General features: G+C 37.5%; 2 protein-coding genes across 3 annotated transcripts; both read left to right on the top strand.

Moving 5' to 3' along the window:
* The first annotated feature begins 13,738 nt into the window (after positions 1-13,738).
* Positions 13,739-26,693, top strand: LOC129275606 (phosphatidylinositol 4,5-bisphosphate 3-kinase catalytic subunit alpha isoform-like). Of its 2 annotated transcripts, none has more exons than XR_010295671.1 (4): positions 13,739-13,839; positions 17,433-18,542; positions 25,813-26,129; positions 26,638-26,693. XR_010295671.1 is itself a non-coding variant. In XM_064109369.1 (4 exons), exons 3-4 carry the CDS (start codon positions 18,197-18,199, stop codon positions 26,070-26,072), a joined length of 606 nt encoding a protein of 201 aa, XP_063965439.1. In that variant the 5' UTR covers positions 13,751-13,839; positions 17,433-17,552; positions 18,138-18,196; the 3' UTR covers positions 26,073-26,152. The 2 variants fall into 2 exon arrangements, 1 of the variants encoding a protein (XP_063965439.1); XM_064109369.1 differs by lacking the exon at positions 26,638-26,693 and having other exon boundaries at positions 13,751-13,839; positions 17,433-17,552; positions 18,138-18,542; positions 25,813-26,152.
* Positions 26,694-53,765: 27,072 nt separating this feature from the next.
* On the top strand, positions 53,766-71,122 carry LOC129276385 (phosphatidylinositol 4,5-bisphosphate 3-kinase catalytic subunit alpha isoform-like). The gene is made up of 15 exons (XM_054912761.2): positions 53,766-54,013; positions 54,334-54,561; positions 55,371-55,562; positions 56,564-56,848; positions 57,521-57,624; positions 59,301-59,382; positions 60,013-60,174; positions 60,575-60,678; positions 61,794-61,962; positions 62,433-62,661; positions 63,094-63,172; positions 63,767-63,937; positions 65,219-65,336; positions 68,317-68,465; positions 69,762-71,122. The coding sequence occupies exons 1-15, from the start codon at positions 53,825-53,827 to the stop codon at positions 70,024-70,026; spliced, it is 2,526 nt and encodes an 841-aa protein (XP_054768736.1). The 5' UTR covers positions 53,766-53,824; the 3' UTR covers positions 70,027-71,122.
* The last annotated feature ends 967 nt before the right edge of the window (positions 71,123-72,089 follow it).

Here is a 72,089-nt window from a genome sequence, read left to right as displayed (position 1 = left end):
AGTGCAGACAGTGAGAACACTCGTGAATTTTATGAAAAAAAAGGTATAAGCCAAGATAAATTTGAATTATTACCTGTTAGTGATCAATTCATTTTTAATGAGTTGCGTAAATTAAATGTATCAAAAAGCACTGGGTTAGATTTGATACCTGCTAAATTTCTAAAAGAAGGAGCAAAGAGTTTGTACAAACCATTAAATTTCTTGATAAATCTATCTTTACTAGCACTTTCCCAAATTGCAAAAGTAACTCCTATTCATAAGAAGAAAGATAAAACTGCTGTTGAAAACTATAGACCTATCAGTGTTTTAAGCATATAGTATCCAAAATTCTAGCAAAGGCGATATGTGTTCAGATCGAAAAATATTTTAAAGAAAATGATATGATTTACGAATATCAGTCTGGTTTTCGACATGACTATTCGACTGAGACATGCCTTATTCACTTGACTGATTATCTGAGAACTAATATTTCTAAGGGACAATTCGTTGGGATGGTACTCCTAGATTTTCATAAAGCATTTGATACAGTTAATCATGGCATCTTATTGAAAAAATTACAAATAATGGGTTTTATCCAGGCTACTGTAGCATGGTTCAAATCCTACTTGTCAAATAGACATCAAGTAGTGGCTATTCGCGATATTCGTTCCAAAATTATGCCTATAACGTGTGGAGTTCCACAGGGAAGTATTTTAGGCCCAATTCTATTTTCAACTTATATCAATGACATGTCTATTTGTATAAAAGCTGACTGTAAATTATTATTGTATGCTGATGATAGTGTACTACTTTGTTCAAATTCCAACCCAAAATTTGTTGAGGAAAAACTTAGCGAACAGCTGTCTACATGTGTCGATTGGATGACTGATAATAGATTATCGTTACATTTAGGCAAAACCGAGAGCATTCTGTTTTGTTCTAAAAGTAATTATAAAACTTCATTTGAATTTGAAGTATCATACAATAATAAGATAATTCAGAGGAAAGAATCTGTAAAGTATTTAGGCATTGAGTTGACTAGCTCCCTTTCATTTTCATCTTTAGTAGAATCAATCGTAAAAAAGGCGAATGCCCGTTTGAAATTTCTGTACAGGTATCAAAGTTGTATGGATAAAAAAGCAAGGCGTATTCTCTGTTTTGCTCTTATTCAGAGTTTATTTGACTATGCTAACCCTGCTTGGTTTAGTGGCATAAGCGTACTTGATAAAAAGAAGTTGAAAATTATATCCAGAATAAAATGGTTAGATTCATTAACTGTTCTGGTCCCAGAACCCATGTTGGCTACGCCGAACTCTCTGGAGCAGGTTTTCTTGAAGTCAACAAAAGATCAAAAGAGCTTATTTTGCACCACGTGCATAAAATCTATCACAATAGATCGAATCATTACATTGGATCAAACTTTAATCTAGTTACCGACATAACTATTGTAGTGACTTGACTATATCTTTTTATATATCTACATCTATATATTCTTTCCTTGTATATATTTTCATTTATATTTCAACATTCTGTATATGTATATAAATTCTTTCTTTTATTTCCAATTTCATATATTCTCACTTGTTCACGCCATGTGTATGTACTACAATACTGTACATTCACAGAGCAAGCCAACTCATTTTCTGTCCAAATCTACTTGGCAAACACATTCTTATATTGAGAAACAACCTTTCTTTTGTTCCTAGACTTGGAGCAAACATCCTTTCATTGTTCCTTGTTTATTGCAATGAACTTGCAGGTATATACAACATCACTACAGAGATGCTTGCATGTTTGCTTTTCTCACAGTCTGCTTCTCTCTTCTTTGTTCTTTTCAACTTTGTTTTGCCTCCCTTTTTGGCGCTTATTTCTTTGTCTCATCTTTTCTGATGTTGGTAAAAACAACTTGTTTTCTCTACCACATCATCACTCTACTCTCTGCCTTCGTCCTGTCCACTCATGCTGACCATCTCATCCAGCTGCTAGTGAGGATTGAATCAAATCTTGTGGAGGATCAACTTATACTTAATTATTTCTCTGCATTTTCCAATCTTATTCCTTACGGCGTCACTTCCACTCATTCGAAGTCTATATTCTCTGCATATTTAATGAGCTCATTACTTCGCGAGACATTTTGTGACATCTATCCCTTTTTTCTAATCTATTTGAAATTGTGAAGTGTATATATTTCTATTCACGGATTTGTGCAATTTATCTGAGATTCTGAGCGGCTGGATCCCATTCTATCTTCTGGCGAGCAAGAATTAAGGTAGGACCTAACTTTTATATTTATATTAGGAGATCGGCTTTGCCAATTTCCTAAACTGGTGACCCCGACGTGATCCTGAATCCTTAATTTTCTTTTATCGCCCTTTATTCATTTCTCTCACTTCGCTATTCTTGCTTCTCACTTCACTATTTTTGTTTCCTTTCTACTTCTCAATTTTTTTTTCTTAACTCTACAACATGACTACCCCTAATGTTTCTTCTACTCCTGAATCTAATCTTTCTCCAGTATCACCCTCTATTGCTCCGGTGAGCATTAAGCTCCCACCATTCTGGGCAAATGACCCAGAAATTTGGTTCGTTCAGGTGGAGCTAGGCCCAATTTCACACAAAGGGTATTTCCGCCGAAATCACTAAATTCAATTATGTAGTTGCCTCACTACAACAAGAGGTAGCTATGGAGGTGAGGGATATCATTACTGCTATCCCGGGTGACAACCCCTATCAAAAATTAAAAGCTGCACTGGTCAAGCGAACGACCGTCTCCGAGCAGACGCGCCTCAATCGGCTGCTGTCAGGAGAGGAGCTCGGAGACAAGTCGCCATCGCAACTCCTCCGGCGGATGCAGCAATTGATGGGGACGAGCACAATGGAGGATTCAATTTTTCGGCAATTATTTTTGCAACGCTTGCCCACCAACGTGCAGGTAATCCTAGCCGCATCAAGCGATGGGGTGAGTTTGGTGGACTTAGCGGCGCTTGCGGACAAAATTGTTGAAGTTGCCGGCCCAACTATATCCAACATTCAATCTAAGTTGGCGCCATCACAACCCCCTCCACTCCCCACAGGTGGACCAGCTCACAATGCAAGTTCAAGCATTAACCTGCTCCATGCTGGATAACCGCGAGAGAGGTCGCAGTCGACAGCGCAAGTCCAAAGACTCGATTAAGCGCCCACAATCAGTTTCGCGCAGCCCGCATCGCAGTGAACAGCATGCAGGTGCCCAGTGCTGGTATCACTGGAAATATGGGAGCAGTGCTCAAAAGTGCATTAGTCCTTGCTCTTTCTCAGCAAGACAGGCCCAGGGAAACGACCCCGCCAAGGAATAGCGGCGACTAACCCCCTTGGCAGCACCCAACCCAGTCGCCTTTTCTTTGTCAACGATAAGTACACTGGTACACGCTATCTCGTCGACACAGGTGCTGAGGTGAGCATTTTCCCTCATTCAAAATTGGGAAAACCGGCTAGGGTTGACGCGACAAATATCCAACTACAGGCTGTAAATCGATCACCAATCAAGACTTTCGGACAAAAGTCTTTCACACTTGATCTCGGTTTACGGCGTGTTTTCCGCTGGATATTTGTTGTGACAGATATACCCACGCCGATTTTGGGTGCCGATTTTCTTGACCAGTTCGGACTGTTGGTGGATATCAAACACCGCCGATTGATAGACACCACAACCACTCTTACAGTCCAGGGGTGTGGATCATATACTGGTACTATTAGCCCGATGTATGTTCAACATGACTCATCGGAGCGGTTTCACTCTATTCTCCGTCAATATCCGGATATCACACGACCGGTTTACAAGCACTCAGAAGTGAAACATAATACCACGCATCACATCCCAACTCGAGGCCCGCCCGCGGCAGCGCGCCCTCGTCGACTTGCCCCAGATCGTCAGAGAATTGCCCAGGCAGAGTTCGAGCACATGCTTGAACTTGGCATTATCCGACAATCTGAGAGCAACTGGTCAAGTCCATTGCACATGGTTCCCAAGAAAACGCCAGGGGACTGGCGGCCTTGTGGTGATTATCGCTTGCTCAACGCTCGCACGGTCCCGGATCGATACCCTATCCCGCACTTGCAAGATTTCTCTTCAACTCTTGCAGGTAAGACAATTTTTTCGAAAATTGATCTCGTTAGGGCATATCATCAGATCCCAGTCGAGCCTAGCGACATTCACAAGACTGCCGTGACCACTCCATTCGGCTTATTCGAATTTGTTCGAATGCCATTCGGACTTCGGAATGCAGCACAAACATTCCAGCGATTGATGGACACCGTCATTCGCGGCCTCCCATTTGTCTATGTTTATCTGGATGATATACTGGTAGCCAGTTCCTCTAAGGATGAACATGAGACACACGTCCGTCAACTATTTGATCGCCTGCAGGAGTATGGCATCATTGTCAATCCCTCAAAATGTCAGTTTGGTGCTTCATCGCTTTCTTTCCTCGGACATACGGTGGACAACACCGGAATCCGTCCTCTTAGCGACAAAGTGAAAATCATTCGTGATTTTCCCGCACCTACGTCGCTCACCAAACTTCGAGAATTCCTGGGATTGGTCAACTTCTACAGGCGATTCATTCCTAGTTGTGCAGAGGTGCTGCAACCACTGACTGATCTGTTGAAAAACAGAACAAAAAAGAACATGCCGATTGATCTTGGAGAGAAAGAGCTTCTTGCTTTCAATCATGCTAAAGATCAATTAGCTAACTCTACTGTTCTTGTGCACCCTCGCACTGATGTTCCCTTATGCCTACTGGTCGACGCATCTGACGTAGGAGTCGGGGGAGCTATTCAACAACGAGTAGATGGAGTTTGGCAACCTCTGGCTTTCTTCTCTAAGAGGTTACAACCAGCTGAAACCAAATACAGCACATTCGGTAGGGAGTTGCTTGCAGCATATCTTGGTATCAAGCACTTCCGTCATCTCCTTGAAGGTAGGTCATTTACTATCTACACTGACCACAAACCTCTTACCCATGCACTCAAATCGAAACCGTATAGGCATTCGCCACGTGAAATCCGACAACTCGATTTCATTTCTCAATTCACATCTGATATACAGCACATTTCAGGTAAGGAGAACACAGCAGCAGATGCCCTCTCTCGTCTGTATATTGACAGAGTTGATTCTTCCTCAATCATAGACTTTGCGGCCATCGCAAAGGATCAGGAAGATGGAACTGAGGTGAAAGATTCCTCACTTCAACTCAAGTCAATTGCTCTCCCAGGTTCTAGCACTACAATTCTGTGCGATATATCAACTGGTACTGCCAGGCCTTTGGTACCAGTCAAACATAGAAGAGCTATCTTTGATTCCCTTCATGGACTTTCTCATCCAGGAATCAGAGCTACTCAAAAGCTCATTACAGAGCGCTTTGTTTGGCCTAGCATCAACGCTGATGTCAGGAAATGGGCCAAAACATGCCTCGAGTGTCAAAAGTGTAAAGTACATCGGCACACCAAAGCACCACTTGGTACTTTCACTTCACCTGATGCACGCTTCTCTCATGTGCACATTGACCTCGTAGGCCCGCTTCCTTCATCAGAGGGTAACAATTACCTTCTTACTTGTGTTGATCGCTACACCAGATGGCCAGAAGCTATCCCTATCCCCGACATCACTGCGGAGACGGTAGCACGAGCATTTGTGGCCAGATGGGTAGCAGTGTTTGGCGCACCTACTACCATCACAACAGACAGAGGTAGGCAATTTGAGTCAGCACTTTTCCTTTCACTCACCAACCTCCTCGGCACTAAACGCATCCGCACAACAGCATACCATCCTGCCGCAAATGGTTTAGTGGAGCGTTTTCATCGCCAACTTAAAGCCTCTCTCAAAGCTCATAACAAGGTCCGTTGGACTGAGTCACTCCCTTTAGTCTTGCTAGGTATACGCACAGCAATCAAGGCGGACATTGGATGCTCTGCAGCAGAACTAGTATTTGGGACTACAGTCACTCTACCTGCACAATTTGTAGCTCCTTCACAAATTGATTCTGCCGATGACCCATCTAACTATGCCCACAGACTAAAGAGAATGATGCGGGAATTACATCCCACTCCTACTCGAAAACAGCACACTCGAACGCAGGTACATCCTGAACTGCATTCTTCATCTCACATCTTTCTAAGAGATGATGCTGTCACAAAGCCACTGCAGCCTCCATACAGAGGACCCTTCCGAGTCATCCGTCGCACTGACAAGTATTTTACCATAGATTATAATGGTAAACATGAAAATGTCAGTGTCGACAGACTGAAACCGGCTTTCATCGAGCAGGATGCTACCACTCCTTCATCTCCTCATCACAATCCACCTGACCAAGTTCATAAACAATCCAACTCCACGGACTTGGCAGTGGATTCTGATGACAAGCACATGCCTCCCGAAATTCGTAAGACCCGTTCTGGTCGCCATGTCAGGTTTCCTGCCAAGTACGTTCAATTTTTCGGAGACGGTTGAAACATTTCTCAAAATTCACTGATGTTTCCACTCCTTTTATTTTCTTGTTTTATATAGCCAAGTTCCCTTTTACTTTCCCTTGTCGATTTGTTACTACATTTCTATTCGGTACAAATCTAGGGGGAGCTACTGTAGTGACTTGACTATATCTTTTTATATATCTACATCTATATATTCTTTCCTTGTATATATTTTCATTTATATTTCAACATTCTGTATATGTATATAAATTCTTTCTTTTATTTCCAATTTCATATATTCTCACTTGTTCACGCCATGTGTATGTACTACAATACTGTACATTCACAGAGCAAGCCAACTCATTTTCTGTCCAAATCTACTTGGCAAACACATTCTTATATTGAGAAACAACCTTTCTTTTGTTCCTAGACTTGGAGCAAACATCCTTTCATTGTTCCTTGTTTATTGCAATGAACTTGCAGGTATATACAACATCACTACAGAGATGCTTGCATGTTTGCTTTTCTCACAGTCTGCTTCTCTCTTCTTTGTTCTTTTCAACTTTGTTTTGCCTCCCTTTTTGGCGCTTATTTCTTTGTCTCATCTTTTCTGATGTTGGTAAAAACAACTTGTTTTCTCTACCACATCATCACTCTACTCTCTGCCTTCGTCCTGTCCACTCATGCTGACCATCTCATCCAGCTGCTAGTGAGGATTGAATCAAATCTTGTGGAGGATCAACTTATACTTAATTATTTCTCTGCATTTTCCAATCTTATTCCTTACGGCGTCACTTCCACTCATTCGAAGTCTATATTCTCTGCATATTTAATGAGCTCATTACTTCGCGAGACATTTTGTGACATCTATCCCTTTTTTCTAATCTATTTGAAATTGTGAAGTGTATATATTTCTATTCACGGATTTGTGCAATTTATCTGAGATTCTGAGCGGCTGGATCCCATTCTATCTTCTGGCGAGCAAGAATTAAGGTAGGACCTAACTTTTATATTTATATTAGGAGATCGGCTTTGCCAATTTCCTAAACTGGTGACCCCGACGTGATCCTGAATCCTTAATTTTCTTTTATCGCCCTTTATTCATTTCTCTCACTTCGCTATTCTTGCTTCTCACTTCACTATTTTTGTTTCCTTTCTACTTCTCAATTTTTTTTTCTTAACTCTACAACATGACTACCCCTAATGTTTCTTCTACTCCTGAATCTAATCTTTCTCCAGTATCACCCTCTATTGCTCCGGTGAGCATTAAGCTCCCACCATTCTGGGCAAATGACCCAGAAATTTGGTTCGTTCAGGTGGAGCTAGGCCCAATTTCACACAAAGGGTATTTCCGCCGAAATCACTAAATTCAATTATGTAGTTGCCTCACTACAACAAGAGGTAGCTATGGAGGTGAGGGATATCATTACTGCTATCCCGGGTGACAACCCCTATCAAAAATTAAAAGCTGCACTGGTCAAGCGAACGACCGTCTCCGAGCAGACGCGCCTCAATCGGCTGCTGTCAGGAGAGGAGCTCGGAGACAAGTCGCCATCGCAACTCCTCCGGCGGATGCAGCAATTGATGGGGACGAGCACAATGGAGGATTCAATTTTTCGGCAATTATTTTTGCAACGCTTGCCCACCAACGTGCAGGTAATCCTAGCCGCATCAAGCGATGGGGTGAGTTTGGTGGACTTAGCGGCGCTTGCGGACAAAATTGTTGAAGTTGCCGGCCCAACTATATCCAACATTCAATCTAAGTTGGCGCCATCACAACCCCCTCCACTCCCCACAGGTGGACCAGCTCACAATGCAAGTTCAAGCATTAACCTGCTCCATGCTGGATAACCGCGAGAGAGGTCGCAGTCGACAGCGCAAGTCCAAAGACTCGATTAAGCGCCCACAATCAGTTTCGCGCAGCCCGCATCGCAGTGAACAGCATGCAGGTGCCCAGTGCTGGTATCACTGGAAATATGGGAGCAGTGCTCAAAAGTGCATTAGTCCTTGCTCTTTCTCAGCAAGACAGGCCCAGGGAAACGACCCCGCCAAGGAATAGCGGCGACTAACCCCCTTGGCAGCACCCAACCCAGTCGCCTTTTCTTTGTCAACGATAAGTACACTGGTACACGCTATCTCGTCGACACAGGTGCTGAGGTGAGCATTTTCCCTCATTCAAAATTGGGAAAACCGGCTAGGGTTGACGCGACAAATATCCAACTACAGGCTGTAAATCGATCACCAATCAAGACTTTCGGACAAAAGTCTTTCACACTTGATCTCGGTTTACGGCGTGTTTTCCGCTGGATATTTGTTGTGACAGATATACCCACGCCGATTTTGGGTGCCGATTTTCTTGACCAGTTCGGACTGTTGGTGGATATCAAACACCGCCGATTGATAGACACCACAACCACTCTTACAGTCCAGGGGTGTGGATCATATACTGGTACTATTAGCCCGATGTATGTTCAACATGACTCATCGGAGCGGTTTCACTCTATTCTCCGTCAATATCCGGATATCACACGACCGGTTTACAAGCACTCAGAAGTGAAACATAATACCACGCATCACATCCCAACTCGAGGCCCGCCCGCGGCAGCGCGCCCTCGTCGACTTGCCCCAGATCGTCAGAGAATTGCCCAGGCAGAGTTCGAGCACATGCTTGAACTTGGCATTATCCGACAATCTGAGAGCAACTGGTCAAGTCCATTGCACATGGTTCCCAAGAAAACGCCAGGGGACTGGCGGCCTTGTGGTGATTATCGCTTGCTCAACGCTCGCACGGTCCCGGATCGATACCCTATCCCGCACTTGCAAGATTTCTCTTCAACTCTTGCAGGTAAGACAATTTTTTCGAAAATTGATCTCGTTAGGGCATATCATCAGATCCCAGTCGAGCCTAGCGACATTCACAAGACTGCCGTGACCACTCCATTCGGCTTATTCGAATTTGTTCGAATGCCATTCGGACTTCGGAATGCAGCACAAACATTCCAGCGATTGATGGACACCGTCATTCGCGGCCTCCCATTTGTCTATGTTTATCTGGATGATATACTGGTAGCCAGTTCCTCTAAGGATGAACATGAGACACACGTCCGTCAACTATTTGATCGCCTGCAGGAGTATGGCATCATTGTCAATCCCTCAAAATGTCAGTTTGGTGCTTCATCGCTTTCTTTCCTCGGACATACGGTGGACAACACCGGAATCCGTCCTCTTAGCGACAAAGTGAAAATCATTCGTGATTTTCCCGCACCTACGTCGCTCACCAAACTTCGAGAATTCCTGGGATTGGTCAACTTCTACAGGCGATTCATTCCTAGTTGTGCAGAGGTGCTGCAACCACTGACTGATCTGTTGAAAAACAGAACAAAAAAGAACATGCCGATTGATCTTGGAGAGAAAGAGCTTCTTGCTTTCAATCATGCTAAAGATCAATTAGCTAACTCTACTGTTCTTGTGCACCCTCGCACTGATGTTCCCTTATGCCTACTGGTCGACGCATCTGACGTAGGAGTCGGGGGAGCTATTCAACAACGAGTAGATGGAGTTTGGCAACCTCTGGCTTTCTTCTCTAAGAGGTTACAACCAGCTGAAACCAAATACAGCACATTCGGTAGGGAGTTGCTTGCAGCATATCTTGGTATCAAGCACTTCCGTCATCTCCTTGAAGGTAGGTCATTTACTATCTACACTGACCACAAACCTCTTACCCATGCACTCAAATCGAAACCGTATAGGCATTCGCCACGTGAAATCCGACAACTCGATTTCATTTCTCAATTCACATCTGATATACAGCACATTTCAGGTAAGGAGAACACAGCAGCAGATGCCCTCTCTCGTCTGTATATTGACAGAGTTGATTCTTCCTCAATCATAGACTTTGCGGCCATCGCAAAGGATCAGGAAGATGGAACTGAGGTGAAAGATTCCTCACTTCAACTCAAGTCAATTGCTCTCCCAGGTTCTAGCACTACAATTCTGTGCGATATATCAACTGGTACTGCCAGGCCTTTGGTACCAGTCAAACATAGAAGAGCTATCTTTGATTCCCTTCATGGACTTTCTCATCCAGGAATCAGAGCTACTCAAAAGCTCATTACAGAGCGCTTTGTTTGGCCTAGCATCAACGCTGATGTCAGGAAATGGGCCAAAACATGCCTCGAGTGTCAAAAGTGTAAAGTACATCGGCACACCAAAGCACCACTTGGTACTTTCACTTCACCTGATGCACGCTTCTCTCATGTGCACATTGACCTCGTAGGCCCGCTTCCTTCATCAGAGGGTAACAATTACCTTCTTACTTGTGTTGATCGCTACACCAGATGGCCAGAAGCTATCCCTATCCCCGACATCACTGCGGAGACGGTAGCACGAGCATTTGTGGCCAGATGGGTAGCAGTGTTTGGCGCACCTACTACCATCACAACAGACAGAGGTAGGCAATTTGAGTCAGCACTTTTCCTTTCACTCACCAACCTCCTCGGCACTAAACGCATCCGCACAACAGCATACCATCCTGCCGCAAATGGTTTAGTGGAGCGTTTTCATCGCCAACTTAAAGCCTCTCTCAAAGCTCATAACAAGGTCCGTTGGACTGAGTCACTCCCTTTAGTCTTGCTAGGTATACGCACAGCAATCAAGGCGGACATTGGATGCTCTGCAGCAGAACTAGTATTTGGGACTACAGTCACTCTACCTGCACAATTTGTAGCTCCTTCACAAATTGATTCTGCCGATGACCCATCTAACTATGCCCACAGACTAAAGAGAATGATGCGGGAATTACATCCCACTCCTACTCGAAAACAGCACACTCGAACGCAGGTACATCCTGAACTGCATTCTTCATCTCACATCTTTCTAAGAGATGATGCTGTCACAAAGCCACTGCAGCCTCCATACAGAGGACCCTTCCGAGTCATCCGTCGCACTGACAAGTATTTTACCATAGATTATAATGGTAAACATGAAAATGTCAGTGTCGACAGACTGAAACCGGCTTTCATCGAGCAGGATGCTACCACTCCTTCATCTCCTCATCACAATCCACCTGACCAAGTTCATAAACAATCCAACTCCACGGACTTGGCAGTGGATTCTGATGACAAGCACATGCCTCCCGAAATTCGTAAGACCCGTTCTGGTCGCCATGTCAGGTTTCCTGCCAAGTACGTTCAATTTTTCGGAGACGGTTGAAACATTTCTCAAAATTCACTGATGTTTCCACTCCTTTTATTTTCTTGTTTTATATAGCCAAGTTCCCTTTTACTTTCCCTTGTCGATTTGTTACTACATTTCTATTCGGTACAAATCTAGGGGGAGCTACTGTAGTGACTTGACTATATCTTTTTATATATCTACATCTATATATTCTTTCCTTGTATATATTTTCATTTATATTTCAACATTCTGTATATGTATATAAATTCTTTCTTTTATTTCCAATTTCATATATTCTCACTTGTTCACGCCATGTGTATGTACTACAATACTGTACATTCACAGAGCAAGCCAACTCATTTTCTGTCCAAATCTACTTGGCAAACACATTCTTATATTGAGAAACAACCTTTCTTTTGTTCCTAGACTTGGAGCAAACATCCTTTCATTGTTCCTTGTTTATTGCAATGAACTTGCAGGTATATACAACATCACTACAGAGATGCTTGCATGTTTGCTTTTCTCACAGTCTGCTTCTCTCTTCTTTGTTCTTTTCAACTTTGTTTTGCCTCCCTTTTTGGCGCTTATTTCTTTGTCTCATCTTTTCTGATGTTGGTAAAAACAACTTGTTTTCTCTACCACATCATCACTCTACTCTCTGCCTTCGTCCTGTCCACTCATGCTGACCATCTCATCCAGCTGCTAGTGAGGATTGAATCAAATCTTGTGGAGGATCAACTTATACTTAATTATTTCTCTGCATTTTCCAATCTTATTCCTTACGGCGTCACTTCCACTCATTCGAAGTCTATATTCTCTGCATATTTAATGAGCTCATTACTTCGCGAGACATTTTGTGACATCTATCCCTTTTTTCTAATCTATATATTTGAAATTGTGAAGTGTATATATTTCTATTCACGGATTTGTGCAATTTATCTGAGATTCTGAGCGGCTGGATCCCATTCTATCTTCTGGCGAGCAAGAATTAAGGTAGGACCTAACTTTTATATTTATATTAGGAGATCGGCTTTGCCAATTTCCTAAACTATAATACAAGAAACAGCCATTTCAACTTTTGCTTACCAGAAAGGGTAGGTAGTTTTGGTAACTCCTTTTATTACAATGCTATTAAACATTGGAATTCCCTTCCCAATGATATTTAAAGGAAATAGGAATTTTTTGCATTTTAAGAGGAATTTGAGAGTCAAAGAGAAGATGCAAATGATATGTTGTACGGTTGATTTAGCCTGAATACTGACCACGTTCTTTTCTCTTCTCTATACCAGGTATTATTATGTATTCTACATAGTTTGATTGAAGCTTCGATATGTCCTTTCTTCTATTCTATTTCTTGTATCTCTTCCTTCTATTCTCCTCTTCGTGCTGTTATTGTTGTCGCCGTTTTTGCTGTTGTTCTTCTCCTTATTATTTTTCTTCCTCATCCTTTTTTTCCCGTCTCCTTCTCCTCCTCCTCCCCTTTCTTTTTCTATTCCTCCTCCTTCTCCTTCTTTTCTTCTTCTTCTTCGTTATATTCTTGTATATATTATCTATATATCTTATTTATTGGTAATAGTAAATACTGATCTTTTTTCTTCATTTTTTAATATGTAAATAGTACAATATTTTACCATGTTATTATCTTAATTCTGTATGTCGAGGACCCCACTGGAAATAAGCTTTCGAGCTTTCGTGGGTCATCCTGTGCAAGCCTGTTGTTTTAATGCTACTGTATATATGTTATGATGACTTGCCAAATAAAATCAACCAATCAATCAATCAATCAATCAATCAACCACTACGTTTCTCTTTCTTTTCCCCGTTTATTTATTTTTTTGGCCACTCGATGGGGGGCGTGTCCTCTCCCACCGTGTAGTTACGCCACTATATATGGACCACCATTCATACATACATGCTCACTAGACACTATTGCATGTAACTTGCGGGCATAGAGAATTGATCATTTTATTGGCATCTCTCTGTTTGCAGGCGACTACTAGTAAATTACTGAGCAAGAACTTGATTTCCATACAGTAGTCTGAAAAAGCGCCAGCTAAGACTAATAGCAGTGCAGATTTATTTACTACTCCGGTGCAGTTCGAGTTGATAATGCATGCTGGGTAAAAAAAGTCTAGTCGTAAACAACTTTTTTGTGGCTGCCCTGTCACGCATGCATGCCCGGACTCTTTCGGCCTGTACATTGGTGCGGATTTGATGCTTATCATTATTTATAGAATTGTAAGTATTTCCTATTTGAGGAATTCCGTAGTTTTTTATATTCTTCATTCACCCTATGCATTGAATTTCGTTCGTTTCTTTGATAATCGACATTTACATGGATAGGAAACTGGAGTGTTGTTGAATGTGACTGTACAAGAATCGAGTACCGTACTACCGGTACGAAATTTCATTTGAGGATGTGCCTAGACGATCGGGGTGGGTATAGTGCTGTGCCGCTGCGCCGCGCTGCCTGCCCAATTCCAACTCGCAGACAGTCGGTGGATCGTATACCCAGTTGTTGACGTTGTGTGTCCGTAGCCTGGAGGCGTCTGGGGAGTGAAAGTAATACTAAATATACTGTACGTATGGTCACTCCCCTAACGCCTGGCATTGTGATGTATACTATAGGCTCCTACGTACCGAGGGAAAAGGCAACTATAAAAATGCGCCAAACTGCTACTAGTTATGTTTAGAATCTGAGGTCACGACTGCTGTACATGGCCATGGGTACTAACAATATTGGTTGGCAACGTTTGGCAAAAAATGCGTAGTAGGATGGGAGGTCGGGTGTCCGGACACTTTATATTTTTGAAGCCTTCTTTTTTGTCTTTGGATTACACTAAAAATATGAATTCAATAGTTGTAATCATCTTCCATTTTGTTCTCTATAATATTTCCTTACATTTTGCACTAAAAATTGATGAAACTTCGCTTGTAAATTTTTCCAAATGACTTTCTAAAATTGATCGTCCGGACACACAACAACTGGGTATAATGGTTACAAAATGACGAATAAATTATATGAAGTAATAATTAAAAGTAGAAGAGAGTTTACTTACACTTGTTGACATCGCCATCTTTGATCCTTTGTTAATGCAACCTAGTTACGTGACGCGTATAGAGGGCGGCAAAATCATGAGCGGTGCTAGATTAAAAAGTGCTAAAAATAAAATGTCCCGCTTCAACCACTGAACTAGAAATACGTGGAAGTCGTGTACACCCAAACAAAACATCGCCGGCGAACTCGATAAGTCACGTGACCGCCGCCATTTTGCTAGGTCAATTGTTTGAGAACGCGCCGTAGAAGGCAAGATGCAATATGTTTTCTCTATGTATTTCTAGTTCAGTGGTTGAAGCGGGACATTTTAGCACTTTTTAATCTAGCACCGCTCATGATTTTGCTGCCCTCTATACGCGTCACGTAAATAGGTTGCAATTACAAAGGATCAAAGATGGCGATGTCAACAAGTGTAAGTAAACTCTCTTCTACTTTTATTACTTCATATAATTTATTCGTCATTTTGTAACCATTACTACGCATTTTTTGCCAAACGTTGCCAACCAATATTGTTACCCATGTACAGCAGTCGTGACCTCAGATTCTAAACATAACTAGCAGTTTGGCGCATTTTTATAGTTGCCTTTTCCCTCGGTACGTAGGAGCCTATACATCACAATGCCAGGCGTTAGGGGAGTGACCATACGTACAGTATATTACTTTCACTCCCCAGACGCCTCCAGGTTATGTGTCCGGACAGGTTGTGTGTCCGGACGATCAATTTTAGAAAGTCATTTGGAAAAAATTACAAGCGAAGTTTCATCAATTTTTAGTACAAAACGTTAGGAAATATTATAAAGAACAAAACAGAAGATGATTACAAGTATTGAATTCATATTTTTAGTGTAGGCCTAATCCTAGCCAGGAGGCTTCTAGAGAATAAAAATCATTTACTAACGTAAGGTTACTCTCATACGAAGCCAGGGCTTCCGTCATATACTTTTGCGTGTACCACCAAAAAACCTGAAACTTACGCCCCCGAGATTTCTACTTTCTTTCTAAAAGATCTAGCCCTAAATCATGTACATGGGATACAACTTAATTTCCGACATTTCTACGCTATGGATTTTATTTTTAGACAAGAATTCATCCAAAAAAAATGAGAAAAATATGAATAGACGTAAGAGACTTGCCTGATGGCGATGTTTACGCCGCCATCTTGTTTTCTATTGTTCTTCCCCAATGTTACGCGACGCAAGCGTCCGTATCGTGGGTGAAGAACAATACTAGAAAACAAGATGGCGGCGTAAACATGCAAACATGCGGCGTTTACATGCAAGACTCTCTTGTGACACCTAACTCCGCAACCATCAGTCACTTTTCAACAAAACTTGGATGGTAGATGTACTTAGGCGACCTGCACGTTATGCTGCAGTCGGAGGTCACATGGTAAGGTTAAAGGTCATTTTCAGGTCAACATTAAATTTTACGTGCAAGGCTCTTATGACATGTGTTATTCCATCCCAGTCATTTCACAATGAAGTTTCGATACAATTCTGTTGCGTGCCCTCACAAATCACGATATTTCTGGTTATTTCATAAGTGGGCGAGACACAAAATCGCTTTTGCCTTGTGTGAATTAGGCGAAACTTTAAAATGTCATCCAAGTTTGATGAAATTTCCAGTGTTATGCTCATTGGATTTTTCTCCTATTCAAATCTACTTTTTGTTTGGGGTAGACTTTTCCTTAAAAAAAACCCCAGTGACGTAGACACCGTTCTCATTATACTTTTTAAAACTAGTTTACTGGAAATCGGTTCAGGAAACCAGTTTGGAAGATTGTTTTGCTCAATGGGGTGACATGTTTCGCGCGAAATTTGAAACCGCAGCTTAGGCATTCCACATACAGTGTGTGGAGCAGCGCGCTCGAAATGTGCAAAGATCGCTTCCCGAAGAACGGTTGTGTCCTCACTTACGCTAAAACCAGTTTAACGAGGCAAAGCGATCTTCAAAACTACATTGCGAGGCGGTTTTCTGAACAGGTTTGGAAGATCGCTTCTAAGACCGCTTCAACCGTTCTCATTACACGTTAAACTAGTTTCCACTAAAGTTAAACCAGTTTTAGGTTGGTAGTGAGAACAGTGTCTTGTTGAACTGTGGTCTACTCATATGAATCATGCACTGTGCACCTGAAACTGCAATGCAAGAGTACATGATATTTGAAGAATTTTCTGTGTGTGGAGACCAAAACAAGTCCTTTTCAGCATAAGAAATTATCCAACATACATATGAAGACCTACATTTTAATGGAAATGCTGTTACACTTTTATAAATTGATAACCGGAATTCATTTTTGGGCATTGGTCCCCTGCACAGAGTGGAAGATACAGTATGTAGACTTTAGCCTATGGAGGAGGTGTACGTAGATGTATGAAGCAAGACATTGGACATCCAGTGGAACAAATAATGAAGCAGAGGTTGAAGCTTTCAGTCTACTTTGGGCATATTGTATGAACATGCCTGCTGTATAAAACCTATAGTAATTATGTTGAGTATAGGAAATAGAAATGTGTTCTTCTTATTTATTAAATATTGCCATTTCATATGAAAACTTATTTTGATCAGCTTGCCTTGTCAAAATGAACTACACCTACTAATAACAAATATTTTCTTTGTGATTACGGAACAAGAAATACTTCTCTACATTTATTCTTAACCTGTCTTTGATAATAACCTTGGCTGCTAATTTTGTATTTATTTTTTTTATTTTTTTTATTTATTGTTTTTGTTCACTCATTTGTGTTTTCCTCCTTTTCCTACTTTTGTTTTCCAGCAATATACATGGCAACAGTGAAGGGTGAAGACATCTAATTACCTCCCAGCTCAAGGCGTATGGCCTACTCATAAATTCTCTCAAGGAATGATGCTACATTTGCATAATTTCCCGGAATTAGTAAGACTTTGAAAGAAAAAAAGTGCTGGTTTCAACTTGCCCCTGTCTTAATTAAGAAGTCTACTGTTTGCCCTTTATTACCATATGTGAAACAGTAATCCGTTTCAAGGAATTGCATCTTCATCAAGATGTATGATCTGGACAATCAAGTAATTTTCTGAAGAAGCATACACGTACACATGCAGATAACGAGGAGATCCAAAAGCGTGATTAAGATTGTGACGCAAACAGCTGTTATGAAAGGAAAATCTGATTGGAAAATTTTGTTTGCTCCTGATTTATAATTGGATTATTGGTCTGTGAACGTAATGATTATCCAGATGATCTTCAGCAAATGCAAGTTGAAATCAGTTTGTATTCTCAGAATCTGAAGTGCTGAGTAAGTTTTATATACTGTATTAAAGTCAGGAAACATCTTCATCATATCATTTGTTAGGCTGATCTGAAGCGTTATATCTACCCTTGGCAAAGATAACTGCATGGATGCAAAGAAATCCTATATCTGTCAATATGGCACCATCTGATCTATGAAATTCTGTTTTGACTGAGAATGCTGGAATCTATAAGAATCAATCCACTTTACAGGTATCACTTTGCTGCAGTCAGAGACCAATAAAACTCAAGTTTAACGTGATACACCAACAATGCCGCCATCCTCTGGAGAACTATGGGGCTCACACCTGATGCCCTCCAAGATCCGTGTGGAATGTCTCCTACCAAACGGGATCCTGGTGCCCATGGAATGTGTGCGTGAAGCTACCTTGGAGAAGGTTAAAGCCATGCTGTGGAGAGAAGCCTTCAAGTATCCTCTGGCTCACCTCCTAGGGGAAGCATCCTCCTACATCTTTGTCAGCATCACCCAGGATGCGGAGAAGGAGGAGTTCTATGATGAGGGGCGGAGACTCTGTGATCTAAGGCTGTTCCAACCATGGCTGAAGGTTGTAGAGCCGGCAGGAAACAGAGAAGAGAAGATGCTCAATTATGAAATAGGTTAGTGCTGTCTTTTTGTCATACTTATTTCATGGTCTTTCACGAACAGGCTACCTCTGAAATCATGTATGTTGATCAGCCAAGACAAAAGTAATATATTCCAGTCTTATTAAAAATTGTAATTTGTTAGCATTACAAAATGATTTCTGGATAATAATGGCTACTTTATATTGTAGCCCACTGGTCATGCTCATGGCCCTCCAAGAACGTACATGTTAATCTTTACATTAATGAACAATAATTGAAGTAGAAATTGAATGTAAAATTGTTAAATGAGAGAGGCACAATATTTTTTGCGGGCAATATCGGATGGGAAAAAATACAATAAGATGAAATTTTATGTCTGTAAATAGAATTTACTCAGCTGAAACAGCTATACATGTATGACCTCTTTCACAATAAACTTAATTTTAGAAAATAATAAGATTTCATTTTTATTTTTTCCATCCAACATTACAAGAAGAAGTAATTCTTAGAAAGAAAATATTTTTTTAGATTTTATAAGCCAAAAGAAAAAAGAACAATCGTTGCATTTTTAAAAGTAAAGTTTGACATTGAATGGTTAAGAGTCAGATTCTAAAGATGGTTGCTGGCATGAAAAAAGTTGATTTCAAGTGACATTTTGGATGATTTTTTTGTGTTATTTGGGTTCATCAACTGCTACAAAATAGGGAAATATTAACAGGTAATCAAATTTATCTGTATCTGCATATTCATGACATAATGTACGTAGAATGATCCAAAGAAGATACCATGTGACTAACCCTAACCCTATCAAATTTGTGCATGCCATTTGTAGATGTTACTGTTAGATCTAGACTTGAAAATTTGAATATTCCGTCTGTTTAGAGGGAGATATTATATTGTTTCACTTCATTTTCAAATTGGAAGTATTTATTAGTGAAATATACATTCTCTATTCATTTCAAAGCAGTATGATATGAATTTAAGGTATTTTTGGTTGCTTTTTCTCAAACAGTTTAAATGTTTACCAAAATTTGTAAATGTTTTTGTGTTGACGGTCGTTAAATGTCACTTAAACATTTTGACTCAGGCCTGAGATGAAGGATTATAGTATTATCCCTATATACTGGTTACATTCATGTGTTATCATTAATTCAACAGTTTCCTGATAATCTGTATTGTGAGACAAAGCTTTGTAGCATCAAATCAACGTGCATCTTGACAGGTCTTGAGATTCAATAGCATTCACTGTAGAATTTCATTTTTATCTTTTTGTTTTGACACATCACATATGTATTCATTTTTTAATGAGAAAATATGTAAACAATAGGTAGAAAATTGATAAATATAAATAAATTCCTGAAGGTAGGTACTACATGTAGGTAGGACACTGATCAATTCCAGTGTACCTGTTTTTCTTTTATTAATATTTGTTATCATAAGAGACAAATTTCCAAATGTGCATCTAGTCTTGAAGAGAAATGCTAAAAAAAAAAAAACCTTAATTTTTAAGTTTGGGTAAATTAAGTGGTCCTCAACCCACATGTGTACATGTATATGTAATTCTCTTGCTATTTTGATTTGATACAGAGGAGATACATGTATGGAATGATATTCACTTTCAAATGAATTTTCAAGTTCATGCATTATAAATTTGCAGTTAAACAAAATTTGTTCATCAAAGTACATTATAGTCTACATGTACATCTGCAGCAAGCATTCATGTTGTTTGAAACACTAGTATAAATGTAAATGTACATTCAAATGAGGTATCAGTCCACACACCTGACTCTTTCCTCCGTCTCTTTCTCAATTTCTCTCCATCTCTCCTTCCCTTTTCCATTCGCCCTCTCTTCACATGCCTTCTTTATTGTCTTTCTTTCTTTATTAATTTATTAATTAATTTATTTATTTATTCATTCATTCATTCATTTATCTATACATTCATTTATTATTCATTTATTTACACTGTACTTATGCAATCAATTAATTTCTCTCTGTTCTCAAATTTCAGCTTTTTTTTCAAATTCCTTCCTTACTATTAGATCTGTCTTTGTCTTTCTCAGTGTCTCCCCCTTCTTTCTTTCTCTCTCTCTCTCTTTCTCCATCTCGTGTCTCTTTCTCTGTCACTCTCTCTCTCTAGTCAATACCTATTTCAAGTTGAGATAAGTGTTTACCATTTTGGAAACACCACAGACAGGAATTGCCCTCTTGCCTCAAAAACAAGTCTTCTGTTCAAAACATCTCTGTCTCAAGAGAATAAAAGCACTGATGAATACTCCTTTTAAAGGTACACCAAACACAGCATATCGCCTGCTATACCTACATGTACATGTATGTAGTCTTGATACATAGACCTATAAAGCATACAATTAGTTTTCAGAATATGATAAGCGATTTAAAGACAGGAAAGGCTCGAAGCATACATGTACTCGTACTGTTTTGGGGGAAGCATTATGGGTTTTTTTAATCATGAAATAGTGTACAAGGATGTAGATGAAGGGTTTTAATGAGGTCTCGAGATGGCATAGTTACTGTGGCATACATGTAGTGGCTTGAAATGCTTGCAGTCAGCTATTAAACCAGCAGAGAATAAAGCCCTCATAAAGCGCACTATGCAATTTGCAGTTGCCCAAATTTCAAAGAAATTATAATAACATTTGTTATGAACATTTTAACCAATAAAATCTTAGCTATCAAAGTTCAGAATAGTGGTAGGACTACTGAAATCGGAAATTCAGTCCAGTTTGAGCCTCCCTGTAGGAATAAAAGTAAATACAAATCGTAATGATGTCAATCGTCATCACCCGCTACGTCTTGAAGCCGATTTTTACTTTACTCCGACCACAGGGCTTGCTGCAAAGCAAAATTATGTTATCATTCCTAACATTATGCCAAACTCGAAATGAATTTTACTTCTTGGAACTTTCACATTTAATACAAAATGCGATTAAAAAAAAATGCATCGCATTGGATCACATAGTGTTCGCTGGGCTTAATTGATCACCAATTTGGGTTTCTCGGTTATGATATTTTTTTAAAATTAATTTTATTGCAGTTTATTTCAATCAGACTTTTCCTTTATGGAAAATGGTTTATGTTCATGAATAGATGCAAAAAGGATTATCAGTTGAAAAAAATTATGTGATAATCTTTGTTGATCCAGACAGCTAAATAATAAATGATATTGCATTTCTGTTTTTAAAGGTCAAGTCCACCCCAGAAATTGCTGAGTTGAATAAATAGAGAAAAATCAAGTTAGCATTACGCTGAAAATTTCATCAAAATCGGATGCAAAATAATAAAGTTATGACACTTTATTTAAAGTTTCGCTTATTTTCACAAAACAGTGATATGCACAACTCAGTGACATGCAAATAGGACAGTCGATGATGTCCCTCACTCACTACCGGTATTTCTTTTGTTTTTTTATTGTTTGAATCATTTATTAATTGATTTTTTACAGATTTGACATTAAAGGGCCAACTTGACTAAAACATATGGCATGCTAATTCCACATGTTCATGGAGGAACGGTTTCATTTGACAATGAGGGGAAAATTAGAATATTTTATATGTCATGTATACATGTATAATAAAATGAAAAAGACATAGTGAGTGGATGACGTCATCAGTCTCCTAATTTGCATAATATTGAAATTAAGATAAACTTTAAAATGTCATAACTTTCCTATTTTATATCCGATTTTGATGAAACTTTCAGTGTTATTCTTGTTGGATTTTTCTCCTTTTATTCAAATCAACTTTTTGTTGCAACCGCAATTTTAGACTCCATTTTTGGAAGCCATCTTGGATTTTTTAACATACTGGACCACTAACTGTTCTTGTAACTTGTCCCAATGTAGCCTATTATTTGACCATTGAAACCATGGTCTATACAGCAAAATCATATCTCCAGGTGGATATGAAATGAGCTACATGTATATGTCCATTTAAGTACCAAAAGCCATTTTATACTCCATTTTTGGAAGCCATCTTGGTTTTTTTACACTCAAGACCACTGGCTGTCCTGGTAACTTGTCCCGAAGTACGACTTCACCCTTAAAACCATTGAATATAAACCAAATTAAAGCCACTTAAGTAAGTACATGTAATAGATGAATTGTGGATTTTTAGCCTACAGCAGCCATTTTGCGTGCCATCTTGGATTTTCCAGGTACCCTGGAGTGCTTACATACATATTCACTCTAACTTGTATCAACTAAAAAATTCTTTTAAACCATGGACCATGGAATATGAACCAAAATAGATTCTATGGTGGATAATGAGTGAGTTACATGTATATTTTCAGTGAATGGCGGCCATCTTGAAAATGATTACTTTCTTGGATGCGGATTTTAGTAGATTTTTAGTTTGTTATTCCTGAGGTCAAATATTGCCAGAAACAGTTGAAAAACCTTTGTTGCTATTTGTTCCGGGTCAAACCATATATTGACCCGTCTAATGCAACATTTGGAGAAACTTGAAATTCTAATGACTTTACTAGTACAGTGTGTTTTGTATCAATATTGTTTAAAACAGAAATGTACATATGTTGAATGATATCTGGATCTGGATGTATACGATGCAGGGCCCTCCTGGGCATTTAAACGCATCGGGTACTTGACCTGAATTTTGCCGGGACCGGCAGGTGCAATACATTGGATGAACACCCTACTCTTTGACGAATAGTGAATTGGTTTTAACGTGCATAGGTTTTGACTCTCTTATACACGGGACCAACATCAGCGTCCTCTCCGATGGACAGAGTGTTTTCCAACTGCATTCACACCTGCACTGAATACAGTGGTGAGACATGCTAACACACAATGCTATAGCATCAGACTTTTTTGATAGACGCGTTTCGGCATAAGCGGGACTTGAACCCCTCACGTTGAGATCTACGATCTTATCCAAAACATGCACCTTAACTGACTGAGCTACGCTGCTTGTCAAATTTTCGAGGGTATAAAAAAAGACTAAAATGTTTTATAAAGGATGTACGTTTTGGCCCAACAGTGTTTAGAGTCTGATTTGCGCGAGGTGTGGGAGGTGGCTTGGGGCTGTACTAAACCCAATGATGTACTGTAGGTTAAAGGTATTGTTTAACTTTGTGAGCAGCCGATTTAAAAAAATCTCAAACCAAGATGAAACATGTGTACAAGTGCATGTATTAGAACTAATAAACCCTGAAAACAACCATTATTGAGAATGAAAAGCTAAAACTACAAGGCAAACCCAGATTTTGTAAATAGGCGTCTTATAGACGCCTAAATAGTACACATAAGTGTATGGGATGAAATTAAGATGGTGTTTTCGGTCACTTTATATTTCAATTTTTGAAGCACTAAATAATGATTTTCGAGCGCAATTTTTTCTGGGCTTCATTTTTGTAACATATCACAGACACAGGTGACAAGTGTGACCTTCTAGCTCAGATTTTTTTAAAGTCAAACCAATGTTAACCAATCACTTTAAGGTAAAACCGACGTCCGTGACATATAACAATTAAAATATTGCTGTACTTGTTTAGAGGTTCAATTCAGGCAATACTTGCCAAGGGTATCGTTTTGTTTCCAATACTTGTAGGGTAGGGTTTCATATGCCAATACTTGTTAAGGGGTTCATTTTCAGATATGGAAGATACTTGTTTAGGGTGCTTTTCGAGACCCCATGGTCGCGCATGGTATCCACTCGTCAACGGAAGTGCCCCCCCCCCCCCCGGGCCTCCTGATCATAAATAAATATCATGAATTTAGAATAAATTTTGATACCTCCAAGTCTTCAAGATCATGATTAATGACTAATACACCCCATCAGTACTCCAAAAGGTGGAATGCATTGACATTTACATGAATACAGACTATTCATATCCCATACATGTACACCTGTTCTACAAAATGTTCATTCTCAATATTGCTGTGCGAAGCTCTACATGTACCTTTGTGAATCAATATCTCAATCATTGTTACATGTACATGTACTTATTAAAATGGCTTAGCAACAGAGGACTCTTTCAGAAAATAATCATTAAGGCTAGAATTGCAGTGACCTTAGAAAAGGGTTATTAAAAATCCATGTTTAATGTTGATTCCACCTGTGTGAGAGCCTTTTCACACGAGAATCTTGAATCATCATTGTGATGATAATTGCATTTCGTCTTTAGAATCATTGTACCATTCACATGTTCACTCGAAAACTGTAATTTGAATTCAAATTCCTGTGTCCTTGGTGACCTGTCAATCAAACCCAATCAAAGCACTGCATCGCAAAAAAGAAACTACGATGAGTGCATGACAATTGTATTATCTACGGAAGTGATTGAAAGGTCAGGTAAACTCAGCCCCTCACAAGATGTTTTGGAGGTCAACCCTTTCAGACGTCAAATTCGTTCCGTAATTTGAGTGAAACTTAACTGGAATTCACCTCCAGATTAGAATTTGAATTCGTGATCGTGATTTCTTGTTTGTGATTCTAGTTTGGTTTCACATGTGCTAAAAATCTGTCAGTAGAATTATTTTTCACTGGAATCATCATTCAAATTACGATTTTGGTACCGTGTGAAAGGGCGGTGAAATATTCAGCAAGCAATTTGGTTTCCATATAAAAACTTCTAACATTGTGATTGCAGCAGCCACTACAATGGTAAAACCTAATTTTCTTTTCTCATTTCACATAGAAATAACCTGAAAAACAAAAAGGGAACAAAAAATAATTAAAGAAAGATATAATTAGTGCAATTAAGCCTTAGATACAATCAAAATGCAAGGAATCCATTATGAAATAAGTTTAGATGTTATGAGCAAAGGCTGTGGTTGATATTAAAAACCGGTCCATTGAATTTGCATTTTGTGGAATTAAAGTGTGTGTATTTTTTTCCTTTTAAAACAAAAAAAAGACTCTCTTTTGACAATGGGTTGTCTAAAAAAATCATATACAGTATCATATGCATCAAAATGAAAATGGAAATTTTGGGAGATACAGTCTTACAAGTGCTTCTGTCTCTCTTTTGAGCTGCCACAATGGTTTATTTTTAAATGTTATGGATATTATGAACTAATTTATGATCTTCAGAAAGGAATTTACTTGCCAAATTTGATTAGCAGTTTTGATCGACTGGGAAATTAGTTCTGTAACCATAGGCAATTCAACAGCAAATTAACATAGACAAACAAAAAAGAAGCTCTGATTTTACCTATATCAGAATACATTTCAAATACCAGGTAACTATTCCCTGATATTTTGTCATGTGAAATTAGAGTTCTTATTTTTTTGCTCTAAGTATTGAATGTTGTCTCTCATCCTAGGAGCGGCCATTGGCGTCCCAATCAACGAGTTTGACTCCATCAAAGATCCTCAGGTGGTCCACTTTAGACGTAACATTCTAACAACATGTATGAATGTAGTAGAGGAGCGTGAAGAACATGGTAAGATGGGTCAAGCACTCTATGCCTATCCACCAAACCTTGAAGCATCGGAGATTCTACCAAATCATATCCTACAGAAACTAGAAACAGGTGAGACATTGAAACAGATTAGCTTATATCAAAGGTTAAAGGTCAATTAAAGGTAGAGAAAAAAAAAGAGATTCTACCTAATCATATCCTACAGAAACTAGAAACAGGTGAGACATTGGAACAGATTACCTTATATCAAAGGTTAAAGAGAAATTCCAGTAGTTGCAGTAAACACTGATTTCATGAGAAAGTCTGTAATTTAACCAGGCTTAATTGTCAGTATATCATCGAGGATCTAGATCTGGTACAGTTACATAAACTGAACTTTGTGAAATCTTGAAATCTACGCTGAAAAATGTTCAGACTGAACTTCCCCAACACAGATAAGCGCACGTGGGACAGTGTCTAATTATTGCTTTGAGCGTCGGGCCCGACGCTCTACCCGAATCCTGTGCTTATTTGCTGATTTCTCAGCAATTACACAATTTCTTCCAGAATCCTTTGGCACATGCGTTTTATTTATACAAACAGACACTTTGGTGGTCATTTCATTGGATTCTGTACGAACTCATTTTGATATCGTTACCAAAACTAGCATTTACCTTTAAAGGTCAATTAAAGGTAGAGAAAAAAAAGAGATTCTACCTAATCATATCCTACAGAAACTAGAAACAGGTGAGACATTGAAACAGGTTAGCTTATATCAAAGGTTAAAGGTCAATTAAAGGTAGAGAAAAAAAAGACAAATAATGAGAAAGTTTTGAGCATTGAGAATTTTATGAAGATCCTGACATTGTAACCAATATATGTGATGTCAAACACTTATTAGGGGAAGTTCGCCCTGAAGAAAAGTTTGCTGTAAAAATAGCAGAAAAATAAAAAAACATTGGTGAGTGTTTGAGGAAAATCAATTAAAGATTAAGAAAGTAATTAGAAATTCAAGTTTTTGATTTTTTTTACATAAACGAGCAGCTCAGTCAGACGGCAGGTCCCAAGAAAGTGGCTTCTTTCATCCAAGTGATATTCATGACTTGAGATGTTTTGCATATTTAATGAGCTTGATGCGGACCAAAACACCTCTTTTCATTCGGTCATTGCTGCTCAAATTGTGCATCGAATTTCATGATTTTGGTATCATTGTAAAGAAGAATCATTCTTTTAGGTCATGTGTTTGAATTTATTCAAAGATTTTGTAATATAGGTTAAAATTTTTATCTAAAAATATGCTACAAAATAATTATTTTCACCTGACAAAAGCTGCTATTTTCACACTTTATTTTGTTTGAGCCCAAATGATTTTTAGATCATGATAAAGCTGAATATGTAGGCTTTAAAATGGTATAGATTTCAAAATAAGAATTGGTTTAATCGGGTCAAGATCACACTTTTCATAGGCCAAGTACATAAAGCAGCTTGAAAACAAGAATACTGCACCCTGATTGGTCAAAGAGACCACACACTGGCAAATTCCAACGGTTCCAGTGCCTGGGTTCATGGGAAGGTCACACTTCCCATGTGGTAATCTCCTCAAATTACCCGCGCCTGTTCTGTAAACCTTATCCAGCCAATCAGAACTCTGGATTTCATGCAAGTACAAAATTTCAGAAATCTCGTCTTGTACCTTGGTGGGAAAAGTGTGATCTTGACCCGATTAAAAGGTGCCGCATATCAAGAGTGGCATTGTGATAAAGTACAGAAGTTCAGCTTTATGGTAATATATCATTGAGGCTCAAAATAAAAAGTTTTGCACAATTTGCAAAAGAAAACAGAGGAAGAAAATTCAGTTTTTAGGCACATTTTCAGGCCAGAAATTTACTTATTTATCAAAATATTGTATACAAAATGAATGACCAATATGAAAGAATAACATATACTCTATCTGATGGTGCAATTATATTTCATTTAACTTGAGGTTAAAACAGGTAAATTCTTAGAGAAAGAAAATCTCACGAATCACGAGATTTTGCAAGGAGGAGGATTCAACCACGAGATGATTTGTATGAATCTGGCCTTTTTGCTCATTAGCATAGGGACCTGCGGTCTGACTGAGCTGCCCCATAATATGTTACGTAATGTAAAAATGCATAAATTTCAGTTTTTTAATGTTTCCTTATGATTTATTTTTAGTAACGGGTGTAAGTGTTATGTTAATTGATATACTGAAGGTATACATGTAGTAAAAGCATTTTCAATTTTCTGAGAAAAATGACGTTTTGTTGATTTTTTACCATACGCTATGTCGGAAAGCTGCTCGCATATGACGTCACAAATAAAATAATTAAAATTCTTATAACTTTTTTGTTCTTTGATAGATTTTCCTCAAACCTTTGGCAATATTTTTTGTTTTTCTACTTTTTTTACAATAAACTTTTTGTCAGGATGAACCTTCCCCTTTAACCCTAAAATGACTGGGCTATTTGAGATGTGATCTCGGCAGCCGGAAATTTGGCATAAACATTCTTTATAATAATTATAATAATATGTCCATTTATATAGCGCAGTTACTATGTGCATATACTCAACTGTGCTTTGATGCTTGGTATCATATTATTACCCCGGCTATAGCTAAGCCGCCATATTAATAGGCGCTAAAGCGTTCAAGGAATAAATCCTACCGGGTACCCATTCACCTCACCTGGGTCGAGTGCAGCACAATGTGGATAAATTTCTTGCCGAAAGAAGTTACGCCATGGCTGGGATTCGAACCCACGACCCTCTGTTTCAAAGTCCGGAGACTAATCCACTGGGCCACAACGCTCCACTTTACTACATAAACTACAAGCCAGTATAAAAAGGAATTCTGAAAATAATTATTTTTCATTTATTATGAATAAAATATGCAAATTTATTCGTGGAAAACAGTATTTGCAAATTTAACAACCAATTTCAGTTCAAATTTTCTTTTTTTTTCAAGATGTCATCTTTGTAATCTAATTTAAAGGCTTCCACAAAGAAAAATTGCAAAAGCAAATTTGTTCCTTATGTTGTTTTTTTGTTTATAGAATTTCTTATGTATTTCTGTGTGTTTTCATCTTTTGTTTTTCATTGTTTTTTTAATGGAAATTATTACAGACCATTTAATAACTAAATCAAACCCTAAATTAATTAATCAACATCAAATCTTAACCTAAGGTTAAGTTTTTGAAATGACATCATAACTTAGAAAGTATATGGATCTAGTTCCTGAAACTTGGACATAAGGTTAATCAAGTATTAGTGAACATCCTGCTCGAGTTTTAGGTCACGTGACCAAGGTCAAAGGTCATTTAAGGTCAATGAACTTTGGTCAAGTTGGGGGTATTTGTTGAATTACTATCATAACTTTGAAAAAGAGATAGAAAAGGCCGGTCTGGATTTCCAATTACCCATTTATTGGCTTATGATCCCAATAATTGAATTAGGAGACATAAGATTTGGCTTGCTAAGTGAATTACCCCATGCTCCTTGCAGGCCTGCATAACTAATATGTTACTCTGTTGTGTAGACTTGGCGAGGCATATCTAGTGTACATCTCAAAAGATTTACATTGTACAATCATGGAGCCACTAACATAGATTGTACAATATGAAATTGACTGTCTTAGCATCGTTTTATACATAAATACCCTATCATTACTACTGTGGCATTTATATCAAAATTCATCTCTTTCAAGACACTATAATGATGCAAAGGATCTAGAAATTTTCTAGATTTTAACATGCTTTTTCATCAATAAAACATATAGTTGGAATGTCTAACTCAGTATTTTTTAATAAATGAAACCATTCCAAAATGTCAAATGGTACTGTGAAATATTGAAGAAGTTAAGTTACTGCTAAGGATCCAGTCTGATACATGATGTAGGCCCATCATTATAAAGTCTTTCCTTCATTAAATTGGAGTTGACACAGTCCAGAATCTCTTCTTTTATCTCACATTTTGGAAAAGTGTGAATTTTAATTGGCTACTAAAAAGACAAGTGTATGAAGTTTATAGCCACCCCCCAAGTTGTATAGGATGTTTCTTTTTTTTTCATCTACGGTATAAAATATCAACCATAATACCATATATATATTTGTATTTTTTTATTTCTTTAAAGCAGAAATATATTAAAAATCCCCAAAATGGCAAATTATATATGAAATTAAAGCAGAAAATAAGAAGAACACGGTGGTATACTTCATTATCATGGAGACCGATGAAAGTCAGTTTACTGATATGAGTTCTCTCTGAGTGCTTCGAACACGGAAACACCGGCCGCGAAAACGTTGATTTCTTATGACATCAATGCTTTATCAATACCCAGGTACTGGCCCTGTGCGGAAATTGACAATGTGTGCATTGTAGTAGGCTGTGCGTTATTTCACCGACATTGATTAACATTTTGTACTCAGGTGAATGGAAATAATAACATTGCTGAGCAGTAGCATAATAGACTTACTTTTGTTAGGATACAATCTATTATGTTGTAAACGTTTACATATAAATAACATTTTATTTAGATCTACTAACGTTACCTCGCACATTCCACTGCAATGCTCGGCAAAATACTCCAGGGGGGCGTTTCATGAAAGGACTTGTCGGACGTTTTATCCGACAAGTCCCATTTTATCCGACAAATACCATAGGAACAGTGCCTCTCAGCCAATCAAAATCATGGAAAGATGTCAGATCTGACAACTTGTCGGATGAAAATATTGATGAAACGCTCCCCAGATACATGTAGATGCACGTGCAGCTCTTGTTTACATCTACATGTAGCTAGCTATGCACGTTGTTGTTGATCTCTTAGTTTTACATCTAATTTCAATTTATCTCAAATATTTGAGTCAACAAAGTATTTAATCGTAATTACAAAAATAATTTTAATTGTAACCTTATTTTTATATGAAAAAATAATCCCTTGAATTTCGTAATTTTGTCAGAATAATGAGATTGAGTATTTATCCCATGTGAAGTTCACTTTCTCGTCACGTTGGTGCATATCGTCTGCTGCTATTTGATTTGGATTAAGAAATTATTTGGTTCGGACATATTATTTCACTTGTTTGTAAGTACAGTGCAAGCATTATTTTTAATTGTTTTTTTTTTATAAATATATTTCAAAGTCAATTTGTTGAGTGAGTGAAGAGACTCTGCCAGAACATGGTCGTGGACTTGATTTTTATTGAAGATTTGTTGGTGTGCGTGCAGCTGTGTGTGAGTTGGCAGCGACTCAGCAGGTTCGTCTGACTTGCCATTACCAGCGTATTCCACTAATTCACCTCCATCCAAGTCGCTTTGTTGTTCACTAGAGCTAGATTCTTCATCATCAATCACTTCTTCAAAATCATCTATTTTGAAATCAAATTGTAGATAAACTTTTGAGTTCTTTTCCATTTCGTGATCAAAGTATCCAGTGACTGATGGTGTGGAGAAAACGTACCCTCGCAATGGGTTTTGCATGCAAGTGGAGCTTGATGTGGGGTAGCCATTCATGTCTCTCGTACAAGCATACACAGCATCAAATTCAATTCTTTTTCAGAATTCAGATATGGATTCGAGGCATATTTCGGAGTGGCATTTTTGCTCTTTGTAATTGACGATTTCTACCCTACATATTTTTTTCAATTTTTTTCAACTGACATAATGATAATCACTATATCATAACCTTTCCATTGAATCTAAGACCATATTCATAATCTAAATATTGCTCCTTTAAGATATTCTTTATTGATTTTATTCAATTAAGTAATTTATTGATTGTATGTGATCTCTCTCCCCATAGCTACATGTACATTCATCCCTCCCCCTCCTCCCCATAGATTGGAAATGCACAGCAACATGACAGTTTGTACATGGTAATAAACTCCACTCTAATATTCAATATTTTGATGCTCGCTTTCAACTGTTAATGGTTGGATGCTTATCTATGCACTCCATTAAAGGTAAACGCTAGTTTTGGTAACGATATCAAAATGAGTTCGTACAGAATCCAATGAAATGACCACCAAAGTGTCTGTTTGTATAAATAAAACGCATGTGCCAAAGGATTCTGGAAGAAATTGTGTAATTGCTGAGAAATCAGCAAATAAGCACAGGATTCGGGTAGAGCGTCGGGCCCGACGCTCAAAGCAATAATTATACACAGTCCCACGTGCGCTTATCTGTGTTGGGGAAGTTCAGTCTGAACATTTTTCAGCGTAGATTTCAAGATTTCACAAAGTTCAGTTTATGTAACTGTACCAGATCTAGATCCTCGATGATATACTGACAATTAAGCCTGGTTTTACAGACTTTCTCATGAAATCAGTGTTTACTGCAACTACTGGAATTTCTCTTTAAGTTCAACCTCCATTAACTATATGGATTATATTCCTATTACATGCCATTTTGAAATGTGAATACTTATAGTTTTTAAAACAGACTTTGCATTTGAGGGTGCCCCCGTTCAGACTTAAGTTAAGAAATTCATTACACGTACACTGTATGTGTACATAGAACTACATATATATTAATAATGATAATAATTATCATAAATTGATTTGCATCTTCCCATTCATCCCTGAAATATCAACGCTCATGGAAAAAGAATGGCTGGATGATAACTCATATGAGAGTTGCATTTTGCCAATTAACTTGTACATCTATGTTATTGCTTCTAGCGAAATGTCAGGCCTGAATTGTTGGCATGTTTTGAATTATGGCAAAGATTAACTAACATGTTTTCCTGTAATGTTTTATACCTCAAATGTACCAATAATCTGGGTCATTATGCTTTTTCTTCAGATAGAACTCATAAGACCTACATGTAGTGGGTGTTTTATAAAGCTGTCTGTATAAAGCTACAAATGACTTTACTATCTGACTGATAACCCTTATTTTTGCAATAGTAGCGCCTGAGAACATTCTCCAGTCTTGTATAACTTTATGTACAGCTTTACACCCACCTGAATCTTGATTAGGCTTACAGATATCCTCATTTCATTCATGATTTCAGGTATGAATGTCTTTCTTTGAAAGATATAAAAAGCAGAGTCTTTCAAGGGAGCAGTCCTGTTACAAATCATCATATTTAAACAGTATAGTACACATTTAAAAGGAATCAATGAAAAACATCAGTCAAATATTTAGATGAATTAAGACTCGATCAAAAGATGCACACATACTGTACATCACATTTTGATGATTGGTGTTTTTGCTTCGTTGCTTCAAATAAAAAGTATAAACACATAGTCCAAGAGTACAAATACATTTCCAGATGAGAAGTCACAATTTCAAACATTAGCTACCCAGACTGAATTTCAATTAAAGCTGAAGCAAAAAGTAGTAGGTTCTTGATGAAATTGTTCCACGGTATCCATGGTTACTAAGTACACAACTGAGAAAGCAAATGAAGAACAACTATTTGAATGAGATTGAAGAAAGATTTCCATAATTTTTCACACATCATTTGAGATTGTACTGCAATGCCTCTTTCACACACACTGGTTTAATAAACAGACTCTAGAATGACCACTGGTCTATTATGTTATTTTGTATGGTGTATCATCCGTTGGTTTGGAGGTTATTGTTACACATTAAACTAGTTTCCACTAAACTTGTTTTAGGACGGTAGTGAGAACAGTGTCTAAGTTACACTTAGCTCTTTGTGAAACATGGCCTTGGTTCTGATGCCAATGGTAAGGACCCATTGTGGTCAATCGCACTGAATGAGCATTAAACCATATTTCAATTGCACATTGTTCTTTGATATCATTAATAACTCTGTAATAGGGGTTTGTTTGTAACTGCAATATACTATTTTACATGTATACAAAACTCATTTTATCCATGAAAACTTGGTGATCAAAACAAACTTGTCAGTTACTTGTACACATGCTGTACACACTATGAAATATTCATCCTTGTGTTAGACAAGGTTTTATTGATTCCTGAAAGCATGGTCAAGGTAGGAGTACGTAAAGCTATATCAATTCCTAGTCTTAAAGCTTCGTCCTTTTTGATAAATTTATTGAGTTATATTTTATATGCAATAAGTCATACCTTAATAATAATACACAGTTCTTGTATAGCGCATATCACAATTATGAATAATGTCTCTATGCGCTTCCAAAGGACTTGGATATTATTACCCCAGCTGTAGCTTGGCAGCCGTAATTACTAAGATTACAGCGCACACGCATTTCAATGAATAAACTCCTGCCAGGTACCCATTCACCTCACCTGGGTTGAGTGCAGCACAATGTGGATGAATTTCTTGCCGAAGGAAATTACGCCATGGCTGGGATTTGAACCCACGACCCTCTGTTTCAAGTCCGGAGACTAATCCACTGGGCCACAACGCTTGACATATTTCTTTGAATTTCTCTTTTAGTACACGTAGACAGTACTCCCCAAATGAGAAAGAGAGACATGCATGTAATGTAAGTTATGAGTTTTAGATACTGATGTTTTCATTTTGAAGACTAAAATTTACATTTTATTGATTGCAAAGAGCCTGGAAATCCAGGAGGAAAATAATGCATGACTTGAGATGGGCAAAAATAATAGACAGAATTGATGAAGAGATGTTTGGAAGAGGAAGTACAGTATGCATGCCATGAAGCATGTGAATAATTCCCTCAATGTTCAGTATCATTTTCTGTTTTTAGCAATGTGGTTAGAATCCTTCCCTTGCTAAGGTGATAGAGAACACAAGTGTCCAATTCCAGGGTTGTGTTTTTGATGCGATCGTAGTGCGATGGTACATGTAATTGTACTTTGAGCAATCATTGAATTATTAAAGCAGCGTGTTATTTCCCTCCGGCCCTATTGGAGACATCCAGGGGTCTCCGGTATAGAGAAGAGATAGAATGAGAGTCTGAGGTAATGGGGAAAACGGATAGAAGGTTGGATGATAAGAGGGAAATTTAAGCAGTTTGTTTGTGGTATTAGGGAATTTTCCATAACACAATGGAAGAGATAAACAGAGTAGGTACCTTCATGTATCTTTGCTTGCTTTTAATCAAACAAATATTAATGTGTGATAAACTGAGACAGAAGTCTCAGGAAAACATTCATCTTAATGTACAGGTGGATGTTTACCTGAGACTTCTGTCTCAGTTTATCACACGTCCTTCACAGGAATGTTTAAAGGAGAATGAAACTCTTGGAGCAAGTTAGCTTTTGTGAAAGCAGAAAAATCAAAGAATAAGATCAACAAAACTTTGAGTAAAATAGGACTAGCAATAGAAGAGTTATGAGCATTTGAATGTCGAGATCACTAATGCTATGGAGATCCCCCCATTGGCAATGCGACCAAGATCTGTGATGTCACACACGTACAACATCTCCCATTCGGACACTGAAAATATACCCCAAAACATCTCTTTTTGCTCATTCTAATCATATGACAAACGATTCATCAATGATATAATGTTGTGAAACCTCTGTACTTGTCATCTCATAAAGAAAACACCTAACCTTGTGATAGACTCTATAAAAGTGAGAATATAAGTGAAATAAGTACTAAAGTAATGAGGGAGTTGTACGTGTGTGATATCACAGATCTTGGTCGCATTGCCGATGGGAGGATCTACATGGCACTAGTGATCTCAATATTCAAATGCTCATAACTTTCTTATTATTCATTCAATCTTCCTCAAACTTTCAACAATATGTTTCTTTGATTTTTCTCTTTGATATGGATTCAGCTAGTTTCAAGGGTTTCATTCTCCTTTAAGTGATTGGCTTGATCACAAAGAAGCTACAGCCTACAGGAAGTTAACATCCAAATGTCTTGGATGTCATGGAAAGTGGGGGCTAATCTAAACACAGCCACACACTATGTTCAGATTATTCATTGCTTACTGGGACATCAAGGGGGGGGGGGTGGCTGTGTGATTGTTCCAGTCATTTTAAAATTTTAATATTAATATTTCCTTTAGCTTCTTTGTAATTGAGCCAAGTCCCAAAACTTGCTTGTGAAGGACATTTGTAATAAACTGGGAAGTCTGTTTAATCCGTTTCATTTTCATTGGTCTTTCTTTTGCTGGTTTGTGACTTTTGGTTCTGAAATTGATGTGAGGGGCTATAGCCTCTCTGACTGAATCAATCTCTTAACCCTTTGAACCCGATCGGCCGGTGTACCGGCCTACCGTGAACGCGCATATACCCGATAGGCCGGAATACCGGCCTACAGCCATGTGACTTCAGAGACATGGATTCTAAATGTCAGGTGATCTTTTAAAATGACGTCATCTTTCTAGTACGTGTAGGAATATTTAGTCGATAATTTCAGTCAAGAATTGCACAGACACTAAAGTTGATATTTCTGTTTGTAGACTAGGTCTACGAGAAGGTAAACAACTTCAGCCAGCTCGGTCCGGGTACTAGCGGGGGAAGATGCCGTTGGGTCTCGAATCATGGGATTTCGTCAATGTGGTCGATACGTGCAAATAATTCAGGGTATGGGTCACTGCCGCTCCTAATTATTCAGGATTCAAAGGGTTAAATATTGACATAATATAATGATTATTTAAGCTAGCCTGTGTAAAAATATTTTTCATTTTGACCATGTTGCATTTGTAAATAAATTTTGATCAGTTTCTTTTGGAACCCAGTTTAATTAAAAAATATGGACCAAGAAAATCTTTCTCAAATGTCAGAGTGAAATGGTTAAAAGTCCATATAAAAGAGTGATTTTATTATCTTTGTAGAACTTATAATTAGGGTGGCAAAAGGAGCTGTACAATGTATACTCACTACATTTATAGAGTAGAGAGTGAGGAAGCAAGCTATTCATGCTAATTCCATCTCTATAATGAACCTTTCTGATCTCACTACTTCACAGTATTTATAGAAATGGCTGGCTGCAGTATGTTACACCCAATTGACAAGATTCATCTGCTTGAATAAAACATTGTTTTGTCACCTTGCCATTGCATACATGTACATTTAGAATACATCAATGAAATCTTTCTAATGGTGAGTTTATCATGAATCTTGCATGAGTTTCCTTGTCTAAGCAACATTCTTCATGTTAATACAGAGAATTTAAATTCAATCACATTTCAGTGGATATTGGTAGATACTGGCAGGATGTGAGAGGACCTCTAGAAGTTTGCTTCTATACAGTCAGGGCATTTTGCTAGCTGGTATATGCTGCTTAAAGGTCAAGTCCACGCTGAATAAAAGTTGATTTGAATTAAAAGAGAAAAAGAGAAAGAAGAATAACACTGAAAATTTGATCAAAATCTGATGTAAAATAAGAAAGTTAGGACGTATTAAAGTTTCTCTTATTTTTCACAAAACAGTTATATGCACAACTCGTTGACATGCAAATAAGAGAGTTGATGATGTCCCTCACTCACTGACTTTTTTTTTTTTTATTGTACAATATTTCAAGTTTTACAGATTGACAATAAGGACCCTTTTGTTTCAACCATAAAATGTTAAACAATGATAGTTATAGATGTTTAGGGAGTAATCAAACTTTGTTTCACTTGACAACGAGGGGAAAAAATAGAATATTTCATATTCCATATCATGAACTACAAAAGAAATAGTGAGTGGATGATGTCATCAGTTTCCTCATTTGCAAACAGACCAGGATGTGAGTATAATTATTTCATGAAATTGAGCAAAATTTTAGAATGTCATAACTTTCTTATTTTACATCCGATTTTGATGAAATTTTCATTGTCATGCTTGTTTGATTTTTCTATATTTATTCAAACCAACTTTTTTGGGGGGGTGTACGTGTCCTATAAGTTGTCTTTCCCTTCCAACATGTTTTGATGGAGAGCATTAAAGACCTCTCAACCATCATGAATAATTCATGCTCATTGTCTATCTCTCTGTACATCCTTGTGAACTTCATGTTCAGTAAACGTCTTCAGGTATTCCCAAAGATATCTGGTTTGTTTGAAGGTTTTACTTTATTGAATATTCACAACTAGAGAGATGAGAAATTAAAACCTAGGGCTGATTAAATTCATCTAAGGCTATTAAAATGCCATGGCTGACCTTTGTGCCCCTCGCATTGTCTTTGGAGATTTCTTGTGCCCTTATAGTTATACATTTTTCTCATTTGTGGTGTATTATAACAATGTGTCTTTTGTGGTATTGCCTTGGAATTTAGGCCTACTTGTAGATACAAGTTAATTACACTGCTTGATTATCCTTTTAAACTGTAAAGGTCTGAATCTGTATGGAAGTTAAAAGTTTTGAATCTTGAAGAATTTCTAAATAGTCTAATGGTGTTTGAAACTTTGTACACCATCAGTACGTCATCCTTTGATTCTCCAAGAAGCATTACTATCTTTCACGAGTGTCATTTGCATTTACAGCCTCAGGTAATTTTTCAGAAAACTCCCTGACTGCACTAGATTCCATGAAACCACAGCATTCATTGATGTCCCTCACCTTTTTCATTTTCATTCACATTCTTAATTATACCCTATAGAATAAAAGTGTGAATGATTTATACTTGAGAATACATGTAACTTTAATTAACCATCAGCATTGCTCTTGAAGAGAACAGGAGCTATTTTGCTGCCTATAGAATGACAAAAATGTAATTCTTCTCAGACACTGTTTGGAAGTTCGCCAGTGAAAAATGAAGAGGGCAGTATGAAAGGGGTATAAGTATTAAAATTTTAATTTGGGTAGCAAAATTGTTACAAAATGCTTGAATATATCTGTTTTTATTTCAATTGACTAAAAGAGCAAGGGAAATGTATGCGAAATGTACTGCACGGTTTCGTTTGTTTTCGCCTTTTCCCCTTGACACAGCGTGAAAACGAGCATTTCTGCGCAAACAGATTTCTGCGAGCTTTACAAAAATGGACAGTGCTCACTCAAGTGTAACAGTCTGTCAAAACTTTTACTTTCATTGGATAGATGAGACCCACATCCAAGATTATATGTGAAAAAATTACCCACATGCTGTATATTTTTTAATTCCCAGGGCTTTTTCAAAGTGTAAACTTTTTTTTGATACGCACTGTATAGTAGATAATAGAAACCTCAATACTCCCAGGTGCATTAACAGGCAACCTTTTTATACTGAAAGCAATAACTATTTAAAAAAAAATAGAAAAGCAGTTATATAAAATCTCTTCCCTTGATATTAAAAGGAAAAATATATATTTTGAATGCACAATGCAAATAGCCATTTATCCCATCAAAAAAGACACTAAAATGCTTTTCACACTGCATTTCCTTAACCCCATACTATTCTTAACCCCGGACTATCCTTAACCCCATACTATCTTTTTTTGGATTCACACTGTCTTTCTTAACCCCATACTATTTGCTTAGCCGGGGTTAACGCCTAACCCCGGACTATCCCACAGCTCATAAATATTGATGATTTTACCATACAGAGCGGGATTAACGTGCAATTTCGACTTCTGTGATTGGCCAATGCTTAGCCCCACATTTCCTTAGCCCAGTTTCGTTTCACACTGCATCTCTTAGCACTGCAATTGTGGTGCTAGCACCACAATAAGCCGGCTAACTCTGCTTTTTTGCAGGGCCAGATAGTACCATACTATTTACCGTGCTAGCCCACTTTGCTAAAACGTAGTGTGAAAACGAAGTGGGATAAGCTTAACCCCGGGAAATTGGTGGGGCTAAGGCCCCCCCTTAGCTCCACCAATTTCCCGGGGTTAAGGAAAAAAAGTGTAGTGTGAAAAGCGTATAATGGTTTATTTTCCTATTTTCTTCCAGTACAGTAATCCTTTCTCACTTGCTCCATATCTTTTCTCCTCGTTTCTGTTCCATCCCCTTAATCACTGTATGTGATCGTATGGATGCTGAAGTACATAAATATCATTCGGAATCTTGTATTGGAGATATTTATTCCATAATTTAAGTACGAGACTGGAGTGTTGACAAGCTGCTGATGTGTTTTTAGCTGGAGGCAACGATCTCAAAACGTAAACAAGGCTCTTCTTTCTATCTCCCTTCCAACCCTGTTCACACAGTAAATAATTCTGATTATTGGAATTGATCACAAAAAACATAGTCTGAATGAGGCATCGGCTGCTTCATGCCCTACTCAATCCCAAGTAGGTTTAAGATCGTTTCAATTTTCAGAGAAAAGTAAATTTAGTAGTGAGCAAAACACTTGAAATCTTTATTAAAGGAAGATAATGAAATAATAGAATTTTATATCTTTTATATAATTTTTAGTGAAAGAGGACATTTATCATCATAGATATGCAGTGAGTGATATCATGATGTCCCCTGCCTTGTCTTTCTTATGTTGTTTTAATTATCCCATTTCTTTTTCTTAAAATGTCTCTTTTTAAATAGTAACATGCTTCAATAAGCGGAATATTTGTCGTCATGATATGACTTTTAATATTGGATTGGGTGATGTGACTGCATTCCAGTGTGAATGGCGTCTATATCCGCTTCGCATTTTCATGTGAACAGAGTCTCAAAAGCTAGCCACTAGCTAGCATGACTTTGCTAACAGATGGCTTAAGCTTGTAATATAGGCATGCAGAAAAATAATTCAGCAATCTTTTAATGTTTGTACTGTTTGCTAGCTTGCAATTTCTAATTGCTAGTTAGCTAGCTACTAGCTTGCAGCTTATTTGAAATTCCTATATAATTAAATACCTGCTCCTACTGTTTCAATGTGGCCTTTTCATGTAAATGGGGTCTAATGATAATAATGACCCTTTAATACTTTTCCAGTGTAGTTACTTTAATAGTAATAAGCTAGTTTTCCAGCCCGCTATGAATAACATGCATGTTTTTTTTTCTTAAAGGAGAATGAAACTCTTGGAGCAAGTTAGCTTTTGTGATAGCATAAAAATCAAAGAATAAGATCAACAAAAGTTTGAGTAAAATAGGACTAGCAATAGAAGAGTTATGAGCATTTGAATGTCGAGATCACTAATGCTATGGAGATCCTCCCATTGGCAATGCGACCAAGATCTATGATGTCACAGATGAACAACTCTCCCCTTTTGGACACTGAAAATATACCCCAAAACATCTCTTTTTGCTCATTCTAATCATATGACAAACGATTCATCAATAATATAATGTTGTGAAACCTCTGTACTTGTCCTCTCATAAAGAGAACATCTCACCTTGTGATAGACTCTATAAAAGTGAGAATATAAGTGAAATAAGTACTAAAGTAATGAGGGAGTTGTACGTGTGTGACATCATAGATCTTGGTCGCATTGCCAATGGGAAGATCTACATGGCATTAGTGATCTCAATATTCAAATGCTCATAACTTTCTTATTATTCATTCAATCTTCCTCAAACTTTCAACAATATGTTTCTTTGATTTTTCTCTTTGATATGGATTCAGCTGGTTTCAAGGGTTTCATTCTCCTTTAATTCTAATGCGTTGAGGTTCTGGGAAGAAGGAAGAAGGCTCAATTTATCAATTCTTTGAAATAACTCTTCCAGGAATCCATCGCCATTTATGAGATGAGAGTGTTACCATTGATCCACACTGTGCTAAACCTGGTCCATGTTATGTGAGCAGGGTCTAATACCTTCTCCATTGCCCAGGGTATAATGGAGATGAGCAGATGAAATCCATCTATGAAATCTTAATACTGGAGAGTGGAGAGCATTTCAGTATTCAAAAGACTTTCACTGACTACTGTTATGTTATAAGCTACCAAAATCCTTGCACATGATTGGCTCAGAGCAAATTCATCGGTGAAAAATCATTGATTAGATGCTTCATGAAACACTCTTCTGTTATTTCCGGTCAGGGAGATGCAGGAGTGATGCCTTTTACCTCTGGTTATTTTTCTTTCCTGTCCCGTATACAATTCTTGTTCGTTCCACTGAGTGTCTAGTTAAATTCATTTAAATTACATGTTATGGCATCTGTTTTTCATTTTCCTTAAATAGGCGTACATGTGTTCATGTTTAGAATTGGCTATTCATTACACTTTCATAGAAGTCAGAACGCCATGTCTTTGACCTGTTTTTTTAGATGTTAAGAAAGAATCTGATGTGATGAGAAGCAGTGCCAGGGTATTTTTTTTTTTTGGGGGGGGCAAGACAGTGTCATCCTATTTTCTCTGTTGAATTTTAGGGGTATTAGATTTACACAACTTGGGCTTTTACTCTTCTTTCCCTTTCTATTTTTTTCTTGTTCTCTTTTGTACACTACTTAATAAAATCATGCCCGGCAGCCGCCCCCCCCCCCTGTTGTGCCATCACTGAATGTGATCAGTACCATGGATTAAGAGATACAATTGATTGTTATATTTTGAACCTGGCCATCATAAACTTAAATTTTACTATTATTATCAAATTGTTTCCATTTATGCCACAGATCCCCAACTCCTGATCAAACCTATAAATAAGTCTGTTTCGTTCTCAAATTAGAGTTTGTTGTGCCGTAAACCCTTCTTATACCGTGTTTATACACGACTTTGCTCGAGTGTTGAATCCTCAAGCAGGGTCAAATGCTGCGAAGAGGGCAGCTGTGATCACGTTTATACTGAAACTAAAAAGGCGAGTTCGACACGGCCTACGAACGGAAGAAGAATAGACATCACAAATATGCCGTGTTTGACCTAGGTCATGCGGGTTCGACATGGCTTTCTGTTTACACAAAAAAATAGATGAGTATGACTCGGCTCAAGGGTTGAAACTTACGATTTTGGCGGATCGAAAAAGCCGTGTTCGACATGGCTCGCAGATCACACTGATAGCATTTGCACAGTATAAAATTACCATGTTGCGCACGGCTCACGTGTCGAACCCCGAGCCGAGTCACTGTGTAAACACGGTAATAGTAGGGTCCATGATTGTACTATATAACGATTTATAACCCAGTAGGGATTCTATGAGCTAAGCTTCAAGGGCTGGCTAGGTGACCTCAATATAGTACATCATCCCCATTACAGTCAGACTGCAACACCGCATGTAATTAGCTGTTTTAGCAGGATTTATTGTATGGTCTCGTAAAATATAAAGAAAAGCAATGAGCCCAGTAACATAAAGCTAAGCGATTGATTGTAGAGATAATTTATTTTTATGATTGAACATACACCATAATCATTGCAGTCAGTTATAAAATTTAACAATCAATTAAAAAAAAGGAAAGTTACCCTGATAATCTGTTAGTTTTGACAAAAGCAGGAAACTTAAAAGAAAAATATTTGGGAATGTTTGATGAAAATCTGAACAAGAACTAATTGCTAAGGTATACATTTTTAAACTTTTCATTATGTGACATCACTGATGGGCAGCTCCTCCATATGTTGTTGGGATGTAAATTCCAAAAATTGCTGTTTTCTCAAATTGAAAGTGATAGTATTTGTGCAGTGGCAGGGTAGGAAATATAGTTTTATTTTTAGGGGCTTTTTGCTAAAATGGGGCGATTGCAGAATTTTGGGGGCTATTTCTGTCATTTTAAGGGCTACTTTTTAGGTGTAACAAGCAATTATGCAGTAAAAGCAAATATTCTGCCATAGTTAGAATATTGATTTTCAAAATATTCTTGAATATTGTTTGTGACAGATCTTGGGGCGACTCTAAAAAAATGGTTGCCCGAAAGCATGCATTTGAGGGGAATTTTAGGGGAGATTTCAGGTGTCATGAGGGCAGTCATCATCATGTATCTTCTACATTGAGCAGTGGATGCTAATAGAGCTCTTACATATTTGATACAAAATGTTTAAAGTATTTGGAAAATTGTTGAAGAATCATGCAGATTTTGAAAATCACTTTTTCATACTGTATATCTGAAAAGAAACATCATTTCATACCCCTTCTTTTTAAAGAAAAATAATGAACCTCCAACAAGTCAGATCTGACAACTTTACTTGATTTTGATTGTCTAAGGCCGTGTTTATGCTTCCACTTTTCAGGCCAGAATCAGCGTTTCCAAACGTGATTAGTCCAAAACACGGTTGCGTCCATGCTTACTTTCATTTAAACGCTGTTTCAAAACGCCGATCGTGAACTCACAAAAAGGTGCGTTTGTAAACGTCGTTTGACCAGAATCAGGCTTTCTGGGGAAGTATAAACAGAACCATGATCGTAAACGTGTTTAAATGACGTCATTTGGTACATGCTTCCGGTGAGATGAAAATCCGCGGGCAAATACAGTCGCGTTGCTCCATGGTCGCATGTTACCTCCACGGAATTACCTCTCATCTCCCTTGTTTTGCATGTGTAGTACTCTTCCAATTTGTCATCACGATGAACGTTGAGGGATTTACAAAAAAAAACCTGGAACATGAGTTATAATGAGGAGACATCGCCAGATGCCCCAGTAGCATAAACAAATAGATATGTTATTAGTTTGTATACTTAATATTCTTTTTTTTTTTTTACTATTATCATTACCATATTGGAAATTATATGACTATATCAAGAAGCTCCATGCAAGGACTAAAATATCGGAAATTGTTCGATGTTTATATAACAGTCGACGTACCTTCCCCATAACAACACTCGGGAAAAAAAATCGAAAAAGGGCGCGCCCAATTTGACCTCGCTTTCCTGCTCAACGAAAATTAAGATGCGAAGCCAGCTGGAGATCGTGATTTCGCCTCTGATAAGTTAAGCATAAACAGCACTCCCAGAACCACGTTTACGATCGGCGTTTTGAATCGACGTTTGAAAACGCTTATTCTGTCCTCGCAATGGAAGCATAAACACACCCTTAGAAGCAGAGTTTCTACAGTACTAAACTGTCAGATGCTGGATAGAACATCTGACAATGCCTTTCTGGAACATTCTAATTGTCTGAACTTGAGATTTAATGTGGAAAAAATGCTTTGTGAGTTTTTTTAGCTGTAAATTAAAGTTAAATCCATCCTTTCTCTTCTACTCTTATTCTGATAGAAATTACCAGACTGAACGTGACCTGAAATGACCCCAAGTAATAAACAAGGTCATCTTTAGGTCAATATAGTGCTTTGGCAAAACAAGTTCCTATCAAAATAGTCTGCATGCCTGTTACTTCATAACAAATAGCAATGCCTCATGCTGCTAGGCTAGTCTGAAAATCAGACCTTGATTTCCTTTTTGTGTGAATTATTAGTTGGCATTCATCTGAACTAGGGATAGGGAATTTGAGATGTGGTGATGTAAACACAACCAAAGTCAGGTTTAATTATTGATACTTATTGGTATTAGGGGCTAGCCCAGTCCTTGTGAGCGTGTGAGAGGGAAGTTACTGAAATAGGAGATATAATTTTGACCTATCAAAATAAAACATTTTGTGGTTTACTATACATTGAGATGGTCATGTTCTGTATGTTATTAGAATTCATTGTTTTAAAATATGACTGAAATGGAAGACTAGTAGCCCATCTAGTGATGCAGCTCGAAGTTGTTTTGCAGTGCTACTTTTTGTAACTAAGGAACTACCATGTAACAAGATGATTGGCAAAATAGCATTTATGTTTGTATAGAGAATCTACTTTCACACCAGCGTAATCAGAAAAATATAACTGGGGCCCCTGTACCTTGAACAATCTCATTTTGTAACTTTACTATATGTTAATTGCCATGGAAACCTTGATTGTGATTGGCTACTGAGCTCTCTTACCATGATGTCATAATGACAAAGTTACCATAATTGTAATTTTTATAAAATGGCTCCAAGGTATAGGCTTATAAATTTAATATTATATCTGCGTGATTGTCATAATATGTACATGTAGGACTAAATGTACTTCATTCACATCTCATACACTGCTAAACCAAGATCATCTACATTTTTTTACTAAACAAGATTTAACAGGGTGAAAAGTAGATGACCCAGGTACCATTGGCCCTCTCTAAAGTGCATTGTTTTGTTTCTCTGAACATTGGCACTTGAGTATCTCAAAGTTGATTCAAAGTACTTGCCATTCTGTTTCCTGTTCTAGTGTCTAGTATCTATAGACAGAGGTAAGGTGTGTTACCCTCTTCCCTAATTGAAATATAACTTGCTTACATGTGTGTAGGCCTGAAGTTGTAACATAGAGTAAAAGCAAAAAATGTAACAAAAGTCATTTTACCTGCATTTGCTCATATTTACACTAGGGCTGTTATCTTTGAGAAAATTCTCTGTCGATTTCATGCTAAAAATATATTACCGATATTGATAATTATCGACAAAAGAACATAATCAATACACATTTTTTATGCATAATAGCTATGTCACATACTCGCGTTGGTCAAAATTTGTATCTGCCACTGTACCAAGAACGCTTTAAAATCCGCGTTCATCAGATTTTAATGACTACATAACATATTTTAACAAACATATTATTTAGCATATACATCCTCACCTTTCACGTTATTAGCATTATTTTAGGGTTGGATGAAGTTTTATCGATAATTTTGGGGCTTTTGGACATCGTTCTGAGCAGTCAACGTCTCTCGCCTATCGATATCGTGCTGTACATCTTCGAACATAGAGGGCAGCAACACACGGCTGTGTGCTAGCTGCCTTCTACGTTAGTTGGTACTTTGCTAAACTTAAGCTTGCGCTTGTGATGTTTTCTGTTTTCGATTCGATCGAATGGAGTCGAGTGCAGTCACGATGTTTGGATTGTCACTATCTCACCCCAATTTCGCTATAATAATAGCAAAGTGGCGGTGAGATCGCTGTTCTTTGCAGTTTGAGGAAAAATACATTTTCTGTGGTTTTCCGTTTGAAAAGCCACTTTCAAAGGGCCGTTTCCATGAATTCCGTGAAATTGTGAAAAATCACTGTGTCCCTACATAATAGCGGGTATTATTGACAACAAGAGAGAGGTTATCGAAATGTAAGTGGCAAAAAACAAGCGATTATCGACAGGACAAGCGATAAAGACGTTATCGATAACAGTCCTAGGGTGCGTGTATCCGCCACTTTTTTACCCTAGAATCATGATCTGAATCATGATTCAAATCATGATTCTGCAGAATCACGATTGCGTTAAGTCGAAATTGAATATAATCATGATTAGAATCACAGACATGAAACACGAAAAAAGGGGCGTTTGGAAAGACGTTTCTGCAGAATCACGTACGAAAATGTTCGAATAAACGATATCGTGATTACAATCATGATTCTATGACCTCACTGTTGTGTCGGGCTACTTTCGGTTTGACTCTTGCCTAGCTCAAAGCGCTGTATGTACATGAATATGTACTACGCATGCATTTCTTGTCATGTTCAAGCTCTGTATTGGTCATCGCATCGTCCACTCCTTTTCATTTTTTGGTCATGTCTTCAACTTCAAGTTCTAGTAAATGAATTAACTGGACAGACAATGATCTCAGATGTTGAGTATTCAGTATCAATACTAAATTGGATCTACGCTGAAATTCACTTCCGAACACCATTTTGGATAAACTAACAAGATGAATAGAAGCATATGGACCCTATGATAGAAGTAAACAAAATGAGGTATAGACTGAATTCTGGAAGCAAAAGATTTTTCGAGAGCCGAAACACGTGCGAAAAACTTCCTCTGTCAAACTGCGCACTGGATTGGCCCGAATCTGAGGAGAAACAGCATTGGAATGAAGGTCGTCTAAACGCTGATTCTGTGATATTGTGATTCATGTTTGTGTTTTGAATCATGATTCAAATCATGATTCAAATCATGATTCTGGCTTGAGGTCGCATAAACGCAGCCCTAATTTACAGTTTATTTTTGGATTAAGGATTGGTCCCATTGCACTTACGGATGCAAAAGAAAGGATCACCAGTCGTTCTTAATGAAATGGCCCCAGGCAGGATTAATTCCTTGAATGCACTAAGTGCCCTAACAAGTAGGAGCTAAAGCTGGGGTAATATATAGTATGCCATTGAATAGGCAACTACATGTAGATAATCACCACTTAATAAATGCTCTATGTTATTATTAATCCTAGCTCTAACCCTATGCATTCTGAGACCAGAGCAAATGCTGTATCACCAGCGGAGGAAACATTTCCTATGAATATATTGTACAACATAGACTAATAAATCAAATTGAAAAAGAGACTTTCTTTGATTTGTTTGCTTCTTGGTAATATAATGGACAAGACTTCCATCATTTCAAGATTGCTTGATTAAAAAGGAGAAGCAAAAAAGACAATTGAATCAAAATTTAACTTAAAATAAGACGGTCATAGCATAAAAATCTTTGCATTCATTTGTTAAATATCAGGTGCATGATGTATTTCCCCATGTACATGTACATGTAGCATGCAAGTTTAATAATTTTCAACTTCCCTCACCGTAATGTCGAATCTACCAGAAGTGACACTCCATCTCATACCAACCCTTCTGATGCCCTCCCATGTTCAGAGTTGGGCCTACATTTGTCTGACCTCTAACCCCTAGGTGACCTCCAGCTGACCTACTGGTCAAAGGGTCAGATTAACCATTAGTACTTACCTGTTCCAATCAATCAACAATCAATGCCATGGTTTCAGAGATGACAATCATTTGTGAGAACATCTCAAGATTTGTGGCTCAGTTTGTTTTCATGTTTTGTCTGTTGATTCCAGAGATTTATATTTGGATCATGTGGTAACTCAAGCCCAAAGCTATTGTAGTGTCATGTCTTGAAAGAAATTAAAAAAGTCAGGATGCTATAAGTATTGGGGAGACCGGGGTTAGTTGGAACGCGGGTAAGTTGAAACATTGTAATTTTCTTTAAAGTCTTTTAATAAATTTCTGCAATACTGCCCTCAATTTATTGCCATTATCAACAGCCATCCACCATATTACAGACAACACATGTGCAACAAGCCTGGTGAAGTTTAAGGGGAAAGGAATTTTTGTTTTTTCACCTTCTGAGTAATTTTTTTTCTCTTTCAGAAATGTTTTATTATCTCAGAGAAGTTTATAGATCAAGTTGGCCAGTTTGGGGGTATAATAGACACTTAAACCAAGCTACAAAATTAGGTTATTAATATGCCATGGTGAAGTCCCTTTTTGGGGCTGTAAGCTTATAAATGTCAAATGGGCCTCCGGGGTTAGTTGGAACAAAATTGAAGGGGCTAGTTGGAACATGTTCCAACTTACCCCAAACATAATTATGAATAAAAACATTGGATATGAGAAAAAAATGTATAAAGTATTTCACACTCTTCTGAACATGTATCGTATACCATACTTGTTTTGTTTCTCAGTTAGGTCTGAGTGTGCATTTAAGGCCTATTGTAGGCCCCTAATGCAATATTAACCCTTATCAAACTGGTAACACTACGCTGTCACGCAATTTTTTTTTACTGCACTGCTCGCTGACTTTTTACTTTCAAGTCTTGCGCATCATTTGAGACCAAACTTGCGATGCCTAGGTGCGCGGTTTCGAAATTATGCAACATTTTGTACATGCATTTTGGACCCAAAATTGCTCAAAAACGTGATTCCATGTACAACGTCAATGCAAATTTTCAACCAAAAATCATAAATGTATGATTATTTTTACTTTCGTTGGTTGAATTGGATTTATTTTATGCTATTTATGATCGCAAAAGAGTCCCCGACAAAGTTCATCGGAAAAAACAATAAAAAACAAAGGTTCGGAAAAACAAAGAAATAAAAATTAAAAAAACAAAAAATACATAAGATATTATATTTTTTGCAATTTTTGTCTCACCTGCATAGCAGAGTGAGACTATAGGCGCCGCTTTTCCGACGGCGACGGCGCCGGCGGCGTCAACACCAAATCTTAACCTGAGGTTAAGTTTTTTAAATGACAGCATAACTTAGGAAGTGTATGGACCTAGTTGATGAAACTTGGCCATAAGGTTAATCAAGTATTACTGAACATCCTGCCTGAGTTTCATGTCACATGACCAAGGTCAAAGGTCATTTAGGGTCAATGAACTTAGACCATGTTGGGGGAATCAACATCAAAATCTTAACCTAAGGTTAAGTTTTTGAAATGTCATCATAAATTAGAAAATATATGGACCTAGTTCATGAAACTTATACATAAGGTTAATCAAGTATCACTGAACATCCTGCATGAGTTTCACATCACATGACCAAGGTCAAAGGTCATTTAGGGTCAATGAACTTTGGCCGAATTGGGGGTATCTGTTGAATTACCATCATAACTTTGAAAGTTTATGGATCTGATTCATGAAACTTGGACATAATAGTAATCAAGTATTACTGAACATCCTGTGCAAGTTTCAGGTCACATGATCAAGGTCAAAGGTCATTTAGGGTCAATGAACTTTGGCCAAATTGGGGTATTTGTTGAATTACAGCCATAAATTTGAAAGTGTGTTGGTTTAGTTCATAAAACTTGGACATAAGAGTAATTAAGTATCACTGAACATCCTGTGCGAGTTTCAGGTCACATGATCAAGGTCAAAGGTCATGTAAGGTCAAAGAACTTTGGCCACGTTGGGGGTATTTGTTGAATTGCCATCATATCTCTATAAGTGTATTGGTCTAATTCATAAAACGTGGAAATACGAGTAACCAAGTATCACTGAACATCTTGTGCGAGTTATAGTAGTTTTCAAAATCAGCACTGCTGCTATATTGAATCGCGTGATGCAGGTGAGACGGCCAGAGGCATTCCACTTGTTTGTGGATATTTGTTATAAAGGTAAAAATTGATACTCTCACCAAAAATTAGCATTCTAGTAGCTTAATAAATAGAGTTAAAGAAAAAAACATAAAACCCAAATTAAGGGCAAATTTCATATGCTTATTTGCATAATTAATTAATGAAAAAAATATATAGGCCTACTATTTTTGTCATGTAAATTTTATGCAGAAGTACATGAAATTGCTGATAGTACACTTAATTACATGTAAAATCAAACACACACTAATAAGCGGAATTCTACTACACAGTTGGCTTGCGTGAGTGGCTGTATAATAGAAAACAAAGTTCAACAAATCCACTTTTAATATTTTGAACTTGAAAAAAATAAAGCAAATATGCTAAAACCATGTAATATTACGGTTGTAAGTAGTTTAAGTATAATTCTTAATTGACCATGCAGTGTTCCAACTTACCCCATACCATGTTCCAACTTACCCCTATATGGGGTAAGTTGGAACGCTTGCGATGGTCTTGTTCAAGGTGGATTATTTCAGTAACCATCATAGAGTTAAAAATTTTATGGGGTACATTTGAAGCCCTTAGATATATGCTTCAAGCTGATATATTGATTGTTTCTCAAATAAAATCTATTTGGATTTTACAGCCATTTTTGTCAAAAATGTTCCAACTAACCCCGGTCTCCCCTAAGTTGGTGAGCGCATGATACAGGCCTACATGTAGGTGTAGAGAGGACAGGAATTGATAGAAACACAAGGAAAATTGAAAAAAAATTATTAAGTGATGATGACCATTCTTTGTCATACTGTCTGAGGCCTTTAAATCATTAATAAAACTACTCAAATTTTCATCATATTATTCCCATTTCCCAATGGTATTGCCCAATCTCAAATTAAAGGTTATGTTGGTAATTCTCTGAATTGTTTTTCGGTGCTTTCATTTTCTGTTGTAACAGTTTTTGTGAAAAACAATAAATAAGTCTTTTTGCTGCTTGTGCCTCATACACCTTTACAATAAGTAAATTCAAATTATTATAATATGATAATAATAATAATAATAATACAGGTATATTTACCCAGGGAAGCCGCTTCAGTTCCGAAAACTGTTCTCCCAGCGGGCCCTGCTATTATTATTACCCCGGCTTTAGCTGGGCTGCCTAGGCGCTCAAAGCATTCGAGGAATTTCTTCCTACCGGGTACCCATTCATCTCACCTGGGTTGAGTGCAGCACAGTGTGGATAAATTTCTTGCTGAAGAAAAACATGCCATGGCTAGGATTCAAACCTAGATAGAACTATAGATACAGTATTATTATTCTGTATCCAGTGCAATTTCTTTGCAGCAGTTGTTCCATCTCTTTTGCAATATTGGCTAACTTATAAACAACCAATACTACTTGCCCTTGTAAGATAAATATTTAAATACATATAGAAACATGTGAAAATATGCTTATTATTAGTGAGTGTTAGGCATCATCTATAACTAAGAAACTGAACTCCTTGATTGCTTCTTCTTGGCTTGGTGGCGGAGGTGGACCTCCCCAAAGGATTTTCTCCTTTTTCTGCTAAGTAATATTTTACATTTCTCTAACTGTGTATCTTCAAGGAAGTTCCATGAAATCCTACCGCAACCACAATAAATAATTACATTATATTTGGATAGCTCAAAATGGAATACCAGAAATACTCCAAGAGTTTGGGCAAATATTCCACTCATCTTCGATTCGTGGAATATTGGCCCTAACAAGTAGAATATTTTTGATATTCCATGAAATAAAGCCATCAAATATAATTATTATCATCTATCCCACCCCCCCCCCCCCCAAAAAAAAGGGAGAAATTTGGTGAACAAGTCATATCACTTATCACATTATGGCATCATCACTTCATGAGGATCAATTTTGTCGTTGACATGTGACTTACGTGTAGTTCATTATGCTCTATGCTGTGTATCGCATTGCTTTCATTGTTGTACACGTATATTTCACGCATTTGCGCATGCGCACTAGACTGTTGAGGTCCTTTTTGGAGATATGCTCTGATACTGCACGGGCAATTGATGCAGACCAAAATACACATTTTTAATGCATCGCTAGAACGCTCTATATAGATGATAATTATATATTGATTGGCCTTGAGGGAGATACCATATACGGTATATTTCCTGAAGTAGTATCATATTGCAAGAGTCTTGATGAGTGCAATATGGGTCTACTGAGGGAAATATATATAATGTGGTATCTCCCAAAAAATTAAAGCCAGTCAAAAATATTGGTATAGGCCTACAGCTGTATAATGTGTAATTCAAGCTATTATTTGTAGCAATTTATGTCTGTTTTCCTGTTGGAACTGCTGATTTCAAGTTATCCATGATCTTGATGAAGTAATCCTGGCTAAGTAATTGTGACGTAAGGTGTATACAGTACAGGCGCACATCATGCATGGCGCGCACACACGCTTTAATAACACGTACACAAGACTTGCGCTTGGGTTCGATGAAATGGGAATGCGAATATTATGGACCGATAATTTACTACATAGGTGTAATAGGAAAATTACAAATTTGTAGAGGAGGGGTGTATGAATGTTATGATCCCTAGTCATAAAGCTGAACATATTTTGTGTTGAGTTAATCAATTAGACAATGTATGCATTTATATCTTGTCTCCAAAATGTCTCATTCTCCTCCTTAGTATCATCTCACAGACTAGAGAGAGCTAGCTATTATCACTATCAGAATTGTGTGACAAACTACAACATTTGTGGATATCAGTCTCTGCTTTAAAAAGTCATCATCTTGATGTCTATGGGTGCAAAAGAGATGATCAGGAGAAAATAGTTTATGGAAGGCAAAGTGCAAGTCACCCCCAATATGTCCAAAATAGCATTCATTCTTCACGTGATCAAGTTGTTCCTGACCTTTTTTACTCTCTTCAAGTTTAATAGCTAATGATGTGAGTGTGGCGAGTGTGTTGTGCCATTGACGGGACATCGGAAGAAGTACTCATGGGTGCGTCGTGGTCTAGTGGTTCTGACTCTCGCCTTTGAAACAGAGGGTCGTGTGTTCGAATCGTAGCCATGGCGTATTTTCCTTCAGCAAGAAATTTATCCACACTGTGCTGCACTCGACCCAGGTGAGGTGAATGGGTACCCGGCAGGAGTAATTCCTTGCATGCACTGAGCGCCGGTGATGGTAGCTCGAGCTAAAGCCGGGGTAATAATAGCAGCGCTTTGTATCCTCTGGCAAAAAGCGCTTTATAAATCCAACTATTATTATTATTATTATCATGGCTGCCAAAGACTTCTTATTCTGGATGTCAATTTCTTTCTTCTTAATTCTCTTCACTCAGGTGGTCTAACGATATGGGTATGGGTAGTGTCACTGACAGGACATCGGGAGAAGTACTCCATCATGGCTGCCAAAGACTCTACTCCAGAACTGATCATTGCCAGAGTGATCTCTAAGAGAACGGAGGACATGGACATAACCAATCATCAACGGAAGAAGTGCATAGAGGAATACAAGACTACCTATGTTCTCAAGGTGTGCGGGTGTGAGGAGTATCTACTTGATGATAATTATCCAGTGTCACAGTATAAGGTAAGTTGTGAGAGGCATGGTTCTTAGTAAAGGTTAAAGGAATAATACAACCAATGCAGATGCAAGGATAATCTGCTTGATAATAAGTATCCAGTGATGCAATAGGTGGTCAGTCATAAAGATTGGTGAGATTATAAGTAAAGGTTTGGGGACAGTTAGATATTGGCGATTTTCATTACAATTGTTGGAAGATATGCAGATTAGGGATACAGGACTGTACTTCAATTTTGAGGGTTCGTAGAGGTGAAAGGAGTGCTGTATGAAAGTTAGATCCTTTAAAATCAAACATCAGCGTTTCAATCATATTCTCCATTCTGCAGTATATCCGGGAGTGTCTGCTGAAGAGCAAGATTCCTGAACTGATGCTGATGTCCAAAGACACGGTCCTAAACAGTCTTCCGGACGTCCATCTTCTTGTACCATCGTACATGAGACGAGCATCTACCATGCCTTCCAATCAGACTACTACGTGTGTTTGGGAAGTGGATGAGAACTTACAGGTCAAGATCAACTTTGCTACCTATGTCAATGTAAAAGAACTAGACAAAGTAAGTATTAGGATAAATTGACACTTGGGCTATACCCACTCTCTGTTTTGTCTCATCTGACATGATTTTGTTAGGCTGTACCCATTTTGTCTAATACCCCACTTGGTCTAACACCACTTGGTCAATGTGATTAAATGAACTGTTTATGAACAACATTTTGATATAATGAAGTGTGAAAAATTAAGTAGAAGAAGTAGAAATTAGACCTGGGCATTAGACTAAATGACAGACCAAGTGATGGTTAGATCAAATGGTAATTAGACTTAATTGATAGTAGACCAGGTTGGTTTAGCTATGATGGTGTTTGCCAATCTGAGAATTAGACCATCTGCTTGTAGACCAAGTGGGATTATCTATGATGGTGTTAGATGATCTGAGAATTAGACCATCTGACAGTAGACCAAGTGGCCCGATTTCTGAAGTCAGGTTTAACTTAGACCGTGGTCTAACTCTGCTAAAATTATGGGAAGTCAAAAGTGTCAAAATTTTTATTGAGTTGTATGTTTCTTACATTTACTGTGCTCTTTCCTGATTCTTCAGTGGTGAAGACAATCATCTATTTATACTTCCTAGACAATTGTAAATGATTTGAGAGCCAAATGAGCTGAAATATGATAACTCTACTGTTAGTGATTTGTGTAACAATTGGCTATCCATACTTAAACAACAACTTTAAACCTGAGTTAAACCCGACTTCAGAATACGGGCCAGTGGGTTTAGCAATGATGGTGTTAGATGATCTGAGAATTAGACCATCTGGAACTTAATGCCATTTTCTTGAATGTTTTATCTCTGTTTTGCAAATTTAGATATACGTGAGAACAGGGATTTATCATGGTGAAGAGTCCTTATGTCCAATAGTATCAACGGAGCAGGTCCCTTGGTCAAATCCTCGCTGGAATGAGTGGTTGACCTATGACATCAAGGTTAATGATATTCCTCGCAGTGCAAGGTGGTGTGTTTCAATCTGCTCATCAGAGAAGAGGAAAGGCAAAAAGGAGGTAAGACTCAGTTTTTAATATAGAATGAAATGCCAAATGGATGTGTGCCACCATTGTAAGAAATATGATCAGGAAAACATTTCATGAAAGAACTTGTTATATCTGACAAAGTCGGCTTTATCCAAGACGTACCATTGGTCAGTCAGATGTGCTGTTCAGCCCATCAAAATAAAGAAAAGTTGTTAGATCTGAGTGTTGATGAAATGCTCCCTATTGCTATCAATATCTTCTGATTATAGCCTAAATTGAATAGGACGAGTGTAAAAACTTTGGCAGGGTTATTTCTGGTGAGTTGTTATGTTTGCATTAGCTAAAGTCAAAGTAGGAGCTTGGACTGAGTGATTTCTGAATTTGATAGAGATGATTTTAACTCCAACCCATGAGGTGCTGTTTCATTTGTATGTCTGTCCTGTATTATTCATGTGTTAATCAGATGAGTGAACTTTGCAAATATGTATTTGTGAAGAGGGTTACAAAGATGCAATTGTCTCAGCTCTGAAATTTACAGTTTTTATGACAGGAAGTGCAAGTAGAGTCAATTATTCTTTCAGATAAACAAGTTTCCTCAGGTTTCATTTATGAAGCCCAAGCTACTATTTGGTTTATTACAAAGAAACTTGTGACTTATTATACGTTTTGACTAGGACAGTCAATAGTTTAACATTTTAATATCATATTTCCCCCATTGAACAGAGGTGGGCGGTATCACCTCAGACTCAAAGCTATCACCCTTATCCATCCCTCTTTGTGTGATTCACTACATCCTCCATCGTCAAACCAACCCTATTCTCCTCCTCCACTTGCTTCATCCATGTCTTTTCTGGCTGTCCCTACTCCTTGTACCATCCACCTCGAAAGCCCTTCTTACAACATGCCCATCATCCCTCCTTAGTACATACCTATACCAACATACCTCATTCACCTTTGCCAACAGGTCCACATTCATAAACGTATTTGAGAAGACGAATCACATAAGGACTTTATATCTAAACTTTTTACAGGGTGGGTTTGCGATAGCATGGGGCAACGTCAACCTGTTTGACTTCACCAACCGGCTGCAGATGGGTAACATGCGTCTCTACCTCTGGCCTCCACCTAAGGGCAATGATGACCTTCTCAATCCTTTTGGGCAGACTGGACCTAATCCTAACAAGGATGCACCGTGCTTGGAGCTAGAGTTTCACCGCTACCCTCATAGTCTTATCTTCCCCTGTTACTCCCAGATCCAGCAGTTTGCCTTCTTTGTCACCAAGGCTCAGAGAAGAGAAGAGATCAATGAAGATGAAGTAGGTTGGAATCTTGTCAACCATGACTCTGCCATTGTTACATAAATGTTACAATTAATTGTACAATTTAGCACAACTGTAAGTCTATTTCAACCCATGTACAACAAGTTACAATTAATTGATGATATTGATTGTATCTCTTTGTGTTAAAGGGCTCAGCTCAGGGTTTGTTTTTACTATGTATTTCACTCATTTCCTACAGGAATTTAGGGAACGTTTCCTTTACATCAGGGAAAAAACTTGCAGCGCAAACTACTTCCTCAGTCTTCTCCCAGTGCCCATGAGACTTGGTACACATATTAGTATGGGAATGAAGACATTAAAGACATGTTTTTATATATTTGTGAGGCATTTGCATTGCCATTGTAATGACACGTGTTAATAAATCAGGGAAAATCTTGCAAAGTGAACCACTTCCTCAGTCTTTACTCACTGCTTGTGAAATGATGGCACACATTGGTCATGGAATGAAGACATACAATGTACGTTTCTCAAATGTTTCGGGTACTGTTTTATCATGGCTCAGACAATAAATCAGGGTAAAATGCCATTTTCATTTTTCTTATATATACATATGTTCATCTCTGTTATGTTGATAGGATGGGTATAAATCATTTTCAATAACATGTAGTTTGTGTATGAAAATGTTCATACTATTTTTCATCCTTCCAGATACCTCCAACAGAAGAGGAGTTAGAACAGCTAGAAGAGATCTTGAATAGAGACAGACTTCATGAGATGTCAGTACAAGAGAAGGAACTTGTTTGGAAACTCAGGTATATTTTACCCCATTTCAATTTTCTATGAAAGAAAATTGAGTCAAATTAAGACATTTTGAAAATACTAGAATATCAATCAATGAGCAGAAAACCAGGATGGAGCCTTTGGAGGGTCATTTGTTTACTTTGTAGAATAAATGTTAATGACAATAATAATGAGAACACATGTATTCACTTTTGAAAGTGATTAAGGTGAAGTTGTCAAAGTTCAGAAACTTCAAAATGCTGCCGCTCACATCGTTTCTCTATCCACCAGGCGCACTCACATTACTCCTATTTTAAGATCCTTACATTGGCTCCCTGTAAAACAGGGTATTATGTTCAAGATTTTGTTGTTAACTTTTCATTGTGTTCATGGCTCATCTCCCCAGTACCTTATTTCACTTATCAAAAGTTATACCCCTTCAAGATCCTTACGTTCCTCCTTTTCCAATTCTCTTGTTACCCCCAAAATTTCCAAAACCTGGGGTGAAAGATCATTTGTTTACTCATCCTCTAAGCTATGGAATAGCCTCCCTCAAAACATCAAACAGTTCTTGACTTCTGAAACTTTCAAACATTACCTCAAAACATTTCTGTTCAATTCTTCTTAATTTCTTTTATAATTTCCTAAAAAGCGCCTTGAGCACTCTACAGAGTGGATTTGGCGCGATATAAGTCTAATTATTATTATTATTATTATTACCCTGGCCTCAGACTAGCTGGTAATCATATAGTGCACAAGCATAGTGGACTTGATGATAAATCATAATGCGCTTAAGACATCCATTGTACATATCTAAGCGCTTACAGATTTATTATTACCCCGGTCATTGGATTCAATCAGTAATTACCGCGCTCAATGTATGTACATCCTCCACTCCCTGGGGAGTATTCCAGTAAGTCACCATGTGAGGTGCTAACAATGCTGAACAAGCTACAATGACTTTCACATCCTACCGGGTACCAATTTAGCACCTGGGTAGAGAGTGGCAAAGTGTGGATTAATGCAGGACGCTAGGCTGCTTTCGAGTTTGAACAAACGACCCTCTGATTACAAGGCGACAGTCATAGCCACTACACTATAGCTCTTATCTTGCACCCTAGGTATGAAAATAAGGTGATATGTCAGTACCCTCTAGAAAGGTATGGATCCTCATTATTTGGTCCCTCAGAGCAGACCTACAGGCCATCTCTCCTCTGATCACTAAATCATATTTGGTATTGAAGCAGCATGGTTTAGTGGTTCTCATTTTATTTTCTCAATCAGAGGATCATGGGTTCAAATTGTACCCAAGTGTTCATTTCCTTGAGGAAGAAAATCATTTGTTTGTGCTGCTTTCAACCCAGGTGAGGTAAATGGGGACTATGCAAGAATTGATTCTTTGAAACACAAAGCGCATAACAGCTGCTCTGCTTAAGCCAGGGTAATGATGAATCGTTATTATGAAGCATGTTGAAACTTCCCATAAATTGTAAGTTTTAGAGACTTGTAAGGAAGTATAAATGTTATAACAGTGCAATTTATTTGTGAGAGGGGACATTGATGAAATGATATCTTTGTAATTATAAATTATGCATTTGTAACATAAAATGAAAATGTAAATTGTATGAAAGGAAGATCTAAGTAAACAAATTCAACAGTTGCTAATCTGTAAGAATGTATTAACAATGCTTTTTACTTATGATTACAGACTAGTATGCAGAGATCACCCTTACTCACTACCCAAGCTTCTTAGTTCTGTTAAATGGTATAGCAGAGAAGATGTAGCTCAGGTAAGATAGCTTCAGGGTCATTCACAAGATACATGTAATGTCACAATACAAAAATTCATGACTCTGCCATCTATCAGCTCACAAAAGAATGAACTCGAGGGGGAGGGGGGAGCTGCACTCTGCATCTAATTTCAGTGACCAGCAACTCGCAGATCAAATTGTAAATGCAAATTACAGATGATTTTGTTACAGATTTTATTGGATGCTAAAGAACATTTTCTAGCTAAAGCATTACTGGCAATTGAGCACATGTGTGATACAATGTCCAATGTCCATCCATCTATCCAATATTTACTCCGGCAAAATGTAACAGAAATCATTCAAGATTGTGAGACTACAGGCTAAAAGATGGTTGAAACAATGAATTGTGATGGGTTTTTTTTCTGAGAACGACTTTTTAATGGTTAACATATAGGGTAAAATATGCCTAATTATATTTCAAACAGTAATAACCTTTCAGAATATGGGCATTTGTTTATTAGCACACTGCCTTTTGGATTTTGGTTATCCCTGTACAAAGTGAATGGAAATTACAGAATTCAATCATCAAAGTGTTCACCTGTGACATACTAGAACCAGTTGGTTCCTGTCTGGGAATAAGCAAAGTAATAATACATCTTCTTCTTTCAGCTATATGTTCTCCTAAAGGACTGGCCTGACATGGATGCAGAGACTGCTCTAGGTCTCCTAGATTGTAGCTATGCTGATCTTGGTGTCAGGACGGAAGCAGTCAATTGTTTAGACCGTATGTCTGATGAACAGGTTTCACAGTACTTACTTCAACTTGTACAGGTATGGAGATTGCTTCTTCTTTTTTGTGATCAAGTTGGACCCACTTCATTCTTGTATTCAAGGCCTTCAAACTGACCTTCTGGGGTCTGTATGAGGCTGTTTTGCATATTGAGTAAAAATATACAATAACAAGCTTTGGTTTATCACTGAAGTTGGGTTAGTATTATATGTAAAGAAAACAAATTGATTTAGTCCAGTGGCTCATCGTACAAAACGTATATGTTTGAATGCAACACCTAATAGTTAAGCGATTGGTAGGAATGCAGTCCTGAAGGCTGAAATAGAAGTTCCAATTGATTTCCCTAGGTAATGTTCAAATTCAGGGTATTTGCAACATCACCATTTCTGCTTTAGATGGTCTAAATCTGCTTTCATTTGCCTTTGTTTTATTTTTGTACAGGTTTTGAAGTATGAGTCTTACCTAGACAACCCTCTGGCCAGGTTTCTTCTCAAACGATCTCTCTACAACCAAAGGATTGGACATTTCTTCTTCTGGCATCTTAGGTTTGTTGCTTCTTTGAATTTTTTCTCCTGAAAGAGATTTGGCAAGAAATTCATCTACATGAACCATTATTATTATTATTGTTGCTTGGAAAAGACCTACATTTGGCTGGGATTCCATGTTCATTTTTCTTAACTGCACATTTTCTAACAGAATTATTTGGCGTACATTTTTGTCTCGCCAGCATAGCAGAGCGAGACTATAGGCGCCACTTTTCCAGCGGCGGCATCAACATTGAAATCTGAACCGAAGGTTAAGTTTTTAAATTACATCATAGCTTTGAAGGTATATTGACCTAGTTCATGAAACTTTAACATAAGGGTAATCAAGTATGACTGAATGAACATCTTGCCTGATTTTCAGGTCACATGATCAAGGTCAAGATCATTTAGGGTCAGTAAACATAGACCATGTTGGGAGAATCAACATCAAAATCTTAACCTAAGGTTAAGTTTTTTTTAATGTAATCATTATTTAGAAAGTATATGGACCTATTTTTAATGAAACTTAGACATAAGGGTAATGAAGTATTACTTAACATCCTGCCCAAGTTTCAGGTCACATGACCTAGGTCAAAGGTCATTTGGGGTCAATGAACTTTAGCCATGTTGGGGGTATTTGTTGAATTACCATTGTAACTTTTAAAGTTTATGGATCTAGCTCATGAAACCTGGACATAAGAGTAATCAAGTATCACTGAACACCCCATGTGAGTTTCAGGTCACATGACTAAGGTCAAAGTTCATTTTAGGTCAACGAACTTTAGCCATGTTGGGGGTAATCGTTGAATTGCCATCATAACTTTAAAAGTTCATGGAAAATAGTTCATGAAATGTGGTCATAGGGGTAATCAAATATCACTGATCATCTTGCACTATATCACGTTCACATGTCATTTAGGGTCAATTAACGTAGTATCATATCATATGAACTGTTTTTTTTTTAAATGATTATTTGATAGTTGTTTACAATGTCAGCACTGCTGCTACATTGAATCGCGTAATGCAGGCAAGACTGCCAGAGGCGCTCGAGTGGTACTTTTCTGGACTCTGTTCAAACTCATTTTGAGATTGTTATCAAAACTGACATGTTCTGTATGTTTAATTTATCTTGGTAGATCTGAGATGCACAAGCCGAGTGTTAGTAGACGGTTTGGTCTGATGTTGGAAGCCTACTGCAGGTCTCTTGGACCATACCTCAAGCTATTGGTCCGACAGGTGGAGGCTCTAGACAAACTATCTAAACTAACTGAATCACTGAATGAGAGAAAGGATGATACAAACAGGGTGAGACATGCAGGGTTATCACTGGTTTGATTCAAATAGCACACCTATTGTTGACAAGCAAGGATCCATGGTGTGATCCTGGTTTATTGATCGAAATATCATGGTGGCTTTGCAGAGCTGCGATGAGTTTACATGTCAAGATAGCCATAGTTACACTGTACTAGCATTTGAATATGCAAATAATTACATATTGCAAATTGAAGCTATATAAATAATTAGTAGTTTCTTATGATATAACAGATGAATATTGCAAAATTGTAGTTTGAAATCAGTGGATATGAAATATTTAAAAAAGGGGGAAGAAGACAAACAAAAGAATAAAGAGAAGCGTAGAAAGGAAAACAAAATGGAAGAGGAAAGAGGTATAAACGGAAGTGTTCGTAGGCAAACATATTCTTGATCCCCAGGTTATGACACAAGCATTCTCAATATTTATGGTAAAGATAATTGATATATTGTGTTCTGTACAGGATCGATTGAAATATCTCACAGAGCACATGGCTCAGCCAGACTTCTTTGAAGCTCTCCAGGAATTCCCATTGCCTTTGAATCCATCCTTTTCCCTGGGCAAGCTTAGAGTGGACAAGTGCAAGATCATGTCATCAGCAAAGCGCCCTCTATGGCTAGAATGGGAGAACCCTGATCAGATGTCTCTTTCCATGTGTGAAGATCTTAAGATTATCTTCAAGAGAGGGGATGGTGAGTCTAGTTCAATTCAGTATGATGACATTTGACATTGCTATACTGAGCTGCTGGATTGATAAAGTCTCAAACTTCAATTGATAAGGGATGAGTATATAATATATGGTTTGAGGCCTGTTCTAACCTTGTATTTTATAAGCTTTAGTTGACTCATGCAGATTTTCTTTACCAAGTGATCAGTAACATGTTTTCCTTGTGTTCCTAAGTAACAAAGCATATAAGTATAATTTTTCAATTATGCTTAACTTTATTGTCTATGGCAAACTGTGTATAAAACTTACAATCAATATCTTGTATATCTCTTAATATAACACCAATGTGCCCTGAAATAATGCAATCATTTGTTTGATTGAGCATTGATATTCATTTGAGTCAATGGCAAACCTTGCACAATAAACTTAGAATCATGTATTATGTTACATTCCCCAGACCTGAGACAAGATATGTTAACACTTCAGATGATACAGATAATGGATTCAATATGGCAGCAGCATGGTTTAGACCTCAAGTAAGTCATATCAACATCATTTGGTTTGCTCACAAATACAGTGATTAGTTAAGATTTGTGGTTATGTGTATTTCTGTTTCTGTTTCTGTTTGTGGTAACTCCCGTAGGAACTCAGCAGGACAGCATTTTTGCTGGTAAACGCCAAGCTGGTTTGTAACCAATTACCTATGAAACATTTTACGTCTAGGTTTATCAGTCATAGTGGCTGACGTTATAGACGACAGATATCACTCTTGGGCCTTTTTATCAAAGTGGAGACAATGGCAGAGTTGGGATTCGAACTCACAACCTTGCGATTATGAGTCCAATGCTCTAACCACTGGACCACACGACCCGATGATAGATCAATGAAGATGTGTGTATAAGTTTGATCTGGAGAACGCAATTTTTTTTTATTAGATTGGGATCTGAACATAGCTTTAGATTTGACATGCAATGTGTAAGAATATAATCCTTATGGAATTAACAATATGAGCTTATAAAGAATGCCTTATGTCGTTCAAAAACAATGTACCATCTTGCAAAATAACCGGGTAAAGAGATATTATTTCTTTCATATTACTACTAATATGTTTTTTAATCTCATCCATACAGGATGACGCCTTATCGTTGCCTAGCAACTGGTAACATGACCGGTTTGATTGAGGTTGTAAGGAATTCATCTAACATCTATGACATCCAGCATAAGGCTGGTATCATGAGTACATTACAGCTGAAGAGTGGTGTTATTCATCAGTGGATCAAGGAAAAGTGCAAAGGATCTCAGTAAGAAATCTAACATGTTCACAGTTTAAAACCTAATTAACATTTCATAAATCCACAGAAGTGACTGTCACTATTTAATTTCATTATAGTAATGTGTATGCCATAAAACAGTTAGGATGTGATGGATATAAAATAAGTATGTGTTTCATTGTTTGTTTTTTCTTTTACATGAAAAGTTATTTTTCTGATCAGGTGCCTAATCCCAATAAAATATCTGTTTGTTTTAATAATATTAATAATAATCCGCTTTTATATCGCTTAAAGTGATCATTTCACTTTGTTCTTATTTAAAAATTTCTCCTTTTGGTTCCTGAAAACGGGCTAAACATTAGACTTATAGTGTAAAAATACCATCCCAAAAGTTTCAAAGTATTATATTTACAGGATCAATTTTAAAACCTTGGAGATGTAAACCAAAGTTTGAAATAATTGGGAGTTGGTTTCAATGACTATGTGTATACAGGGAATCTGTGCACCACAACACATTAATTCTAGTTGAACACAGCATGACCTACATACAGTGTGTACAAGGTATATAATGAATGTACAGTGCAGCTAATAGTGTGTGTATAGGAGATACACACAACAGAAGGCAGTCAAAATAGCCAACGGACTTTTTGAATTGGAGAAAACTGGTCATAAGCTGAACCCGTCTACTAGACGGTTCTCAAAATCAGGCTAATAAATTGCTACTTGTATCTAAATTAGAGTTTTTTATCCTATATTGTGGTCTGTTTCAGGGTTTTTGAGGACAAATACAGGCACTCATACGCACGTTTCAACTCAGTTTGAGATTTTTTTAAATCAGCTGCTCACAAAGTTAAACAATCCCTTTAATACATAAAAATGATGTGTCTAAGCGCATTACAGATATATTATTACCCCGGTCATCGGACTCAATCAGTCATTCCCGCACCCAATGTATGCACATCCTCCACTCCCTGGGGAGTATTCCAGTCATTTTGAGACCATGTCATGCTTGAGAAGTGGTTTTATATATATATATATATATAAAAAAAAATTATATTTGTTAGTAGCTCTCTGAGGTACAATGACTAGATTTTTATTCATATTTTTCTGTCAAACTTACAAAGAAATCCATTCACCTATTTAAATGTTAAACCAACAGTTCACATTTTGATTTGAAGGTAGCGTAATCTATTTTCACCTTTGACATCTGTACATGTATTCATATTGTATTCATAATGGCTATGATCTCTCAATTACGAATACAAAAAGAGCCATCAATAATTTCTCTCTTCTCTAATGTTTTCCTATCAGATATGATGCTGCTATTGATACATTCACCAAGTCATGTGCAGGATACTGTGTAGCTACCTTCATCTTAGGTATAGGAGATAGACATAGTAGTAATATCATGGTATCACAACAAGGACAGGTAGGAACATTTACTTGGTATTAGGGATGATGATAATAATAATAATATGTACATGTACATTTATATAGCGCAGTTACTATGTGCATATACTTAACTGCGCTTTGATATTTGGTATCATATTATTACCCCGGCTATAGCTGAGCCACCATATTAATAGGCACTAAAGCGTTCAAGGAATAAATCCTACCGGGTACCCATTCACCTCACCTGTGGAAAAATTTCTTGCCGAAGGAAATTACGCCATGGCTGGGATTCGAACCCACGTGATGGGGGTGGAGGTGATGGTTTTCTTTTCTTTTTTTTTTTAAAACCAGTGTAAACATGACATAAAATACCATATTTATGCAGACGACATCCAACTCATGATTTCCTTTAATTCGGATCAACTAGCTGCAGAAAGTTCCATCCATCGTCTTGAATGTTGCATGGTTGATGTTCACAATTGGCTGACTTCTCACTCTCTTAAGTTGAATCCAGCCAAATGTGAATTTCTTCTTTTTGGCTCCAAAGTACAACTTAGTAAAATCCACATCGACTCCATCTCATTTTCTGGCCTCACTGTAAATTTGTCAAGTTCTTGTCGCAATCTCGGTATAGTTTTTGATTCTCACATGACAATGTCTAATCACATTTCTTTTATTTGTAGATCAGTTCGCTACCAATTGCGAAATATTGGTTTTATTAGGAAATACTTGTCTCAACCGGCCACAGAAAAATTGGTTCACGCTTTAATTTCTCGATTTTGGAAACTCCCTTTTGTTTAATCTACCCCAGAATCAGTTAGTCAAAGTTCAGAAACTTCAAAATGCTGCCGCTCGCATCGTTTCTCTATCCACCAGGCGCACTCACATTACTCCTATTTTAAGGTCCTTACATTGGCTCCCTGTAAAACAACGTATTATGTTCAAGATTTTGTTGTTAACTTTCCACTGTGTCCATGGCTCTTCTCCCCAGTACCTCATTTCACTGATCAAAAGTTATACCCCTTCAAGATCCTAACGTTCCTCCTTTTCCAATTCTCTTGTTACCCCCAAAGTTTCCAAAACCTGGGGTGAAAGATCATTTGTTTAACTCATCCTCTAAGTTATGGAATAGCCTCCCTGAAAACATCAAACAGTGCTTGACCTCTGAAACTTTCAAACATTACCTCAAAACATTTCTCTTCAATTCTTCTTAATTTCTTTTATAATTTCCTAAAAAGCGCCTTGAGCACTCTACAGAGTGGATTTGGCGCGATATTATTATTATTAAGATAATTTTTGGAATATCTACCTAATGTTGTAACCCGCAAGTGAATACCCGAACCGTACCGTCCCGTATATCCAATAATTTGCAAGCGGGACCCGCTGACCCGTCAGGTTTTAACCCGCAAATCAATTTATCTTTGAAAAATGAAAAATATTATTTCTGCAATCCCCACACTATACAGGCTCAAATCAGGAAAATATATGCCAACTACTAACCTAGCCTAGAGTGAATTTACTTACAATTTGCAAATTCGCCTTTTATTCCGAAGAGAAAATGTTTTTTGGGGTGACTTTGTACCACGAAATGGGTCCGCTCTGATCTCGAAATTGAAAGCATTACGCAATTAACTCCTCTGATTGGAGCCGCAGCTCAGCGCGCGCTAGCTAGCCCAGGCTGCCCAGCAAAGATCGGCAATGTTGTTTTTCAGTCCAGGTCGGTCGACACGGCGACTCACAACAATCATAATTACAATATTCAATTCTATGGGACCTCGTCTATAAAGAAATCAAAATTGAAATAAATACCAGGATAATGATACAGTCAATTTTTTCTTCTTGTATATCTCCATATTATTTCCTTCTGTTTTTGTATTTCTTCCAATTCTTTGTAAACTAATACAAACGTGCACGAGGGCGCCCATGAACTTACGTAAACAGCTCGTGTTATAGTGCTTAGCTAGGCTTTTATTTATTTTTTATCTCGATCGATCGGTCAAGAGAGAGGTATTTGCAAGAAACTTGCAATCCAATTTTACATCTTCAGAAATCTTAAAGACTTTCAATCAATTGTACATTGGAAAAATTAAGAGATCTGGGCATTCAGGGTGCGGGGGCTTCAGTTTTCATCAGAAAATGTATGAAATAACGAGAAGGAGGGTTAGTTAGCCACTAGACTAGACCAGCTTAGCATGTCTTCAAAAAAGGGCAGCTAACACTCTGACCTAACGGCACGCTCTATCAGGTCATGACCTAATTTGGTGATCCAATAAGCAAACAACTGTCTCACTGCCGTGCACCGCAAATCCCTCGAGCTCAAACAGCGAGCGTTGTTGTGGAAACAGGCTCGACTCGCCCCACTCCAAGTCATAAAGCATTCCTTTCTCTACCACGTGGCCTATCACTCGCTCCTTGCCAGACATGATTATGCAATGTATTCTGGCTTCTGTTTACATTCTCCGAACACATCCCCTCCCCTCTCTCTCTCTCCCCCTCTCCCAGTCGTAAAACATTCCTTTCTCTGACTGCGCTGCATAGGCGCTCCTTTGAAAGAGCAACTCGATGTATTATGTCGAACTGTCTCAGTCCTGTTCACTGTTCACAAGACAAAAATACGTCGGCATTTTTTAAAAGGAAATATCTACGTCTCTAAAAGAATCCGCCACGTAAGAAGCACATGATCCTAACTCAATTTTCATTGTTATTGTTTTTATTATGCGTCGCTACTTCTCCCTTTTTTTTTGTATGACGGTCTGCGGGTTTGAGAATGAACTCGGCCCGCAACCCGCGATCGGGGGCATACCGGCATGTTAACCAGTACCGCAACGGGTGCGGGTTACAACATTATATCTACCAACTTCTAGAACTTTTAAATAATATTTCTTAATTTTAATGAAAATAAAGTGTGTGTATCAGACTGGTATGTATATTCATATTTGAAAAAGAAATAACAAAAATGTTGCCCTTCAAGCTTCCATACAACTTTCACTGTTGTTTTTTGTTCCTTTACGTTGCAGATCTTCCATATAGACTTTGGTCATTTCCTTGGTCATGTCAAGAAGAAATATGGCATCAAAAGAGAGCGGGTGCCCTTTGTCCTAACAGAAGACTTCCTCAAGGTTATTACTAAAGGCAATGACATCTCAAAGAGTCAAGAGTTTAAGAAGTAAGTATCAGGCTCTTTGAATTCTAATTCTTCTTATTCAGCTTTTGGTAAACTAAAAACTGTTATACTGAACATGTAGCTGTGCAATTGCTCAAAAGTTCACAACATGTTGATTTAAGTTAGTTACTTTGTCACCAATCATTTTTAAAGGGGGAGTGAACTGTGTGTGGTCTCTTATTGACTGTGTGTTATAACTACATAGTCTTAAAATATACGTTTTCAGATATCTACTAATACTATAGAAAATAAATTGACCTATAATTTTATTTGTAGAGAGAAACTAAAATGTTTTGAGAGGAAAAGTAATTGTTGTGCTACTTGGTAACATAATTATTGCGATATAAATGTATTGAGTAGTTAATTAGCATGTTATCATTCAAGTGGGTCTATATTACTAGACTACACTAGCATTATGGGTCAGGAAACTGGCCAGGGATGAGTAGTTGAGGACTCGAGATGGTGCTATTGGTTCGTATCTGCTTTAAAGATACACAAAAGTTATGGATAAGATGGGAATAATCATTGCGAGCTATCTAATTCTTTCCATGATACCATGAAGCTCTGATCCAATGCAAAGGATTGTTCTTCAAATTCCCTCACATTCTAAATATAACAAATTTCATCTGAAACTCTCAGGCTGGCAGAGTGGATACAGTCCCAAATATGCTTATATGTGTGCAGTTCTGATGAAGAATTCAATCAATTTATCATTTTTGCAATTGCATTGCTTTTCAGAAAACACCTGTTCCTATGTGCATCATTATACAGCCTTCATAATTTACAGCTAGAATAAAAGTCTATATTTAAATTCTCACATTTCATCATTCAATTGTGCTCTCAATGCTAGAGTCAAGCCACGATAAATAGAATTTCATTTTCAAAATTTTTTTATGAGCTTTGACATCTCATATTTTTGTCATTTGAATCTTCTGGGTGACATTACATGAAGAGTTTTTATATTCAGTGAATGTCATAGAATATTTTTTCTTAGCCAATTAGTTGCCAGGTTTTCAGTAGCTTATTATGTCTGTTGGTGAAAATCTTCATGATAAGCTCCCCTTATTAAGGAGATCTTTCTTCCTTTGATCCAATAATCTTTGAACAATGTCCTCACATTACATGATTTAAAATTTCCATAATCCAATCAGCTCCAAATGTCATTTGAACCCTCCAATCAGCTTCTGTGTCTCATATCATATGAACCCTCCAATCAGATCCAATGTCTCATACCATATCATTTGAACCCTCCAATCAGATCCAATGTCTCATACCATATCATTTGAACCCTCCAATCAGGTTCCAGGAGCTATGCTGTCAGGCCTACCTGATCCTCCGTGACCATGCCAATCTCTTCATCAGTCTCTTCACCCTAATGCTTGGTACTGAGATTCCTGAACTCCAATCTATTGATGATGTTGGCTATCTTCACAAGACGCTGGCTGTTGGTAAGACAGAGAATGAGGCCTTGGAGTACTTCTTGAAGCAGCTGAACGATGCGCATGGTGGAGGATGGACCACTAAGATGGACTGGCTGTGTCATGCACTTAAACATGGTATATGAATGAAGGTGGGAAAGAACGCCTTCTTAGATCAACTTCTGGTTTCAGTCAGGATGTAGAACAACTGAACAGGAGATGATGGACTGGTTAATTCGTACTCTTTCAAACATGGCATATGTAAAGCTGCAGGCAGGTTATCGTTGAAGTAGGTTAGCTGCAGTTGGGAGAAAACAGTTCTAGATCAGTTAGGTTACGTGGTATGAGAACACTTTCATGTTATACCTGGTAGATAAGTGTATTACATCAATGGACTAGCTCTGCTGTGTAGGTCAAACATAGTGTTGGGATAGAACATTTCTAGGTTCAATGTTTAGGTCAGTTTAATATGAAAGTGCTGTAGTCAGGATCCTTTTTTAGTTGCTGCCTTCTGCAGGTGAAGTTCTGAATGATGGTCTACTAAAGTTGAATACTAAAGTTCTGTTCTGCACCCAAACATAGAACATGCAGCAGGTCTATTTATTTCTGTTACATTGTCTAATACATGGTTAGATTTGCACACATTGAAGTTCCATCTTTTTGTTTTGTCATAATCTGTAAATGTGAATTTTGTTGTAAAGACAAATACCTGGCCATACTCTCCCTTATTGAAACTCTTCTCTATGCATTCTGAAGTTTTGTGTGTGTAGTGAGAGAGAGAGATAAGTTGGTCTGTCTTGGAAGAAGTCCACAAGAAAATACTTCTACCCCCCCCCCTTTTTTTTTTTATATGAAAAAAAAATCCCAAATCAGGAAAATCATGAATATAATAGAAAAAGGCAACAAATTTGAAAATATATGGTCACAAAACTGGCTTGTACAGTTTACAATTGGATTCATTTTGAAGTGTTATAGGTCAAGTCCAATTTGAACAAGTACAGTAAAACCAATCAAGAATAGCACTGATGATTTTATCAAAAATAAGATGTAAAATAAAAAGTTATGAAATTTATAATATTTGCTTGGATGAACAAAACATTTATATTCACAACGCAGGCAGTATACAATGAGGAAGCTGATGATGTCACATACTATTTATTTTGTATTTTATTGTCTGAAATTTCAAAAATTGAACTGATTCCTCTATGATTTGGTAGAGGATCCACTATATTATCAAATGTATAGAAATACAAAAGAAAAAGCGAGTATGTGACATCATCAGCTTTCTCATTCTATTCTGACCAGGATGTACATGTATATGATTTGTAAAAATAAGCAAAATTTCAAGATGCTGTAAGAGATTATACAAGAAGATTGATTATTGTATGGAATTGCCCTTATGTTGTGTTAGATTTTGATGAAAATTTCAGGACAAACTTGATCTTTATGATTACAGTACTGCTCATGTATTCATCTTATGGTTATTATCCATTCTTAAAGTTCATGTATTCAATCTATTCATTTCCCTTTTTTATTGTCATAACCGTACTGTGAATTGACTCATTTTATATTTTCTTAACTATTTATTAATGTGTGAAAACATTATTATCATGTGTATTACACAGTACTCAGAATAGTACTAGTTTGTATTATTTTGTAAACTTGTTTTTATATCGAAACCATCTCAAGTATTATGTATACTGTGTTGCATTGATTTTGCAGTTATCAAGATTAATTTATACATGATTTAAAATATCTCTTTACAATGGTGTAAAGTGTGGTACACTTCATTTTGTTTTTATTTATTTATAAACAATGAGCTACCCCTTATTGAATGACTAACAGATGTTCCTTTGTATATTTGTTATAGAACCTCTTTTTTGTGTGTGTGTTAAGCAAATTTAGGAAAAATTATTCACATTTATTAATTGTTGCATCTCATGTTGTCAGGAGATCCATTTTTTAACAACTTTAATGTATTATCACTTCCATTTGTTATATATCTCTATATAACAAAATATTGTTTGCAGAAAAGCACCTTTTGTTTACCCTTAGCATTTAAGTGTAATAGAAAAATATGGACTGTGTACTGCTTAATGCCATTTCAGGCAAAAAGAGGTTGTATGGCCATATTCATTTGATAATATATGGGAGATCTTTTAAGCATCAGTTTTAACAGGGACGTGAGAGGGCGCCCTCTCATGTCCAT

This window comes from Lytechinus pictus, chromosome 14 (assembly GCF_037042905.1).
Source record: "Lytechinus pictus isolate F3 Inbred chromosome 14, Lp3.0, whole genome shotgun sequence".
Taxonomy (NCBI): Eukaryota; Metazoa; Echinodermata; class Echinoidea; order Temnopleuroida; family Toxopneustidae; genus Lytechinus; species Lytechinus pictus.
The sequence above is the reverse complement of the archived record's forward strand: the minus strand, read 5'-3'. Positions and strand labels throughout refer to the sequence as shown.

Coding starts and splice junctions, on each gene's coding strand:
- LOC129275606 (XM_064109369.1), top strand. CDS start 18,197: ATGCCGCCATCCTCTGGAGAACTATGGGGCTCACACCTGATGCCCTCC. Junction 18,543..25,812: donor GATGCTCAATTATGAAATAG/GTTAGTGCTGTC, acceptor CTCTCATCCTAG/GAGCGGCCATTGGCGTCCCA.
- LOC129276385 (XM_054912761.2), top strand. CDS start 53,825: ATGGCTGCCAAAGACTCTACTCCAGAACTGATCATTGCCAGAGTGATC. Junction 60,175..60,574: donor ACTTACTTCAACTTGTACAG/GTATGGAGATTG, acceptor ATTTTTGTACAG/GTTTTGAAGTATGAGTCTTA. Junction 60,679..61,793: donor TTCTTCTTCTGGCATCTTAG/GTTTGTTGCTTC, acceptor TTATCTTGGTAG/ATCTGAGATGCACAAGCCGA.